This window comes from Bos indicus, chromosome 1 (genome assembly GCF_029378745.1).
Source record: "Bos indicus isolate NIAB-ARS_2022 breed Sahiwal x Tharparkar chromosome 1, NIAB-ARS_B.indTharparkar_mat_pri_1.0, whole genome shotgun sequence".
NCBI lineage: Eukaryota > Metazoa > Chordata > Mammalia > Artiodactyla > Bovidae > Bos > Bos indicus.
Genome location: NC_091760.1, coordinates 12395045 through 12467133, shown reverse-complemented (window position 1 = coordinate 12467133; position 72089 = coordinate 12395045). Strand labels below are relative to the sequence as shown.

The 72089-nt window shown below is 38.8% G+C and overlaps 1 pseudogene; it reads left to right on the top strand.

Annotated features, from left to right (window-relative positions):
• The first annotated feature begins 40589 nt into the window (after positions 1-40589).
• Positions 40590-68732, top strand: LOC109562141 (EMI domain-containing protein 1 pseudogene; annotated as a pseudogene).
• The last annotated feature ends 3357 nt before the right edge of the window (positions 68733-72089 follow it).

The window sequence follows — 72089 nt, the reverse complement described above, 5'->3', positions numbered from 1 at the left end:
TCACTTGTTGATGGGTCACAGTTTAAGATTGATAAAGGAGACTATCAGGTCAGATATACATCAACATATCTTGACTTACCCCTAGAACATGACTCCTTACCAAATAAAAATCTGCCCAGGTCAGATTTCACTGTTCACTACTTGTCACTAAGATAGATAAAGGGATACTGGAAAAAGAATCTTCACAAATTAGAAGAGAATAATTCTTGGCACTTTCAGGATGGTCAGTTGTTGGCACCAGAAAATCTGAAAAAGAAAATAATAATAATGAAATCTTTCACTATCATTAAGGACAAGTTGGCCACTGTAGTCAACTGGCATTTCTCAGTCATTGTCAAAAATGTTATGCAGTTGTTATCCCATGAGGATTTCTAACAAGTGATTAGTCAACAGTTTTTTTTCCAAAATAAATGTTGAAAGAGCTGCAATGAGCACTTCACATGTGGCTATATTCATTAGAGTTGATTAAGAAAAGTAGAATCAGTTCAGTTCAGTTCAGTCACTCAGTCGTGTCCGACTCTTTGCGACCCCATGAGTCGCAGCACGCCAGGCCTCCCTGTCCATCACCAACTCCCAGAGTTCACTCAGACTCACCTGCATCGAGTCAGTGATGCCATCCAGCCATCTCATTCTCTGTCGTCCCCTTCTCCTCCTGCCCACAATCCCTCCCAGCATTAAGGTCTTTTCCAGTGAGTCAACTCTTCACATGAGGTGGCCAAAGTACTGGAGTTTCAGCTTTAGCATCATTCCTTCCAAAGAAATCCCAGGGCTGATCTTTTTCAGAATGGACTGGTTGGATCTCCTTGCAGTCCAAGGAACTCTCAAGAGTCTTCTCCAACACCACAGTTCAAAAGCATCAATTCTTCAGTGCTCAGCCTTCTTCACAGTCCAACTCTCACATCCATACATGACCACAGGAAAGACCATAGCCTTGACTAGACAGACCTTTGTTGGCAAAGTAATCTCTCTGCTTTTGAATATGTTATCTAGGTTGGTCATAACTTTTCTTCCAAGGAGTAAGCATCTTTTAATTTCATGGCTGCAGTCACCATCTGCAGTGATTTTGGAGCCCCCCAAAATAAAGTGTGACACTGTTTCCATTGTTTCCCCATCTATTTCCCATGAAGTGATGGGACCAGATGCCATGATCTTCGTTTTCTGAATGTTGAGTTTAAGCCAACTTTTTCACTCTCCATTTTCACTTTCATCAAGAGGCGTTTTAGTTCCTCTTCACTTTCTGCCATAGGGGTGGTGTCATCTGCATATCTGAAGTTATTCATATTTCTCCCGGCAATCTTGATTCCAGCTTGTGCTTCTTCCAGCCCAGGGTTTCTTATGATGTACATTGCATATAAGCTAAATAAGCAGGGTGACAATATACAGCCTTGACGTACTCCTTTTCCTATTTGGAACCAGTCTGTTGTTCCACGTCCAGTTCTAACTGTTGTTTCCTGACCTGCATACAGATTTCTCAAGAGGTAGGTCAGGTGGTCTGGTATTCCCTTCTCTTGAAGAATTTTCCACAATTTATTGTGATCCACATAGATAGATGTTTTTTCTGGAACTCTTTTGCTTTTTCCATGATCCAGCGGATGCTGGCACTTTGATCTTGGGTTCCTCTGCCTTTCTAAAACCAACTTGAACATCAGGAAGTTCATGGTTCACATATTGCTGAAGCCTGGCTTGGACAATGTTGAGCATTACTGTACTAGCATGTGAGATGAGTGCAATTGTGTGGTAGTTTGAGCATTCTTTGGCATTGCCTTTCTTTGGGAATGGAATGAAAACTGACCTCTTCCAGTCCTGTAGCCACTGCTGAGTTTTCCAAATTTGCTGGCATATTGACTGCAGCACTTTCACAGCATCATCTTTCAGGATTTGAAATAGCTCAACTGGAATACCATCACCTCCCCTAGCTTTGTTCGTAGTGATGCTTTCTAAAACCCACTTGACTTCACATTCCAGGATGTCTGGCTCTAGATGAGTGATCACACCATCATGATTATCTGGGGCATGAAGATCTTTTTTGTACAGTTCTTTTGTGTATTCTTGCCACCTCTTCTTAATATCTTCTGTTTCTCTTAGGTCCATACCATTTCTGTCCTTTATCGAGCCCATCTTTGCATGAAATGTGCCCTTGGTATATTGAGAGCTGGATCATAGGAAAATGGCTAATGTGTTTGTGGGAATTGATTAGGTAAGTCCTAAATCTGTAGTCAGATTTCCACAAAGGATAGACAGGAACTTTCAGGCATAGAGTGAAATTCTTCTTCAGAGAAGACACAGCTCTGTTTTAAATGCCTTGTAATGAACTGAACCACTCCCACTCGGATGATCCAGAATAATCTTCTGTCCTTAAAGTCCCTTGATTATTGACTATAATTACTTCTACAAAATATCTTCACAGAAACACCTAATTTATCTTGAGTCTATAGCTTATCCATGTTGGCATACTAAATGCCCATCACAGCTGGCCTGTATTAGTTTTCTATGGTTGCCATAACATGTATGTTCATACACTTAATGGGTGTGCCACATTTCCCTGAGGTGGGGGACGGTTCATTTTTCTTCTCTTTTTTTTTTCCTCTTTCTTCTTCAGATACTCCAATCCATATCAATCTATCTTCAAATTTGCTGATTATTTCTTCTGTCAATTCAAGTATAAATAATCGAGCTCATCTGATGTATACTTCACTTCAGCTATGACACTTATAGCTTCAAAATTTCAATTTTTTCCTTTTATATAATCTCTATCTCTTTATTGATATTCTATTTTTGGTGTGAGATTGTCATCATATCTTCCTTTACTTTTTATTTCATGATTCACTTTATTTATGCGAACATATTTATAGTGATCACCTTGAAGTCTTTTCCTGTTAATGTGACATCTGGTTGCTCATACACACAGCCTGCTTTTGTTCCAATGTATGTACTCTACTTCCCAGATTTTTTGCATGCCTTATACTTTTTTCTTGCAAAGTGGACATTATAAATAAAGTATTATAAGAACTTTGGATACTGCTGGTCTCCCCCACTTCAGAGCTGAATTATATTAGTGATGTCTATATCCCTCATTCAACATTGCTATGTCTGTGGTGTTATTCATCAGGAAGGCTTTTTCTTTAAATAATTGTCACTAGTTTCATTGAGGCAAGGCTGCTGGAGCTCCTCACACTGTCATCCTGGAAGTGTTCTCTCTGCTTCTATTTTGAAGATTATATTGTGCGCACTTAGATAATCCAGAATACATCCTATTTTTAAAATCAACTAATTAGCAAATTTAAATTTATATGTAACCTTAAATTACATGTTTCTATGTAATGTAACACAGTCACAGGTTCCGGGATTTAAGAAGTAGATATCTTTTGGGTAATGGAGAGTGTTTTTATCTACTGCAGAGACATAGCAAACAGTGATATTGGACTCTATTAAGTATATCCCCAGAATATAATGATTTATATTCTGGTTTAGCCTAAAACATCACCAACACAGTCAATGAGAATTAATATGAGCATATTTTCTCTTCTTGTGTCAAACCAGACATACTTTTCTGTCTTTGTGTAATACAGGTGTTAAGAGTATTTACATGTTCCTGTGTTAAAAAAAAATACGGAAAGCAAGCAAAACCAACTTTAGGTATTTATTCATATTTATTTTTAAGACAAGACTCTGATCCAAATTCATTAACTATTCAAGAGTGATAGCATGCTTATTAAAACTCCTTTCAAGACATGTTTCTCACTGTTCAAAGCCATTAATTTATAACCTCTCCCCTAATTCAACTAGTTTCCTGCTTTGAAAGATCCATCTTAAGGTCACTCAGTTCATACCATAAAAGTCCTGAACACTTCTTTCCCAAATATCCAAAACTTGTTGACATTACTGAAGCTCTGTTTAGGAGTGTGTGTGTATGTGCATGTGGGTGTTTTGTGTGCCTGTTTTTCTCCATTACTATAAGAAGTCTAAATGCTAAGCTTTGCTTTATTATCTGATTTTCCTGATGATCTTTTTTTTTTTAATTTGACAATTGACAATGAATCAAGAAGGTAAGTAGAGACAAGATATTTACAGTGGAAAGCTAGAAAGTTAAAAGGAAGTAATCCATACTGTGATGTTGTACATTACTGTTTGGCATATCTTTAGAATAAACTAATCTTTAAAATAGGGATAATGGAAGCAGAAAATGATGCTGCAATCATTCAGTTACAAAGAACTCTAAAGTGCAGAAATAAGGGTTTCAGAGAAACATTAAGAAAAACACAGATTTTTTGATGGTTGTCGCTTTTTTCTCCTCTAAGATTTCTATGGTTTACTTATTGAGATTGAAATATGTATGGTTGCTTTGCTTATTCATTTTCTATTGAATCTATTCTTAGAATATTCAATGTCTCTATTGAAACTAAGATCATGGCATCTGGTCCCATCATTTCATGGCAAATAGATGAGGAAACAGTGGAAACAGTGACAGACTTTATTTTTGGCAGGCTCCAAAATCACTGCAGATGGTGACTGCAGCCATGAAATTAAAAGATGATTGTTCCTTGGAAGAAAAATTATGACAAAACTAGACACCATATTAAAAAGCAGAGCCATTATTTTGCCAACAAAGGTCCATCAAGTCAAAGGTATGGTTTTTCCAGTAGTCATGTATGGATGTGAGAGTTGGACTATAAAGAAAGCTGAACACTGAAGAAGTGATGCTTTTGAACTGTGGTGCTGAAGAAGACTCTTGAGAGTCCCTTGGAGAACAAGGAGATGCAACCAGTCTATCCTAAAGGAAATCAATCTTGAATATTCATTGGAAGGACTGATGTTGAAGCTGAAACTCCAATACTTTGGCCACCTGATGTGAAAAACTGACTCATTAGAAAAGACCCTGGATGCTTGGGGCTGGTGCACTGGGACGACCCAGAGGGATGGTGTGGGGAGGGAGGAGGGAGGAGGGTTCAGGATGGGGAACACATGTATGCCTGTGGTGGATTCATTTTGATATTTGGCAAAACTAATACAATTATGTAAAGTTTAAAAATAAAATAAAATTTTAAAAAAAAATAATTAAAAAAAAAAAAAGAAAAGAAAAGACCCTGAAGCTGGAAATGATTGAAGGCAGAAGGAAAAGGGGATGACAGAGGATGAGATGGTTGGATGGCATCAGCGACTCAATGGACATGAGTTTGAGTAAGCTCCGGAAATTGTTGATGGACAGAGAGGCCTGGCGTGGTGCAGTCCATGGGGTCACAGAGTCGGACATGACTGAGCAACTGAACTGAACTGTACTGATTGAATCTATTCAGTCTTTCTTTCCTATTCATTTCACTAATAAGTTAACAGAAGTGAAATGTGTTTTTCTTTTGTGCCACCATAAAGAAAGAGGAATTAAAAAGTTATAGATGTTTTGCAGAGGCTTTCTACTCATTATTTGCATCAATATTCTCTGAAGTTATACTATATCACTGTTGAATACTATACTAATGTAAAATATACAGAAGGTAAATACTTGAACTTATGGAGCAAGAAGAGATCTGGATATCATAACCATTAGTTTTCAACCCTGTCTGTAGGTTGAAATCCCCCTGTGAAGCCACATCTCTCAGTGGTAGGCCTTGGTTTCTCCATAGATGATCCTGATCACTGGTGATAGTTTGGCACTACTGATATAATTAACCTGCCCTACTCTGAATTTTTGGAAACAGATTCACAGAGGTCATGTCTTCATTCAAGGCTTTCAAACTAGTGGTAGTTGTGAAATTATAATCTGTTATCGCTGATGTCAAAGTGTGAAACCTGACAAAATAAATCATGAAAATAAAGCTGATATTATAATCCGTGCATTGAGACATTTATATTGCTAGTTGATTTAGGTCGTGGTTGCAATATTTAAATTAAATGTTGTTGTTTAGTCACTAAGTCGTGTCTGACTCTTGCGACTCTATGGACTGTAGCTCACCAGGCTCCTCTGCCCATGGGATTTCCCAGGCAAGAACACTAGAGTGGGTTGCCATTTCCTTCCCCATTAGATTAAAAAAATCACCTTAAAACATTCTGATTCCTGTGTATCAAGCATCAAGAAATAATTACCTCTGGGCCAAATTGAGCCTGTCACACATTTTGTATGGCCTGTGACATATGAATTGCTTTTGTATTTTTAATTAGTTCACAAATTTTTTAGGAAGAATAATATGTGGTACATATGAAAATTATATGTAATGAAGGTTCAGCATCTGTGAATAAAATTTTATTAGGAAATGCATTCTTATTCTCTCTAGTACTATCTGTGGTTACTTCCATGTGACAATTTGGTAGTTATAACAGAGATTACTGTGCCCATAAAGCATAACCTGATAACGTTATGGACTCTTGCAGAAAAGATTTATCAAACCTTGCTTTATAACAAGGAATTAAAAGTTCTGGATCTGTGCAAATTAGTGGGTGTGTGTGTAACTGTGCAGCATATGGAGTGGTTGAATGCATTCTTGTGTGTGCTCCTATGTATTTGTTTAATGACACTCATTATTCTATTTGACTTTAATTGTGTTCTTGAGTTGATATGTTAAAGATTAATGACACATTTATACTAAATCAAGATTCACAGAAACGTGAAGATAAAGCAGAGAATAGAAGGCAGAATGGTTAAAGATTTTGTTTTTCTTTTTTTTTTTTCTGGAGAACTTCTTAGAATTTTATGTGTAAGGGATTTAAGCAGTTATAGGAAACTTCCCAGAGGATGCATAACTCTGCCAGAAACTTGTCATAAAGCTGACAGGACACCTATGCTATACTATGTGGAAAAAATATGGCAAGCTGATGGGCAATGTTAGTCATTTTTGGTTTAATTGAGTATGAGTATACATAATATACTAAAAAGATATATATACTGGGAAGGACTAGAGATCTCTTCAAGAAAATTCGAGATACTAAGGGAATATTTCATGTAAAGATGGGCTCAATAAAGGACAGAAATGGTATGGACCTAAGAGAAGCAGAAGATATTAAGAAGAGGTGGCAAGAATACACAGAAGAACTGTACAAAAAAGTTCTTCATGACCCAGATAATCACGATGGTGTGACCACTCACCTAGAGCCAGACATCCTGGAATGTGAAGTCAAGTGGGTTTTAGAAAGCATCACTACGAACAAAGCTAGGGGAGGTGATAGAATTCCAGTTGAGCTATTTCAAATCCTAAAAGATGATGCTGTGAAAGTGCTGCACTCAATATGCCAGCAAATTTTAAAAACTCAGCAGTGGCCACAGGGCTGGAAAAGGTCAGTTTTCATTCCAATCCCAAAGAAAGGCAATGCCAAAGAATGCTCAAATTACCTCACAATTGCATTAATCTCACATGCTAGTACAGTAATGCTCAAAATTCTCCAAGCCAGGCTTCAGCAATACGTGAACCGTGAACTTCCAGATGTTCAAGCTGGTTTTAGAAAAGGCAGAGGAACAAGAGCTCAAGTTGCCAACATCTGCTGGATCATGGAAACAGCAAGAGAGTTCCAGAAAAACATCTATTTCTGCTTTATTGACTATGCCAAAGCCTTTGACTGTGTGGATCACAATAAACTGTGGAAAATTCTGAAAAAGATAGGAATACCAGACCACCTGACCTGCCTCTTGAGAAATTTGTATGCAGGTCAGGAAGCAACAGTCAGAACTGGACATGGAACAACAGACTGGTTCCAAATAGGAAAAGGAGTACATCAAGGCTGTATATATTGTCACCCTGCTTATTTAACTTAATGCAGAATACATCATGAGAAATGCTGGGCTAGAAGAAGCACAAGCTGGAATCAAGATTGCCAGGAGAAATATCAATAACCTCAGATATGCAGATGACACCACCCTTATGGCAGAAAGTGAAGAGGAACTAAAGAGCCTCTTGATGAAAGTGAAAGAGGAGAGTGAAAAAGTTGGCTTAAAGCTCAACATTCAGAAAACTAAGATCATGGCATGTGGTCCCATCACTTTATGGGAAATAGATGAGGAAACAGTGGAAACAGTGTCACACTTTATTTTGGGGGGCTCCAAAATCACTGCAGATGGCGAATGCAGCCATGAAATTAAAAGATGCTTACTCTTTGGAAGGAAAGTTATAAACAACCTAGATAGCATATTGAAAAGCAGAGATATTACTTTGCCAACAAAGGTCAAGTCTATGGTTTTTCCTGTGGTCATGTATGGATGTGAGAGTTGGACTGTGAAGAAAGCTGAGCACTGAAGAATTGAAGCTTTTGAACTGTGGTGTTGGAGAAGACTCTTGAGAGTCCCTTGGACTTCAAGGACATCCAACCAGTCCATCCCAAAGGACATCAGTCCTGGGTGTTCATTGGAAGGACTGATGCTAAAGCTGAAACTCCAGTACTTTGGCCACCTCATGGGAAGAGTTGACTCACTGGAAAAGACCCTGATGCTGGGAGGGATTGGGAGCAGGAGGAGAAGGGGACAACAGAGGATGAGATAGCTGGATGGCATCACTGACTCAATGGACTTGGCTTTGAGTACACTCCGGGAGTTGGTAATGGACAGGGAGGCCTGGTGTGCTGTAATTCATGGGGTTGCAAAGAGCTGGACACTACAGAGCGACTGAACTGAACTGATACATAATATTTGCATATGTCTCTAGCTGAGAAGGAAATGGCAACCCACTCCAGTGTTCTTGCCTGGAGAATCCCAGGGATGGGGGAGCCTGGTGGGCTTCCATCTATCAGGTCATTTGTCAGACACGACTGAAGTGACTTGGCAGCAGCAGCAGCAGCTAGCTGAGAAAGATAACTTCAATACTGGGTTCTTGATGAGATAGTAGTAAAAACAATGTCGGTCTCTGTCCCTAAAGCAAGATATTATATTTTAATTGATATAAAGTATTGAAGGGCTTCCTGAACAAATGTTGCTATAAGTGATCAACATTTCCAGTGGTTAACATGGAATGGTGAGGACAGTTTCCTTTGATTACATGAATATGAGTCAACTTGTTACCCATTAGAATTAAAACAACAATGGCAACAATAACAGTATTAACAATAGGGGCAGTATCAAAACTACTTATACAACACTCATTCAAATCCTCACAGACACCCTACAGGGTAGAGGCTATTACACTGTGCTATGTACACTGGTTCCAAATAGGAAAAGGAAAAGGAGTATGTACGTCAAGGCTGTATATTGTCACCCTGCTTATTTAACTGATATGCAGAGTGCATCATGAGAAACCCTGGGCTGGAGGAAGCACAAGCTGGAATCAAGATAGCTGGGAGAAATATTAATAGCCTCAGATATGCAGATGACAGCACCCTATGTCAGAAAGTGAAGAGGAACTAAAACGCCTCTTGATGAAAGTGAAAGAGGAGAGTGAAAAGTTGGCGTAAAGCTCAACATTCAGAAAACAAAGATCATGGCATCCTGTCCCATCACTTCATGGGAAATAGATGGAGAAACAGTGGAAACAGTGGCTGACTTCATTTTTCTAGGCTCCAAAATCACTGCAGATGGGGATTGCAGCCATGAAATTAAAAGATGCTTTCTCCTTGGGAGGAAAGTTATGACCAACCTAGACAGCACATTAAAAAGCAGAGACATTACTTTGCCAACAAAGGTCCATCTAGTCAAGGCTATGGTTTTTCCAGTGGTCATATATGGATGTGAGAGTTGGACTATAAAGAAAGCTGAGCGCCGAAGAATTGATGCTTTTGAACTGTGGTGTTGGAGAGACTCTTGAGAGTCCCTTGGACTACAAGGAGATCCAACTAGTCCATCCTAAAGGAGATCAGTCCTGGGTGTCCATTGGAGGGACTGATGTTGAAACTGAAAGTCCAGTACTTTGGGTACCTGATGTGGAGAGCTGACTCATTTGAAAAGACCCTGATGCTGAGAAAGATTGAGGGCAGGAGAAGAAGGGGATGACAGAGGATGAGATGGTTGGATGGCATCACCGACTCAATGGACATGGATTTGGGTGGACTCCGGGAGTTGGTGATGGACAGGGAGGCCTGACATGCTGCAGTTCATGGTGTTGCAAAGAGTCAGACATGACCGAGTGACTGAATTGAACTGATGTACACTGTACATCATATTGTACAGATTAGGAAAATAAAACACAGACAAATCAAGTAGATTGACCAAGGTCATACAACTAGGAAAAGGAAGAATTTGATTTGGAAGGAAGAAGGCAATTTGACTGCAATTTTTGCTCATAAGTATCTTTCACTGCTTATTTAAACTACAGATTATATAGCATTTACATTAAACACCAGAATCATGTTTTAGCAAAAAAAAGAAAAAAATGTGATTCAAGATATGACTTTTTTTCCAAGGGATTTGAAAACATGCATAGATAAATAAGTAGATAAATTTATTTTGGCTTTTTAAAATGAAAAACAGGAATTCTACTAATGGGACCATTTTCAGGATACAGACTCTTAGGTGTGTGAGCTTTTTCTAAGGAAAATAGAACACTCTAAGCTTCTAATAAAATGGCTACTTTTCCCCTTAACTTGTTAACAATGACTACTTTTCACCTCTGCCAACCTGAGTATAAGGGGATATTTTTCTGGTATTATCTGTGATAATCTGATACTGCTTCTGGAGGTAAAACTCACAAAAGGGCCTCAATAGTTTTAACTCTAGTTCACACCTAACCTCCAGCAATTTGTTAATTACTATGTAAATCTTCCAGTCAGTTATTTCCAGAGCTTTCTGCTTACACTACGCTGTGATTCTCTGTATTTGGCCCTTTCTTCAGTTTTTCATATTGGCAGTTTACCCATGACCTCAATATTCTAATGGATCTAAGAAGGGTTGTAGATTTTCAATTTTTGAGTCTTTATCTGCAGTGAGAACAGAAGTGATGGCTTTAAAGCTCTTTACATGTGGCATCAGATACTACCTCTTCTTCACCTGTAAGTCATTTATGATAAACTTATTTGTGCCTATATTCCTATGGCAGTTCTCATAAATATTTTTGATTTATATGTATAAGTTGGCATTTTAAATGTAGTATAAATTAGTAAACTATTTCAATATATTTCCAGTAATGTTCATTTTCCCCCCCTAATTTAGACATTTAGACAAATTTCAGCTAGCAATCTCAACTTGGAAACAAAATTAAATATTTGAGCTGAGTTGTAAAATATTTATGGCTTTACAGGTGGCTTGTATCAGAAAAGTGATTTTCTTTCTAGGAAAATTTGCCCTTTAATTTCTACATAATATACAAATATATATTTTAATTTATGCATTTAATTAATAACCATGACAAAAATTAATTAAATGTATACATATACATATGTTTATACTTCTAGGTTCTTTATTATAATACTTTTTCTTTCTTTTCTGTCTTTAATTTTCACTCTAAATATAAAATAAGAGCAATACTTATAAAAATGTTTTAACTGATGAAATCAGCAAGACACAATTTCAGTGCTGATCATTCTTCCTTTTATTATCTGATCTCCTCCAAATTAACCTTATTGCATAAAACAGATTGTAATATCTATTTGGCTGAGTTGCTGTGAGAATTAAAAATTATGTATGCAAGTTTCACTCTCCACAGTACATGCCATGTAGTTAGAAATTAAATGAAGGGCAGTGACAACACATTATTGTGCATGTACATTTTATTAAACATCATCAAAGTGTTATCCTCCAAGACTATTAAATGTCAGAAATAAAAGTTCAAGTTCAGATCATGAACTCCTTATTGAAGACTTCAGACTTAAATTGAAGAAAGTAGGGAAAACTAAACCATTCAGGCATGACCTAAATCAAATCCCTTATGATTATACAATGGAAGTGACAAATAGATTCTAGGGATTAAATCTGACAGACAGCCTGAAGAACTATGGATGGAGGTTTGTGACATTGCACAAGAGGCAGTGATAAAGACCATCCCCAAGAAAAAGAAATGCAAAAAGGAAAAATGGCTGTCTGAGGAAACTTTAAAAATAGCTGGGAAATGAAGAGAAGCAAAAGGCAAAGGACAAAAGGAAAGATATACCCATTTGATTACAGAGTTCCTAAGCATAGGAAGGAGAGATAAGAAAGCCTTCCTTAGTGATCAATGCAAAAAAATAGAGGAAAAAATAGAATGGGAAAGAGTAGAGACTTCTTCAAGAAAATTAGAGATACCAAGGGGACATTTCATGAAAAGATGGGCTCGATAAAGGACAGAAATGGTATGGACCTAACAGAAGCAGAAGATATTAAGAAGAGATGGCAAGAACACACAGAAGAACTATACAAAAAAATGTCCTCATGACCCAGATAATCATGATGGTGTGATCACTCACCTGGAGTCAAGCATCCTGGAATGTGAAGTCAAATGGGCCTTAGGAAGCATCATTACAGACAAAGCTAGTGGAGGTGACGGAATTCAGTTGAGCTATTTCAAATCCCAAATGATGATGCTGTGAAAGTGCTGCACTCAATACACCAGCAAATTTGGAAAACTCAGCAGTGGTCACAAGATTGGAAAAGGTCAATTTTCATTCCAATCCCAAAGAAATGCAATGTCACAGAATGTTCAAACTACCACACAATTGTACTCATCTCACACACTAGCAAAGTAATGTTGAAAATTATCCAAGCCAGGCTTCAACGGTAAGTGAACCATGAACCTTCAGATGTTCAAGCCAGATATAGAAAAGGCAGAGGAACCAGAGATCAAATTGCCAACATTCGTTTGATCATAGAAAAAGCAAGATAATTCCAGAAATACATCTATCTTTGCTTTATCTATTACACCAAAGCCTTTTGTGGATCACAAGAAACTGTGGAAAATTCAAGAGATGGGAATACCAGACCACCTGACCTGCTTCCTGAGAAATCTGTATGCAGGTCAAGAAGCAACAGTTAGAACTGGACATGGAACGTGGACTGGTTCTAAAATGGGAAAGGAGTATGTCAAGGCTGTATATTGCCACCCTGTTTATTTAAGTTATATACTGAGTACATCATGTGAAATGCCAGGCTGGATGAAACACAAGCTGGAATCAAGATTGCTGGGAGAAATGTCAATAACCTCAGATACGGAGATCTGTATGGCAGAAATTTAAGAGGAACTGAAGAGCCTCTAGAAGAAAGTGAATGAGGAGTGTCAAAAATGTTGAGTTAAAACTCAACATTGAAAAACTAAGATCATGGCATCCAGTCCCATCACTTCATGGCAAATAGATAGGGAAACAATGGAAACAGTCAAGACTTTATTTTCCTGGACTCCAATGTCACTGCAGATGGTGAATGTAGCCAGGAAATTAAAAGACACTTGCTCCTTGGAAGAAAAGCTATGACCAACCTAGATAACATATTAAAAAGAAGAGGCATGTTTTTGCCAACCAAGATCCATCTTGTCAAAGTTATGGTTTTTCCAGTAGTCATGTATGGATGTGAAAGTTGGAATATAAGGAAAAATGAGCACCATAGAATTGATGCTTTTGTACTGTGGTGTGGAGAAGACTCTTGAGAGTCCCTTGGACTACAAATAGATTAAACCCGATGGCATCACTGATGCGATGGACGTGAGTTTGAGTGAACTCCAGGAGTTGGTGATGGACAGGAAGGCCTGGCATGCTGAGATTCATGGGGTCACAAAGAGTCAGACATGACTGAGCTACTGAACTGAACTGAACTGAACAGAAAGAAAATCAGTCCTGAATATTCATTTGAAGGGCTGATGCTGAAACTCCAATATTTTGGTCACCTGATGAGAAGATCTGAGTCACTGAAAGGGACCCTGATACTGGGAAATTTTGAAGGCAGGAAAAAAAGGGGATAACAAAGGACGACTTGGCTGGATGGCATCATAGACTCAATGGGTACGTGTTTGAGCAAGCTCTGGGAGATGGTGACAGACAGGGAAGCCTGGGATGCTGCAGTCCATTGAGTTGCAAAGAGTAAGACACGACTGAGAGACTGAACTGACTGATTTTATCAAGTGAATTTGGCACAACAGTACGGGCAGGTCTTTGCTGTTTCAAGTTGTGCTGTTGAGCTCAAATTTTTTCATTTTCTCAAATTGTTTCACTGAGTCAGTTAAATTTTAGAGTCATATTTAAAAACCAAAAAAATGATTTTGTATCTATAAAACTGTTAAAGAAATAAAGACATATAAAACAATACTTTTTCCCCCATTTGGTACAAATGTTTGTGTTCTAAACTGTACCTATTTTACTAAAAAAAGCACAACAACTTCCATCCACTACTGCTCCTCCTGCATAATCAATGTCCTCCACCCTCACTCCCAGAGTCCAGACATTCTTCACCCTTCCTGTTGGCTCAATCATTGTCTTTCAGATTCACACAAGCAAGTCTTTAGGGTTAGATACAATAGCAGAAAACTAGCAAGCCCCAAGATCAAATGGGACAGACATTCTTTATTTTATTATTGTAATTTGTAGTGCTTTTTGTACCTTCCCTATGTCATCAGAATTTCTCTATATTAAAGAAAATGAAATTCAAATTCAACCTCTCATCCAGTCTGTGAGTCTTAAAGGTATTATGATCAGTTCATCTAGTCACTTTAGGAATGTTGTACTCATGGTCTGAGCAACTATTAACTCATAAAAAGACAGATTGCAGATGAGCCTAACATGCTACTAGTCAAGGCTATGGTTTTTCTAGTAGTCATGTAAGGATGTGAGAGTTGGACTATAAAGAAAGCTGAGCACCAAAGAATTGATGCTTTTGAACTGTGGTGTTGGAGAAGAGTCTTGAGAGTCGCTTGGACTGCAAGGAGATCCAACCAGTCCATCCTAAAAGAGATCAATCCTGGGTGTTCATTGGAAGGACTGATGTTGAAGCCGAAACTCCAATACTTTGGCCACCTGATGCAAAGAGCTGACTTATTTGAAAAGACCCTGATGCTGGGAAAGATTGAGGGCAGAAGGAGAAGGGGACAACAGAGGATGAGATAGTTGGATGGTATCACCAACTCAATGGACATGAGTTTGGGTAGGCTCTGGGAGTTGATGATGGACAGGGAGGCCTGATGTGCTGTGGTTCATGTGGTTGCAAAGTGTCGGACATGACTGAGTGATTTATCTGAACTGAGCTAACATGCTACCCTCCGGTTTATTCCCCATGACTTTGTAAAACTATCTGGACTGAAGTAGAATTATTTCTTCTTTCATTCTTTATGCATGAGACTGAAATCTATTAAACCCTACCAGGTACTGATCTGTGTTTTGGTGGTTAGTAGTGAACAAAATGGAGAAGGCAATGGCACCCCACTCCAGTACTCTTGCCTGGAAAATCCCATGGATGGAGGAGCCTGGTAGGCTGCAGTCCATGGGGTCCCTAGGAGTTGGACACGACTGAGTGACTTCACTTTCACTTTTCACTTTCATGCATTGGAGAAGGAAATGGCAACCCACTCCAGTGTTCTTGCCTGGAGAATCGCAGAGACGGGGGAGCCTGGTGGCTGCCGTCCATGGGGTCACACAGAGTCAGACACAACTGAAGTGACTTAGCAGCAGCAGCAGCAGTGAACAAAATAAATATAAATCCCCGCTTTCATGACCTTCAGGTTTTAGTAGAATCGAGATCATGAACATAAAAAATAAGAAAAATATATATTGTAACAGGTGGAATGGTGTGGTAAGTGGGCAAATACAGAGAGGAGGCTAGAAAGTGTTGCATGTGTGTGCATGCATATGCGTACAGGATTTAGCGACTTAAGTAGGGTGACTGTGGAAGTCCTCACTAAGCAGGTGACTTTTCAGTGACTGAGATAAGGAAAACCATATGTATAACTGGAGGAAGATTCCCAAGCAAAAGAAACAGCATTACAGAGACCTCAAAGCAAAAATAAACAAATGGGACCTAATTAACCTTAAAAGCTTCTGCACATCAAAGGAAACTATTAGCAAGGTGAAAAGACAGCCTTCAGAATGGGAGAAAATAATAGCAAATGAAACAACTGACAAACAACTAATCTCAAAAATATACAAGCAACTCCTACAGCTCAACTCCAGAAAAATAAATGACCCAATCAAAAAATGGGCCAAAGAACTAAATAGACATTTCTCCAAAGAAGACATACAGATGGCCAACAAACACATGAAAAGATGCTCAACATCACTCATTATCAGAGAAATGCAAATCAAAACCACTATGAGGTACCATCTCACACCAGTCAGAATGGCTGCGATCCAAAAGTCTACAAATAATAAGTGCTGGAGAGGGTGTGGAGAAAAGGGAACCCTCTTACACTGTTGGTGGGAATGCAAACTAGTACAGCCACTATGGAGAACAGTGTGGAGATTCCTTAAAAAACTGGAAATAGAACTGCCTTATGATCCAGCAATCCCACTGCTGGGCATACCCACTGAGGAAACCAGAAGGGAAAGAGACACGTGTACCCCAATGTTCATCGCAGCACTGTTTATAATAGCCAGGACATGGAAGCAACCTAGATGTCCATCAGCAGATGAATGGATAAGAAAGCAGTGGTACATATACACAGTGGAGTATTACTCAGCCATTAAAAAGAATACATTTGAATCAGTTCTAATGAGGTGGATGAAACTGGAGCCTATTATACAGAGTGAAGTAAGCCAGAAGGAAAAGCACCAATACAGTATACTAACGCATATATATGGAATTTAGAAAGATGGTAACAATAACCCTGTGTACGAGACAGCAAAAGAGACACTGATGTATAGAACAGTCTTATGGACTCTGAGGGAGAGGGAGAGGGTGGGAAGATTTGGGAGAATAGCATTGAAACATGTAAAATATCATGTATGAAACGAGATGCCAGTCCAGCCCCACTGGATGCTTGGGGCTAGTGCACTGGGACGACCCAGAGGGATGGTATGGGGAGGGGGGAGGGAGGAGGGTTCAGGATGGGGAACACATGTATACCTGTGGTGGATTCATTTTGATATTTGGCAAAACTAATACAATTATGTAAAGTTTAAAAATAAAATAAAATTTAAAAAAAACAGACAAAAAAAAAAAAAAGTAGGCAGTTTTATCTGATTTACTCCATGATTGTCTCTGAACTATTTATCAGTTACTAGAGTGTCATTCTAGAGAAGGAAATGGCAATCCACTCCAGTGTTCTTGCCTGGAGAATCCCAGGGACGGGGGAGCCTGGTGGGCTGCCGTCTCTGGGGTCGCACAGAGTAGGACACGACTGAAGCGACTTAGCAGCAGCAGCAGCGTCATTCCTTACTTTCTTCAGTTGAAAACTCCAGTGTTTTTCTGCACATCACAGATAAAATAATTTAGACATCCTTTAATAACAGAGTGACCTTTATGCTGGGAATATTTTCTACTTTATTTTCACCATCTTGTTCACATTTGCATATGTGAAGTCGCTCAGTTGTGTCCGACTTTTTGCAACGCCGTGGACTGTATCCCACCAGGCTCCTCAGTCCATGGGATTCTCCAGGCAAGAATACTGGAGTGGGTTGCCATTTCCTCCTCTGGGGGATCTTCCTGACCCAGGGATCGAACCCAGGTCTCCTGCATTGCAGGCAGACGCTTTAACCTCTGAGCCGCCAGGGAAGCCCAGTCACATTTTCATAGAATAATACTAAATATTCCATTATATCTGTTCAGAATGACTGAAATGAAGGAATGGATTGTTTTTATGTCAAACACTCTTTATCTCTCTCTTTTAAAGTATAGATCTGGCATGATTAAAATTTTTGTTGGTATTCACCTCTCTTTTATACTACTTCTATTTATTTTCTTCTGCTCTCATCATACTTTTTGATCCACATTTCCACCCCCCACCAAAAGCCACTCTATTATAGGTTCCTGTTAAAAATTTTAATGATTGTATTTCTCAGTCAAAGCTGAAAGAGCAAAGAAGTATTGAGTGTTCACAAAGTTCACTCCTTCATTTAATCTCTGTACTTAAGTATCTATCTCATCTGGCACCAAGTAGAAGAATTGGAATTGCTAGGTAACAAATTGCTGAATACTAACAAATCTCTGGTAAGTGTCAGCATTATGTCATTTTTCTCTAAAAGTCAAAGTTATAAAAGTCAATGAAGCATCAGTAAATGACATTACAGACTTCATCTCCTTCAACTCTATAAATCTCTCTCTAGGTTTCACATACTCAGTATAAATCATGTCAATCAATAATGCCTATTATAAATAGGGTGATCATACAATTTACCAAACAAGCAGGAATTTTTTGCAAGTATCCATAAATGGGCACTGTAGAAATTAATCCACAATAACAGATATAAAGCAAAACTGGACTTATGTTTACTCTACTTGTATTACTTTTTCTTTCTTTCTTTTTTTAAATTTTATTTTATTTTTATTTTTTTCTAATTTTATTTTATTTTTAAACTTTACATAATTGTATTAGTTTTGCCAAATATAGAAATGAATCCACCACAGGTATACCCGAGTTCCCCATCCTGAACCCTCCTCCCTCCTCCCTCCCCTACCCTCCCTCTGGGTCGTCCCAGTGCACCAGCCCCAAGCATCCAGTACCGTGCATCGAATCTGGACTGGCGACTCGTTTCATACATGATATTATACATGTTTCAATGCTATTCTATGAAGGTAGTATCACATAGCTGCTACCAGATCAGTTTTTAGAACCACAGAGAACAGAGTTTGTATCCCACTGTTTGTGAAACAGCTGTAGGACCTTGGAGAAATTTAACATTTTTAAACCTCACTCTCTACTTTTGCAGAGTGTAACTATCTATAGCATTTATCTCATAGGCTTGTCTTAGAGATTCATTGAGGTTATGTGTATATATTATTTATTAATAGCTTAAGGGTTATGTATGCTGCTGCTAAGTCACTTCAGTCATGTCCAACTCTGTTTGACCTCATAGACTGCAGCCCACCAGGCTTCCCCATCCCTGGGATTCTCCAGGCAAGAACACTGGAGTGGGTTAGGTATATGATGAATTAAAAAAAAAAAAAGAAGCAAAAGATTTGTGAGACTTTATATTAAAATACTAAAAGAACTTATTTTAAAAATGGAGTAAAAATTATAAGGACTGTCAGTTAAAAGGGAGGAAATAAAATTTGGGGAGTGATGGAAATTTTATGCTAGTTGCTAACAAATGTATGCATATACTCACATTTACAGTGAAAACTTACTGAAAATTTATAGCAAATTTTAGTGTATTAAAATTATGTGTCAATAAAGCTGACCTTTAAAATCTGGGTAAAGTAATTTTAAATATGTGGAGGTGGCTAAAGAAATGTCTAACAATAAATTATAATAAATATACAAATGAATATGTGTAGAAAACTAACCTGATAAACATTTTATAAAGTTATTGCGAACTATAATTTCTTAATGAGAATTTTGGATTTAATTAGTAATCATGCATAGTAAGTATGAATTCTTTACTATTAAAATAAACTAGAAAGCTAAGCAATATCAGCGACATTGACTCAAATAAAAATGTCAAGCTTCAAATTTATTATTTCTCAAATTACAATTAAAAATACTTTAAAACAAAAAAGTTTAAATACAGAAGAATTATTAATTGAAAAGATTCCAAACTGGATGTAAAAATGGGAACACATGTATACCTGTGGTGGATTCATTTTGATGTTTGGCAAAACTAATACAATTATGTAAAGTTTAAAAATAAAATAAAATTAAAAAAAAAAAAAAAAAAAGAGAAAGTATAGCTTTTAAAGTACACCATTTATTTTAAATGAAAACACAACCTCAAGTATAATACGCCATAGTGCTATTTATAAAAGTGCTATCAAAACTCTTATCATTTTGACAGATCATTTGAAAATATAGCAAAAATTGTCCAAAATTGCTGAAAAACTTTTTGCCATATGAGTAAGATCAAAATAAGTAATGAAACTTTTTTTTTAAAGAAGAAAATGTTAGAATATTTTTCTATGACTCTGAAATAAATAAATAAAAATAAATTGGAAGTCATAGTGTTGTTTAGCCACTCAGTGGTGTCCAACTCTTTTGCGACCCCATGAACCTGTCAGGCTCCTCTGTCCATGGGATTTTCCAGGCAAGAATACTGGAGTGGGTTGCTGTTTCCTTTTCCAGGGGATCTTCCTGACCCAGGAATCAAACCCACATCTCCTGCATTGGTGTGTGTGTGTGTGTGTATGTGTGTGTGAAAGTCACTCAGTAGTGTCCAACTCTTTGCGACCCCATGGAATAAACAGTCCATGGAATTCTCCAGGCCAGAATACTGGAGTGGTTAGCCTTCATTGGTAGGCAGATTCTTTACCACTGAGCCATGAGCTTCTCTTGGAAATAAATTACAGGGTATTAATAGAACTGTATAATCATTGGTCTATAATATAAAAGTACCTACTAATATCTGAAGCTATTTAAGTATAATTCTACATGAAATTTTTGAGGTGTAGTTGCTCATTCCACTTCAGTCGCTTAGTTGGGTCTGACTCTTTGAGACCCCATGGACTGTAGCATGCCGGGCCTCCCTGTCCAGCACCAACTCCCGGAATTTACTCAAACTCATGTCCGTTGAGTTGGTGATGCCATCCAACCATCTCATTCTCTGTCATCCCCTTCTCCTCCTGCCTTCAATCTTTCCCAGCATCAGGGTCTTTTCCAGTGAGTCAGTTCTTCTCATCAGGTGGCCAAAGCACTGGAGCTTCAGCTTCAGCATCAGTCCTTCCAATGAGTATTCAGGACTGATCTCCTTTAGGATGTACTGGTTGGATCTCCTTGCAGTCCAAGGGACTCTCAAGAGTCTTCTCCAACACCACAGTTCAAAAGCATCAATTCTTTGGCATTCAGCTTTCTTTATAGTCCAACTCTCACATCGATACATGACTACTGGAAAAACCATAACTGTGACTAGGTGGACCTTTGTTGGCAAAATAATGTCTGTGTTTTTCAATATGCTGTCTAAGTTGGTCACAACTTTTCTTCCTAGGAGCAAGGGTCTTTTAATTTCAAAGCTGCAGTCACCATCTGCAGTGATTTTGGAGCCCCCCAAAATAAAGTCTTTCACTGTTTCCTCATCTATTTGCCACAGATAAGAAAGCCTTCATCAGTGATCAATGCAAAGAAATAGAGGAAAACAATAGAATGGGAAAGACTGGAGATATCTTCAATAAAAACTGAGATACCAAGGGAAAATTTCAAGCAATGGTGGGCACAATAAAGGACAGAAATGGTATTGACCTAACAGAAGCAAAAGACATTAAGAAGAGGTGGCAAGAATACACAGAAGAACTATACAAAAAAGATCTTCACAACCCAGATAATTACAATGGTGTGATCACTCATCTAGAGGCAGACATCCTGGAATGTGAAGTCAAGTGGGCCTTAGGAAGCATCACTATGAACAAAGCTAGTGGAGGTAATAGAATTCCAGTTGAGCTGTTTCAAATCCTGAAAGATGATGCTGTGAAATTCCTGCACTCAATATGCCAGCAAATTTGAAAAACTCAGCAATGGCCACAGGATTGGAAAAGGTCAATTTTCATTCCAATCCCAAATAAAGGCAATGCCAAAGAATGCTCAAACTACTGCACGATTGCACTTACATCACACACTAGGAAGGTAATGTTCAAATTTTTCCAAGCCAGGCTTCAGCAATATGTGAACTGTGAACTTCCAGATGTTCAAGCTGGATTTAGAAAAGGCAGAGGAACCAGAGCTCAAATTTCCAACATCTGTTGAATCATTGAAATAGCAAGAGAGTTCCAGAAAAACATCTATTTCTGATTTATTTACTATGCCACAGCCTTTGACTGTGTGGGTTACAACAAATGTGGAAAATTCTTAATGAGTTGGGAATACTCAGCCACCTGACCTGCCTCCTAAGAAATCTGTATGCAGTTGTAGTTATTAACATTGTGGAAATGAAGGCTGAGTCCCAGGTAGCATGAGTGAGGGAAAGCCAGTATTGTAACTGTATGGGACTCCCAGAGATTGTTGGATTCTGCTAAATGCACCCCTAAAAACTGCACTCTACTTGTGAACTTCCAGGAATGCTAATTGGACATATTTGGTAAAGCTGAACAAAGTTCAAGAATGAAATCTTACTGAAATGAATTTTAAACTTATATTTGAAGGAGAAGGCAACAGCACCCCACTCCAGTACTCTTGCCTGGAAAATCCCATGGACGGAGGAGCCTGGTAGGCTGCAGTCCATGGGGTCGCTAAGAGTCGGATAGACTGAGGGACTTCACTTTCACTTTTCACTTTCATGCATTGGAGGAGGAAATGGCAACCCACTCCAGTGTTCTTGCCTGGAGAAACCCAGGGGCAGGAGAGCCTGGTGGGCTGCCCTCTATGGGGTCACATAGAGTCAGACATGACTGAAGTGACTTAGCAAGACTTATATTTGAGAGATAATGGAAGTGAGTATAGTAGTTTTTAGGAAAACCTATTTTTAATTTTTTTCATATCACAACATGGTTTTAAAACCCTTTCACAACAACTTTCACATTTGATAATATTTCCCCCAAAACTTGTTCATTTAAAGGATAAGCCTAAAAATTAAATAAATAAAATGGAGACATCCTTAATGCCAACAGTAGGGAAATTAATCACTTTTTTTTTCATAACTACACATTTCCTAGACTTGAGGTCCTTAACCTGCTCTCTTCATTTGGAAGACTCCTTGCCATTTTAAGGATCTATGTTTTTGCCTAACATTCCCTTCCCTTTTTCTCTGTCTGTAATCTCCTATCCACCTTTCAGTGCACAGTTTGGGGACGTCCCTGGCAATCCAGTGGTTAAGACTTGGCACTTCCACTTGATCCCTCTTCAGGGAACTAAGATCCCACATCCCCCATAGCATGGCCAAAATACACACATACACACAGCTCAAAATTACCTACAAAGATGAATACCTGCACCTAGCTCAGACTTGGCAGATAGATAGAACTGCTCACTCAACCATATATTGAATGAAGGAAGGGACCATCTAGTAAAGCAAAGCCTAATAAGTATGTCTCTTAACTCTATCTAGAACTGTTTTTTTCTGACTTTTTTGCCCAAGACCTAAAACCAAAAGAAAAATTCTAGTGTCTAAATTTATAGTTTGGCATAAACTTTCCACAAATTTTTGGCCAATTCACCATCTTTTCAGAGCAGCTTTCCCCAGTACCCACTCCTCTGAGCGCAGCAGCCTTGTTTAAACCATGACAGAGGTGGTTCAGGTCACAAAGAGGTGTTAGAGCCAAAGGATCAATCCAGCAACCAAAAACTCAAGATGACTCAATATGACTTAATTATGTTTCTTAAACACTATAAAAGGGACACATCATTTGCCATAAAAAAATAAAATAAAATAAAGGATAGGCCTTACATAAATCCTAAGGCTGAAATATTAATTTAGAAAAAAATTTCCCTGAGAAAGATAAAAGAATTCAGTAACTGATGCCCTCAACATAAATATAATGTTAACTAGTAAAGAAAAATATAAAAATCTACTTTTCTCTCCATCAAAGTCACTGATGTTGATTTCAATATTCCTTGAGAATCCCATGTTAATTCCTACTTCAAGATTTTACTCTTACTCTTTCCAAGGCCTGGATCTCTCTTGTTCTGTTTTTATATTTTCCCATTAGATTTTAGGTTCCATGAGGTGCACTAGTATATCTCATTTATTTTTTTTTTTCTCTTAATGCCTACAACAAGTACTGAGACATAATGTGGGTTAGTTGACTTATTTTAAATGGAGAGAAATAAATATATTTATCCAATTGCATACTGGGAAGAGGGCTTCCCATGTGGCTCAATGCATACTGGGAAGACGGCTTCCCATGTGGCTGAATGGTAAAGAATTTGCCTGCCAATGCAGAAGATATGAGTTTGATTGCCTTTGTGGATCACAGCCTTGTCATGGCAAAAGGGTTTGCATAATTTAGTGAATCTATGAGCCATGCTGTGCAGGGCCACCCAAGATGGACAGGTCATAGTAAAGAATTCTGACAAAATGGGGTCCCCTGGAAGAGGAAATGTCAATTCACTCCAGTATTCTTGCCTAGAGAACCCCATGGACAGTGTGAAAAGGCAAAAAGATATGACACTGAAAGATAACCCCCATCCCCAGGTGGGAAGGTGTCCAGTGTGCTACTGGGGAAATGTGGAGGGCAATTCCTAATAGCTTCAGAGTGAATGAAGTGTCTGGGCCAGAGTGGAAGTCGGCTCACTTGTGGATGTGTCTAATGGTAAAAGTAATGTCTGATGCTGTAAAGAATAATATTGCATAGGAACCTGGAATGTTAGGTCCATGAATCAAGGTAAATTGCATGTGGTCAAACAGGACATGGCAAGATGAGCATCTACATCTTGGGAATCAGTGAACTAAAATGGGTGGGAACTGGCAAATTTAATTCAGATGACCATTATATCTACTACTGTAGGCAAGAATTCCTGGGAATAAATGGAGTAGCTCTCATAGAAAACAAAAGAGTCCAAAATTCAGTACTTGTGCTCAGTCTCAAAAATGACAGAATAATCTGTGTTTGTTTCCTCGTGGCTTCCCTGGTGGCTCAGAGGGTAAAGTTTCTGCCTGCAATGCAGGAGACCTGGGTGCAATCCCTGGGTCAGGAAGATCCCCTGGAGAAGAAATGTCAACCCACTCTGATACTCTTGCCTGGAAAATCCCATGGACGGAGGAGCCTGGTAGCCACATTCCATGGGGTCACAAAAAGTCGAACATGACTGAGTGACTTCACTTTTCCGAGGTAAACTATTAGACATCAGAGTAATTCAAGTCTAAGCCCCAAATACTGATGCTGAAGAAGCTGAAGTTAAATGGTTCTATGAAGATCTACAACACCTTCTAGAACTAATAGCAAAGAGGATGTCATTTTCATCATAGGGGTTTGGAATGCCAAATTCGGAGGTCAAGAGATCCCCAGACTAACAGGCAAGTTTGTATTGGTGTGTAAAACGAAGCAGGGCAAAGGTTCACAGAGTTTTGTGAAGATGACACTGCTCATAGAAAACACCCTCTTCCAAAACACAAGACTACTTCACACGTGGATATCATCAGATGATCAATATTGAAATCAGTTTATTTGTGTTCTTTGCAGCCAAAGATGGAGAAACTCTATAGAAACATCATAAAAAAAGACCTGGAGCTGACTGTGGCTCAGATCATAAGTACTTTATTGTTAAATTCAGACTTAAATTGAAGAAAGTAGGGAAAACCACTAGGCCATTCAAGCATGATATAACTCAAACCTCTTATGAGTATACAGTGGATGTGATAAATATATTCAAGGGATTAGACCTGGTAGAAAGAGTGCCTGAAGAACTACGGATGGATGTTTATAACATTGCACAGGAGACAGTGACCAAAATCATCTCAAAGAAAAAGAAAATGAAAGAAGACAAAGTAGTTGTCTGAGGAGGTGTTACAAATAGCTGAAGAAAAACACGAAGTGAAAGGCAGGGGAGAAAGGGAAATGTATACCGAACTGAGTGAAGAGTTGCAGAGAATAGACAGGAGAGGTAAGAAAGCCTTCTTAAATGAACAATGCAAAGAAGTAGAGGAAAACAATAGAAGGGGAAAGACGAGATTTTTCAGGAAGATTGGATATATCAAGGGACCATTTCATGCAAATGTGGGCACAATAAAGGACAGAAATGGTAAGGACTTAAGAGAAATAGATGAGATTGTGAAGAGGGGGTAAGAATACACAGAACTATACAAGAAAGGTCTTAATGAACCTCTGATGGTGTGGTCACTCACCTAGACACAGACATTCTGGAATGTGAAGTCAAGTAACCCTTAGAAAGCACTGCTATGATCAAAACTATTGGAGGAGATGGAATTCCAACTGAACTATTTCAAATCCTAAAAGATGATGCTGTGAAAGTGCTGCACTCAATATGCCAGCAAATTTGGAAAACTCAGCAGTGGCCACAGGACTGGAAAAGGTCAGTTTTCATTCCAATCCCAAAGAAAGGCAATGCCAAAGAATATTTAAACTACTGCACAATTGCACTCATTTCACATGCTAGCAATGTAATGTTCAAAATCCTTCAAGCTAGGCTTCAGCAGTATATGAACTGAGAACTTCCAGATGTACGGGCTGTATTTAGAAAAGGCAGAGCAACCAGAGATGACATTACCAACATTCATTGCATCAAAGAAAAAGCAAGGAAATTCTAGGAAAACATCTACTTCTCCTTCATTGACTATGCTAAAGCCTTTGACAGGGTGGATCATAACAAACTGTAGAATATTCTTAAAGAGATGGGAATACCAGACCACCCAACCTGCCTCTTGAGAAACCTGTATGTAAGTAAAAAAGCAACAGTTAGAACTGGATATGGAACAACTGACTGGTTCAAAATTGAGAAAGGAGCATGTCAAGGCTGTATAATGTCACCTTGCTTATTTAATTTTGGTGCAGAGTACATCATGCAAAATGCCGGGTTGGGTGAAGCACAAGCTGGAATAGATTGGTGGGAGTAATGTAGGCAACCTCATATAGGAAGATGATACTATTTTAGTATCAGAAAGTGAAAAGGAACTAAAGAGCCTCTTGATGAGGGTGAAAGAGGAGAGTGAAAAAGGTGGGTTGAAACTCAACATTAAAAAACTAAGTTCTGGCATCTGGTCCCATCACTTTATGGCAAGTAGAAGGAGAAACAGTGGAAACAGTGACAGATTTTATTTTCTTGGGCTGCAAAATCACTGTGGATGGTGACTAGCAGCCATAAAATTAAAAGATGCTTGCTCCTTGGAAGGAAAGATATGACAAAATAAGACAATGTATTAAAAAGCAGAGGCAACAATTTGCTGACACAAGTTCATACAGTCAAAGCTATGGTTTTTGCAGTTGTCATGTATGGATGTGAGAGTTGTACCATAAAGAAGGCTGATCCCTAAAGAATTAATGCCTTTGAATTGAGGTGCTGGAGAAGACTCTTGAGAATCTGCAAGGAGATCAAGCCAGTCAGTCCTAAAGGAAATCAACCCAGAATATTCGTTGGATGGACTGCTACTGAAGCTTCAATACTTTGGCGACCTGATGTGAACAGCTGACTTATTGGGGCGGGGGGAACCTGAAAGATTGAAGGCAAAAGAAAAAGGAAGTTTCAAAGGATGAGACGTTTAGATAGTATCACTGACTCACTAAATACGAATTTAAGCAAACTCCATGATATACTGGTGGACAGAAGTTCCTGCAAGTTGCAGTTCATGGGGGAAACCATGAGTGACTTGACTTAGGGACTGAACAACAACTGTAATTGAGAAGGCAATAAATTATAAAAGATAAAAACTGATAAGCATTGAGAAACAACTGGAAGCTCCAACAGAGATGATGAAATCCAATCTGTCTACATTCCAGCTGCAACTAAAATCTTTTGCTTCACAATTAAGAATGCACAGGAGTACTTCTGTGACAGAAATGACTATTCTGTAAAAATAAGTTTAAAGCTATTTTAGATTATACTTGAAATCATGGAAATCACAAAAACAAGAAATTTTTAATAGTTAATAAAAAGCTTAGGGCACACTTTGCAACTGAGGAAATGTTATTTTGGTAGGTCATATTTAGAGACAGTGGATAAAAGAAAATTGCAGAACTCTTACAGTGGGGTTAGGGGTTTAAACAAGAAGCTAATGATCAGGTCACTGGAAAGATGCAGATGACTTTCCAAACAGCAGAGACTTTGAAAGATAATGGAAATTAGAATCACATTAAGCCATTTTGTACTGAAGCACGATGTTTTAATAAAGCAAAGATAAGGTAAATATATCTGTGGAGCCTTGTATAAAGTGTAGGAGGTAGAATTAGGCTTTTTGCTTGTCAACACTATCTACTTCTGTGGTCTATCACTATGCAATTTTGGAGTCAGTTATCCAGCAACTTCTAAGTGCATATCTATATATAGAGAACATGATAGGAGAAATAAAACTGCAATGAAACATTGCAAACAAAAAGTTAAGATAAGGATACTCATCATCCAATTAAATGAATCAGCCTTTTAGATTGGAACTGGGTTTTCTTGGAACCGTACCTTAAAGCTCAGTTGCACATACTAGAGCAGGGTAAAAGCATTCAGGGATGGGCATTTAGGAGGAACTTGGCACCACTGGTAGGGTGTATGTGTACTTTTGGGCTGCTGCCCATAGAGTTTTCAGTAAGCCAAAGCACAATAAAAGGAATAGAAGCAACTTTGGCTGAATCACACTTGAAACCAGCACAATCTGCCAACTCTGGAAGCAGAGGCAAAGGCTGCAATAATGATAAAGTAGGAGCACAGCTTTTCAATCCTTTCCAAACAAAGGGGGCTTAGACAAAAATAACTCTTTTCAGCATCCCGACTGAAAAAATGTTGTCTTTGCCCACCCAGTCTATTCATCTGATCTCACCACCTTGACTTTCACAACTAGTTTGCATATACCTCTGGACACAATCTATTGTCTTTTAGTAAGCTGAAATTAAGTATCCATAGAGAGACATTTTAGCAATTACAGACTGCTGATCTGTAGCACATGTGGAGAATGAACCTAGTAACTTTAGAAGATGTGTCCTAAAATTAGTTTGCCTTTGTAAGGCTTTCAGTTCTTACATTATATATAGCCCTTAATTGCTCAGCTTATGCTATAGAAACCTAGTGCCCATTTAGGATAGTGTGTGCACGCATGATCTGTTTCGTTCGTGTCTGACTCTTTGCTACCCCATGGACCACCAGTGTATTGCTGTTGTTGTTGAGTCACTAAATTGTGTCCAACTCTTTGCAACCCTTTGAACTGCAGCATGCCAGGCTTCCCTACCCTTCACTATCTCCTGGAGTTTGCTCAAATTCATGTCCTTTGAGTCTGTGATGGTATCCAACCATGTCATCCTCTGTCACCCTCTTCTTTTGTCTTCAGTCTTTCCCAGCATCAGTGTCTTTTCAAGTGAGTCAGCTCTTCACATCAGGTGTGTATGCTCTGTTTAATTCTGAATCAGGACATGTCTTCCTTCTGATCACTACTGCTTGGTACAATTAATGAAGATAGAAAAGAGTTGAATTTTCCTTTTCCCTCTTGTCTTCGAATATCCACAGAGGATGTGCTGGATGACTCAAGTTGTGAGGCAACAATAACACTTTTCTCCTCTGTATCTTTTGCACACAACATCAAGTGCAGAAAGAGGAATGGACTATCTCATTCCATATAAGTAAATAAGAATGTCAGTTATCAGCAATTACAGCCCTCTACATGAGCCAGTGAACCCTGAGAAAACTTAGAAAGGAAAAGCCATCTAGTGACCATCAGACTGCAGACACTCCATATGGTGATCCCTGAGGAAACTCAGGATGTGAAAACACAGGATATTAGCCTCAGACAGTTGAGGTCCATGTCAAAGACATGGTTTCAGTGAGCTCACACTCTTGCATATTCCCATATATAGAAAGGCACTAAATTCCTTAACTTGAGATATTTGGCTTTCTTTAATTAACAGCAATTTTTGATGTTTCAACTACCTGCCTTTTGTTGAAAATCTCCTGTATATCCTGGCACACCCTTCAGATCCTTTGAGCAGTTTTTTAGAGCTATCTGAAATGCTGTCTCCTGGGCTGCAGTCCTCATTTTGCCCCAGATAATATTTAATTTACAATTCTCACTTTGTGCTTATTTTTTTAAATCAGCAAGGGAGAGCAAAACAGTGTATGCCTTCAGAAAATACAACCTTGAGCTGCCACAAGCAAATTACATTCTGATCTAGAGGACAATTGATGTTTAAATAGTAAAATGGAAGCTGCCAAACACCTAGATAATCTCACAAAATTTAATGCTACAGATTTCAGTTTTGTTACATTCTCCACTAATGATTGGCTGTGAGCCACTACTGAGTCACTTTATTCTTTGTTCTTTAAATCTTCCATTTAATGTGTGGACAAAAAAAGCAGAACAGTGCCAATATATAAACATATTTATTTTCTAAGAAAAATTATGAAACTAAAATTTCAATAATGGAGGAATATGATACAAAAGATAATTTTAGAATAATGTATTAATTCTTTTGATACATGAACATTTTTTCGTTCAACAGATATTTACTGAGCCTGTCCTGTGCACCATGACTTCTTCAGATTCTTGAGACACTGATGAAAAAGAAAACTCTCTGCTTTTAGGTTTTACATTCTCTTATGGGTGGGGAAGGGGAAAGACATTAACATATACATTCATGATATGTCAGTGGGTGATATGAACTAATGGAAAAATAAAGCCAAGTAAGAAGGCAAGTGACACAGGTATAATGTAATACTATACAAGAGAGCAATGCAGAATTTGGTACTGAGAAGAAACATTCTCTAAAATTAATACAGATAAGCTTCTGCTGATGGTTGTACTATTTTACCAATCTCTCTTTGTGATAGTTTATTGCCGGGGTCCAGCCCCAGCTGATCCAGGGTATTCGAAGCGGGGACGGCATCGGCGACCTATTTATTTAAATATTTTATCAAAGATATAAAGAGTAATAGGATAAGGATAGCTCAGTAGGAACATTCAGTGGAGAAAAGAGGCTGAGTAGCTTGGTTTATGTGGGAGACCAATAAAACTTCAAGACAAGAAGCTTGCACCACTTACGTAGGCCACAGGCGTCCTTCCGTTCTCCCGAAGGAGAGGAGACACTGAGGCCTCCCCGGTCAGATCTTAGAAGCCCAGGCATAATTAGTAAGCATGGTGGGTTCCGCGCTCCAGATGGAGACTCAGCCAGAGTGGGAGAGAGAGCGACATGGGGAGACCAGTATTTTGAGAAACTGATCCCAATTCTTTATTTTCCATGGTCTACTTTTATACACTGAGATGTTATGTAAAAGTCACGCGGGGTGAGCAGTCCTGACTTTTATCAAAGTCAGGTGCTTCATACAAATGTATACAGAGGTCTTAGGGGTGTTACATCATCTTCTGGCCATGGGGGCCTGCTGACAATTTATGACCCTCTCCTTGTGACAGCGGTCAGTCAACCAGGACACTTATTTCTCCAGGGGTGATTATTCTTAAAACAGACACCACCCAAATAAAGTTACATTCCTATAGGGTGAGGGTATAGTGGGTTTTAGTTAAAGAAAGAATTTACTTAGCCTAAGGTCTAACGTGATTAATATCAAAGGTTAATACTTATTTCTTCTATATACTCGTTAACGTGTGTAAGGGCAGGGGATGTGGAGACTTAGCAACAAACATTGGCTCAACAAACGAAAAACCCTTCACCAATACAATTTCTAATCAGCCCATTATACTTATACTAATAGTTTTCTAACTTTTCTAAGGAACCTGTTTTTAGAAGGTTTAAAGCATCTCGTGCCTCTCACGGTTGGGAGGCTGTGAGTGATCACATGTGGCCGGACAAGCCTGTCAGGCAGGCCAGAGAACCTTCAGAGGAGTTTATAGGTTAAAACACTCTTGTCACACCCCGGAGTTTTTATTAACTGGAGCTCTAAGTTAACTCCTTCTCCAAAAGAGGTGGTGGGGAACAGCCCCCTCCCCCCCCCCGCCATAAAGTCAGAGGTGTAGGTGAGAGCACAAAGTAGTAAAATAGGCAGGCTCTGGTTATGGGGGTAGATGCTCGAGGAGTTCCAGGGGGACTCCTGAGGCTCGATCCCACCTTTGCGTATGTCGAGCCTCCTTCCTCATGACCTTTGCCACAGGCGGAGTACCTCACTCTGGACCCCAACAGTTTATTTTATGTATCAACTTGGCTGAGCCACAGAGCGCCCAGTTGGTGAAACATTATTTCCAGGTGAGTCTTGAATATGTTTTTGGATGAGGAATGAATAAAGCAGATTGCACTTCCTTAATGTGGTGGGCATCACCCAATCCAATCGCGGGCCTGAATCAAATGAAAAGGCAGGTGAAGGTGAAATTTGTTCTCTAATTGACTGTTGAGCTGGAATATCAATGTTCACTTGGCTTTGGTTCTCTTGATTCTTAAGACCTCACACTCAGGCTGGAATTTAAACCATTAGATCTCTGGCTCTTTGACATTTTCAATTACACTACTGAAATGTTGGCTTAAAACAACATTAAAAAAACTAAGATCATGCATCCAGTCCCATCACTTCATGGAAAACCATAAGAGATTTTATTTTCTTGGGCTCCAAAATCACTGCACATGGTGACTGCAGCCACGAGATTAAAAGACACTTGCTACTTGGAAGAAAAAACTATGACAAGCCCAGAGAGTGTATTAAAAAGCAGAGGCATTACTTTGCTAACAAAGATCTGTCTAGTCAAAGCTATGTTTTTTTTTTTCCAATAGTCATGATGGATGTGAGAGTTGGACCATAAATAAGGCTGGGCACCAAAAAATTGATGGTTTTGAACTGTGGTGTTGGAGAAGACTCTTGAGAATCCCTTGGACAGCAGGGAGATCAAATCAGTCAATTGTAAAGGAAATCAGTCCTGAATATTCATTGGAAGGACTGATGCTGAAGCTGAAGCTGAAGCTCCAATAATTTGACCACCTGTTGTGAAGAGTAGACTGATTAGAAAAGACTCTGATGCTGGGAACGATTGAAGGCAGGGGGAGAAGGGGATGACAGACAACAAGATGGTTGGATGGCATCAGTGACTGACTAGATTTGAGTTTGAGCAAAGTCCAGGAAATGGTGAAGGACGGGGAAGCCTGGCGTGCTGCAGTCCATGGTGTCACAAAGAGTCAGACATGACTGAGCCACTGAACAACAACTGGCTTTCCTGGATCCCTAGTCTGCAGACAGGAGATGGAGGGAATTCTTGGTTTCTATAATCTATCTCTTTCTCGGTCTCTATCTCCTCCACTGGTTCTGTTTCTCTGGAAAACTGTGACTAATACACTCCCAAATTTTTCCACTTATGTAATCAAAACATGCCACACAGAATTGAAGATCTAGAATAATTAAGAAAGGAGACAGTATGAGAGGCTTTCTATGTTTGTTCATTTTGTTGTCTTGTTCCTTTAAATTTCAATGTTTCCTTCTGCTAAAGTATTATTGACAAATAAAACTTAAAGAGAAATCTGTATGCAGGTCAGGAAGCAACAGTTAGAACTGGACATGGAACAACAGACTGGTTCCAAATAGGAAAAGGAGTACGTCAAGGCTGTATATTGTCACCCTGCTTATTTAACTGATATGTAGACTACATCATGAGAAACGCTGGACTGGAAGAAGCGCAAGCTGGAATCAAGATAGCTGAGAGAAATATCAATAACCTCAGATATGCAGATGACACCACCCTTATGGCAGAAAGTGAAGAGGAACTAAAAAGCCTCTTAATGAAAGTGAAAGTGGGGAGTGAAAAAGTTGGCTTAAAGCTCAACATTCAGAAAATGAAGATCATGGCATTCAGTCCCATCACTTCATGGGAAATAGATGGAGAAACAGTGGAAACAGTGTCAGACTTTATTTTTTTGGGCTCCAAAATCACTGCAGATGGTGACTGTAGCCATGAAATTAAAAGATGCTTACTCCTTGGAAAGAAAGTTATGATCAACCTAGATAGCATATTGAAAAGCAGAGACACTACTTTGCCAACAAAGGTCCATCTAGTCAAGGCTATGGTTTTTCCTGTGGTCATGTATGGATGTGAGAGTTGTACTGTGAAGAAGGCTGAGCCCGGAAGAATTGATGCATTTGAACTGTGGTGTTGGAGAAGACTCTTGAGAGTCCCTTGGACTGCAAGGAGATCCAACCAGTCCATTCTGAAGGAGATCAGCCCTGGGATTTCTTTGGAAGGAATGATGCTAAAGCTGAAACTCCAGTAGTTTGGCCACCTCATTGAAGAGTTGACTCATTGGAAAAGACTCTGTTGCTGGGAGGAATTGGGGGCAGGAGGAGAAGGGGATGACAGAGGATGAGATGGCTGGATGGCATCACTGACTCGATGGATGTGAGTCTCAGTGAACTTCAGGAGTTGGTGATGGACAGTAAGGCCTGGCATGCTGTGATTCATGAGGTCACAAAGAGTTGGACACGACTGAGTGACTGAACTGAACTGAAAGCAGGCAATGTAATAACTTACGCACATTTTTATTGTAAGAGGACTTCCCAGGTGACTCTAGTGGTAATCAGTCTACTGCCAATACAGGAGATGCAAGAGACACAGTTCAATCCCTGGGTCAGGAAGACCCCTAGAGTTGGAAATGACAACCCACTCCAATATTCTTGCCTGGAAAATGCCATGAACAGGGGAGCTTAGAGGGCTACAGTCCATGGGGCCACAAAGAGTCAGGACATGTCTGAGTGACTAAGTACACATTGAATGAATTCTGACAATCAGTTCATTCCCACCATCAATTAATTAACACAGCAATCACACCACATATTTATTTTTTACATTATACTGTCAATAAAGTTCTAAAGAGCAATATTTCCAGTCCTCATCAATGACTATTATAATCCTTTAAAACCATATCTATTACCACACTTAATAGTAACTGGAGAAAATTAAATTTTCAACATTCCCTTAAACCTTATTTTTTCTCTATAACTCTATTTGCATAAACTATTTCTCTAAGAAAAAATCCTTGTGGATTACATGCAGGAAAAACAACTGTATCAGTCTTGAGAAACTTTAACTAAAATAATTTTAGAAAATAGCACACTGAAAGGTCATGAATATTTCATAAGCGAATAAGTACTAGATAGATTTAATGGATCAAATAGGTTCAGGTCAGAATTATTTTGAAATAAATTGTTATTAGTAAATCTACTTAACATGAAATAGGCATTGAAGAAATTTATCACTTATAGAAGATGGTACATATGTCCTCTGTGCCTTATTTTTCTCATCTGTATTAGGAATAAATGAATAACATATTTGACTTCATGATCTAAGAATATGGGTGGATATATCAGTTCAGTTCAGTTCAGTCGCTCAGTCGTGTCTGACTCTGTGACCCCATGAATTGCGGCACGCCAGGCCTCCCTGTCCATCACCAACTCCTGGAGTTCACTCAAACTCAGGTCCATGGAGTCAGTGATGCCATCCAGCCATCTCATCCTCTGTCGTTCCCTTCTTCTCCTGCCCCCATCCCTCCCAGAATCAGGGTCTTTTCCAATGAGTCAACTCTTTGCATGAGGTGGCCAAAGTACTGAAGTTTCAGCTTCAGCATCAGTCTTTCCAAAGAATACCCAGGACTGATCTCCTTCAGAATGGACTGGTTGGATCTCCTTGCAGTCCAAAGGACTCTCAAGAGTCTTATCCAACACCACAGTTCAAATGCATCAATTCTTTGGCACTCAGCTTTCTTCATAGTCCAAATCTCACATCCATACATGACTACTGGAAAAACCATAGCCTTGACTAGATAAATCTTTATTGGCAAAGTAATGTCTTTACTTTTTAATGTGCTATCTAGGTTGGTCATAACTTTTCTTCTAAGGAGTAAGCATCTTTTAATTTCATGGCTGCAATCACCATCTGCAGTGATTTTGGAGCCCAAAAAAATAAAGTCTGACACTGTTTCCACTATTTCCCCATCTATTTCCCATGAAGTGATGGGACTGAATGCCATGATCTTCATTTTCTGAATGTTGAGCTTTCAGCCAACTTTTTCACTTTCCTCTTTCACTTTCATCAAGAGGCTTTTGAGTTCCTCTTCACTTTCTGCCATAAGGGTGGTGTCATCTGCATACCTAAGGTTATTGATATTTCTCCCAGCAATCTTGATTCCAGCTTGTGCTTCTTCTAGCCCAGGGTTTCTCATGATGTAGTCTGCATATCAGTTAAATAAGCAGGGTGACAATATACAGCCTTGACGTACTCCTTTTCCTATTTGGAACCAGTCTGTTGTTCCATGTCCAGTTCTAACTGTTGCTTCCTGAACTACATATAAGTTTCTCAAGAGGCAGGTCAGGTAGTCTGATATGCCCATCTCTTTCAGAATTTTCCACAGTTTATTGTGATCCACACAGTCAAAGGCTTTGGCATAGTCAATAAAGCAGAAATAGATGTTTTTCTGGAACTCTCTTGCTTTTTCCATGTTCCAGTGGATGTTGGCAATTTGATCTCTCGTTCCTTTGCCTTTTCTAAAAACAGCTTGAACATCTGCAAGTTCACGATTCATGTATTGCTGAAGCCTGGCTTGAAGAATTTTGAGCATTACTTTACTAGCATATGAGATGAGTTCAACTGTGTGGTAGTTTGAGCATTCCTTGGCATTGCCTTCCTTAGGGATTGGAATCAAAATGGACCTTTTCGAGTCCTGTGGCCACTGCTGAGTTTTCCAAATTTGCTGGCATATTGAGTGCAGCACTTTCACAGCATCATGTTTCAGGATTTGATATAGCTCAACTGGAATTCCATCATCTCCACTAGCTTTGTTCATAGTGATGCTTTCTAAGGCCCACTTGACTTCACATTCCAGGATGTCTGGCTCCAGGTGAGTGATCACACCATCATGATTATCTTGGTCGTGAAGATCTTTTTTGTACAGTTCTTCTGTGTATTCTTGCCACTTCTTCTTAATATCTTCTGCTTCTGTTAGGTCCATACCATTTCTGTCCTTTATCGAGCTCATCTTTGCATGAAATTTTCCCTTAGTATCTCTAATTTTCTTGAAGAGATCGCTAATCTTTCTCGTTCTGTTGTTTTCCTCTGTTTCTTTGCATTGATCGCTGAGGAAGGCTTTCTTATCTCTCCTTGGTATTCTTTGGAACTCTTTGGAACTTCATGGCTATGTCATGGAATTAAAAACCCTTGAACTTTTGTTTGATATTGAGATAGTAACAATATCAACAAACAAATACTACTGTATTCACTTGAGATATTGTTTTCATGAGCAGGAATAAGTTTAGCTCATGACATCCACATGGATATTTTATTGGGATTTTTACTTTCTTGCTGTAGCGTCATTATTTTGGAAATATTATGAGAATTTTGTATTGCTGCACTTTTTCAAAGATAAATTGATTTCTGGAGTAATCATTCATGCAGCATGTTTCCCTTTCCTAAGTCAGCATAGAGGGAAAAAAAAAAAAAGACGTATTTCAAGATATTTAACAGAAAGTAGGAGATATGTGAGTCCCACCACCAGCGGTACAGAGATTTCTCATGGGAGAAAAAAAAAAAAAATTCAAAAACAAGCTAAAGGTTCTGATGTTACTTCTCAAGAAGAGACTGCATGTGACAACAAATGATGCTCACCATTCTGTCTTTCCTAATGGCAGCTTTCCTGCCAATATTGAAGAGGTCTACTGCATTCATTGTCCTTGAGTCTCAATGCAGAATTCCTGACAGAGTCTAAGACATAACCAAGTGTGACAGTAGAAGGCAGAGGTGATCTGTATTATTCCTGTCATGCTCTTGTGATGTTTAAGTGATTAGCAAATTGATCTTCAGTTAATACAATAACAAGAGAGAGAGGTTGGGTTCTAATTAGTGTATAATAACTTTAGGGATGATAATATATGAAAGTTCAAAAAATCTTCCTTGCCTTATAAGTCATTCATCAATACTTGTGCTTCTGAGATAATTGAGTTAGAGAAATTACTCTTTAAAATACTAACCTAATTTAGCCAACACATGTTACCCTAGACTTTAAAGAGAAAAAAAAAATATATAAAAAGTCTGTGTTATCCATAGGCTTTTATAATGAAACCCACAAAATAAACATGTGCTGATTTCAGATTAATGGAAGTATGACTAGGAAAATGGCCAAATCTTTATGATAGTCTTTTAAACATTTTCTACAGACCATTATTTTAGTGAGGCAGGATACAGGTGACTCACTGCCAGCTACTGTCCCATGTGTCCACAGACAGTCACCTGGTGGACAGTAGCCCAGTGGGAATACAGAGACTCCCTTAATTTCATAATTACATAATGAATTTAAGGCATGCAATGTTTCAGTATATTAGCCAATGTAAAGTGAATTATGTTTACTACATATCTGACTCAAACTTACAGTATAGTGCAGAAACAGACTGTAGTCTACCAGACTTCTCTGTCCATGGGATTTTCCAGGCAAGAGTACTGGAGTGGGTTGCCATTTCCTTCTCCAGGGAAACAGATACACCTTTGCTCAAAAACTCATAAAGAGTTACATTTTCCTTCAGAAGTGAAAGAGTGAAGTCGCTCAGTCGTGTCCGACTCTTTGTGACTCCATGGCCGGTAACCTACCAGGCTCTGCCGTCCATGGGATTTTCCAGGCAAGAATACTGGAGTGGGCTGCCGTTTCCCTCTCCAAATAATATTCACAGTACATGTGATCTTTCACAGTTGTACAACCTTATCTCATCTCCTATGATAGTACTTTTGAAAGCCTGATTTCTCTTATTCAGTTTTCTATTTCTTTATATCAATCTGTACACAGTTTCCATTTGCACATCTCTAGATTTTCTTATGGTTTTGTGTTTGTTCTTTAGATGATGTCCTCTTTGTTTTTCCTAAGTTGACCACTCTTCAAAATTAGGATGAGTCCCAGCTTCATCATAAGCCCTATTCAGACGTTTGTAACAGATATTATCGTTTCATCTTAATGACTACTCAGGGCACATATATTTGGAGTCAAGTATTATGAAAGGCCCTTCTCAGCTTTTGCTTTCAAATTAAGTTATAGTCTCACCTCTAGCTTTATATATATACATTGCTGCAAGATTATTGATTCAATATTCAAATATTGCATTTCTATCAACTCTATAGTTAACTGAGGCAAAATCTTGCCATCTTCTTACTCTGCACTGGTGGGATACTATAGAACAAAGCTAGGCACATATTACTCTCTCAATAAATAATTGTTGAATTAAACTGAACAGAAAAATAAAATGCTACTTTATGATGACTGGTTTTAGAAGTTTTACCTAATGATGTCATTTTATAACTTTTTCTATGACATTGTTTTATTGATTTGAGAACCCCTAAGGGTTTCATTTCTTGTTAATAAATTGTTAGTGAAAGTGTTAGTTGCTCAGTCATGTCTGACTCTTTGCAACCCCGGGGACTGTGGCCTGCCAGGCTTCTCTGTCCATGGACTTCTCCAGGCAAGAATATTGGAGTGGGTATCAATTCCCTTCTTCAAGGGATCTTCCCAATCCAGGAATTGAACCCGGGTCTCTTGCATTGCATTGGTAAGGAGACTCCAAATCTTATTTTATCCTCAATTGAAATATAAAATGTATTGGTCTTAAAATTAACATAATTATAAAATAAGTACTTACTATAATGGCCGTGTATTATTTGTTGGAATTTTTCTTTTCTTAAATCCCCAAATACCCTGTAATACTATGACTCCACATAACAATAAGAAAGGTTATTAATATAATTAAAATTTGAATCCAGATAAATCCTGTTTGTTGCAAACCATCTGATAAAACAACACAAAAACCACCATTCTTAATTTTTAAACATTTTTTTCATTACATCTGTAATTCTTAGACATTTGACTGGGAAATTTGTATAATTCATAACAATGTCTAATTTGAAAACACAGGTTAAAATTTGGTCATATAAAAAGGTTTGCAACCATGTAAGTAGGGAAGAATAGCTTTGTACATAGCAAAGCTATCATGTAGCATAATGAAAAACTGTAAAGTTGTTTAACTCACTGATTTCCCTCATTAACTTTACTAATCCAATCTGGCCTAGTTTGCATATTCTGTATATGTTATACTCACCACTATAGAAAACACACAGATAAACAAAGTTTGTTATTGATCTATCCATCTATCTATCATCTACCTAAATATGTATCTATATGTGTGTGTAAACTAATATGATATTATTCTCCTTTAAAATAATCCCAGCATATTTTTTAAAATAGTAATAATTGTACAGAATTATTTCATTAAACTTATTCTTTGCTATACCACTCACAAAAATTGTTTTGCACAAGTTGCTTTAAATATTCTCAGAAAACTTCAACATTATCACACATAATATTGAAGTTTCAAACTGTAAATTTTAAATCATCATAACTAGGCTCAACCACAGCCTTGTTAATCAAAACAGGAACCTTTGCAATCAACACATTTTTGCCAATGAGAAACACGATTATTTATTCCTGTAGCATAAAAGTCCATGTTTCAGGATTTTATGAACTCCTGGAAAGCAGCCTTTGCCTCCTGCTGGTGGTGGAAGCGTCTTGCCTGCAAAAGTTGTCCAGATGCTTGAAGTGGCAGTTAGTTGGCTAAAGGCCAGGTGAGTGTGGCAAATGAGGCAAAAGTTCATAGCCCAATTCATTCAACTTTGAAGCATTTTGTTGTGTGACCTGTGGTCTGGTGTCATGGAGAGGAACTGGGTCCTTTCTGTTGACCAATGCCAGCTATAGGCATTGCAGTTTTCAGATCCTCTCATAGATTTGCTGAGCAGGCTTCTCAGATGTAATGGTTTTATAAGGATTCAGAAAGCTATAGTGGATCAGACTGGCAGCAGACCACCAGTGATCATGACCTTCCTTGGTGCAAGTTTGGCTTTGGGAAGTGCTTTGGAGCCTCTTCTCAGTCTAACCACTGAGCTGATCATCACCAGTTGTCTGTCATATAAAATTCATTTTTCATCACAATCTGATCAAGAAATGGTTCATTGTTGTGGCATAGAATAAGAGAAGATGACACTTTAAAATGATTTTAAAATTCGTTCAGCTCATGAGGCACCTATTTACTTTTCCAATTTACTTCAAATGCTGAATGACCACAGAATGGTCAACACTGAGTCCTTTTGCACCTTCTTATGTAGTTGTAAGAGGCTCAGCTTCGATGATGGCTCTCAATCAGTCATTGCCACTTCTGATGGCCGACCACCATGATCCTCTTCTTCAAGGTTCTTGCCTCCTTTGCAAAACATCTTGAACCAACACTGCACTGTACATTCATTAGCAGTTTCTGGGCCAAATTTGTTGTGTAGTTGGAAGTTGTCTCTATGGCTTCATGACCATTTTGAACTCAAAAAGAAACTCTCTCAAACTGCTTTTGGGTCTAACAGTATTTTCCTAGCCTAAAATAAGGCAAAAGTTTGTAGTCCAGTTCATTCAACTTTGAAGCATTTGTTGTGTGACGTGTGGTCTGGTGTTGTCACAGAGAAGTTGGTAACGAACAGGGAGGCGGGGCATGCTGCAGTCCAGGGGGTCGCAAAGGGTCGGACACAGCTGAGCGATTGAATTGAACTGAACTGAAAATTAACAACGACAACAACAGCAACAACAAACATACAGTAAATAACAGTCATTCAGTTCAGTTCAGTTGCTCAGTTGTGTCCGACTCTTTGCAACCCCAGGAATCACAGCATGCCAGGCCTCCCTGTCCATCACCAACTCCCGGAGTTCACTCAAACTCATATCCATCAAGTCAGTGATGCCATCCAGCCATCTCATCCTCTGTCGTCCCCTTCTCCTCCTGCCCCCAACCCCTCCCAGCATCAGAGTCTTTTCCAGTGAGTCAACTCTTCACATGACGTGGCCAAAGTATTGGAGTTTCAGCTACAGCATCAGTCTTTCCAATGAACACCCAGGACTGATCTCCTTTAGAATGGACTGGTTGGATCTCCTTGCAGGCCAAGGAACTCTCAAGAGTCTTCTCCAACACCACAGTTCAAAAGCATCAATTCTTCGGCACTCAGTCTTCTTCACAGTCCAACACTCACATCCATACATGACCACTGGAAAAACCATAGCCTTGACTAGACAGACCTTTGGGGGAAAATTAATGTCTCTGCTTTTGAATATGTCATCTAGGTTGGTCATAACTTTCCTTCCAAGGAGTAAGCGTCTTTTAATTTCATGGCTGCAGCCACCATCTGCAGTGATTTTGGAGCCCAAAAAAATAAAGTCTGACACTGTTTCCCCATCTATTTCCCATGAAGTGATAGGACCAGATGCCATGATCTTAGTTTTCTGAATGTTGAGCTTTAAGCCAACTTTTAACTCTCCTCTTCCACTTTCATCAAGAAGCCTTTTAGTTCCTCTTCACTTTCTGCCATAAGGGTGGTATCATCTGCATATCTGAGGTTATTGATATTTCTACTGGCAACCTTGATTCCAGCTTGTGATTCTTCCAGCCCAGCGTTTCTCATGATGTATTCTGCATATAAGTTAAATAAGCAGGGTGTCAATATACAGCCTTTATGTACTCCTTTTCCTAATGCAAAAAAGCAAAATGGCTGTCTGGGGAGGCCTTACAAGTAGCTGTGAAAAGAAGGGAAGCAAAAAGCAAAGGAGAAAAGGAAAGATATAAGCATCTGAATGCAGAGTTCCAAAGAATAGTAAGGAGAGATAAGAAAGCCTTCCTCAGCAATCAAGGCAAAGAAATAGAGGAAAACAACAGAATGGGAAAGACTAACCACCTCTTCAAGAAAATTAGATACCAAGGGAACATTTGATGCAAAGATGGGCTTGATAAAGGACAGAAATGGTATTGACCTAACAGAAGCAGAAGATATTAAGAAGAGGTGGCAAGAATACACAGAAGAACTGTGCAAAAAAGATCGTCAGGACCAAGATAATCATGATGGTGTGATCACTCACCTGGAGCCAGACATCCTGGAATGTGAAGTCAAGTGGGCCTTAGAAAGCATCACTACGAAGTAGCTAGTGGAGGTGATAGAATTCCAGTTGAGCTATTTCAAATCCTGAAAGATGATGCTGTGAAAGTGCTGCACTCAATATGCCAGCAAATTTGGAAAACTCAGCTGTGGTCACAGGACTGGAAAAGGTCAGTTATTATTCCAATCCCAAAGAAAGGCAATGCCAAAGAATGCTCAAACTACCGCACAATTGCACTCATCTCACACGCTAGTAAAGTAATGCTCAAAATTCTCCAAGCCAGGCTTCGGCAATACTTGAACCATGAACCAGATGTTCAAGCTGGTTTTAGAAAAGGCAGAGGAACCAGAGATCAAAGTGCCAACATCCACTGGATCACAGAAAAAGCAAGAGAGTTCCAGAAAAACATCTATTTCTGCTTTATTGAGTATGCCAAAGCCTTTGACTGTGTGGATCACATTTAACTGTGGAAAATTCTGAAAGAGATTAGAAAACCAGACCACCTGACTGGCCTCTTTTTTTTTTTTTTTTTTCAGTGTTCAACTTTATTTTTTTTTTAATTAATTTTATTTTATTTTTAAACTTTACATAATTGTATTAGTTTTGCCAAATATCAAAATGAATCCACCACAGGTATACATGTGTTCCCCATCCTGAACCCTCCTCCCTCCTCCCTCCCCATACCATCCCTCTGGGTCGTCCCAGTGCACTAGCCCCAAGCATCCAGTATCGTGCATTGAACCTGGACTGGCATCTCGTTTCATACATGATATTTTACATGTTTCAGTGCCATTCTCCCAAATCTTCCCACCCTCTCCCTCTCCCACAGAGTCCATAAGCCTGTTCTATACATCAGTGTCTCTTTTGCTGTCTCGTACACAGGGTTATTGTTACCTTCTTTCTAAATTCCATATATATGCATTAGTATACTGTATTGGTGTTTTTCCTTCTGGCTTACTTCACTCTGTATAATAGGCTCCAGTTTCATCCACCTCATTAGAACTGATTCAAATGTATTCTTTTTAATGGCTGAGTAATACTCCACTGTGTATATGTACCACTGCTTTCTTATCCATTCATCTGCTGATGGGCATCTAGGTTGCTTCCATGTCCTGGCTATTATAAACAGTGCTGCGGTGAACATTGGGGTACACATGTCTCTTTCCCTTCTGGTTTCCTCAGTGTGTATGCCCAGCAGTGGGATTGCTGGATCATAAGGCAGTTCTATTTCCAGTTTTTTAAGGAATCTCCACACTGTTCTCCATAGTGGCTGTACTAGTTTGAATTCCCACCAACAGTGTAAGAGGGTTCCCTTTTCTCCACAACCTCTCCAGCATTTATTATTTGTAGACTTTTGGATTGCAGCCATTCTGACTGGTGTGAGATGGTACCTCATAGTGGTTTTGATTTGCATTTCTCTGATAATGAGTGATGTTGAGCATCTTTTCATGTGTTTGTTAGCCATCTGTATGTCTTCTTTGGAGAAATGTCTATTTAGATCTTTGGCCCATTTTTTGATTGGGTCATTTATTTTTCTGGAGTTGAGCTGTAGGAGTTGCTTGTATATTTTTGAGATTAGTTGTTTGTCAGTTGCTTCATTTGCTATTATTTTCTCCCATTCTGAAGGCTGTCTTTTCACCTTGCTAATAATTTCCTTTGATGTGCAGAAGCTTTTAAGTTTAATTAGCTCCCATTTGTTTATTTTTACTTTTATTTCCAATATTCTGGGAGGTGGGTCATAGAGGATCCTGCTGTGATGTATGTCAGAGAGTGTTTTGCCTATGTTCTCCTCTAGGAGTTTTATAGTTTCTGGTCTTATGTTGAGATCTTTAATCCATTTTGAGTTTATTTTTGTATATGGTGTTAGAAAGTGTTCTAGTTTCATTCTTTTACAAGTGGTTGACCAGATTTCCCAGCACCACTTGTTAAAGAGATTGTCTTTAATCCATTGTATATTCTTGCCTCCTTTGTCAAAGATAAGGTGTCCATATGTGCGTGGATTTATCTCTGGGCTTTCTATTTTGTTCCATTGATCTATATTTCTGTCTTTGTGCCAGTACCATACTGTCTTGATAACTGTGGCTTTGTAGTAGAGCCTGAAGTCAGGTAGGTTGATTCCTCCAGTTCCATTTTTCTTTCTCAAGATCGCTTTGGCTATTCGAGGTTTTTTGTATTTCCATACAAATTGTGAAATTATTTGTTCTAGCTCTGTGAAGAATACTGTTGGTAGCTTGATAGGGATTGCATTGAATCTATAAATTGCTTTGGGTAGTATACTCATTTTCACTATATTGATTCTTCCAATCCATGAACATGGTATATTTCTCCATCTATTAATGTCCTCTTTGATTTCTTTCACCAGTGTTTTATAGTTTTCTATATATAGGTCTTTAGTTTCTTTAGGTAGATATATTCCTAAGTATTTTATTCTTTCCGTTGCAATGGTGAATGGAATTGTTTCCTTAATTTCTCTTTCTGTTTTCTCATTATTAGTGTATAGGAATGCAAGGGATTTCTGTGTGTTGATTTTATATCCTGCAACTTTACTATAATCATTGATTAGTTCTAGTAATTTTCTGGTGGAGTCTTTAGTGTTTTCTATGTAGAGGATCATGTCATCTGCAAATAGTGAGAGTTTTACTACTTCGTTTCCAATTTGGATTCATTTTATTTCTTTTTCTGCTCTGATTGCTGTGGCCAAAACTTCCAAAACTATGTTGAATAGTAATGGTGAAAGTGGGCACCCTTGTCTTGTTCCTGACTTTAGAGGAAATGCTTTCAATTTTTCACCATTGAGGATAATGTTTGCTGTGGGTTTGTCATATATAGCTTTTATTATGTTGAGGTATGTTCCTTCTATTCCTGCTTTCTGGAGAGTTTTTATCATAAATGGGTGTTGAATTTTGTCAAAGGCTTTCTCTGCATCTATTGAGATAATCATATGGTTTTTATTTTTCAATTTGTTAATGTGGTGTATTACATTGATTGATTTGCGGATATTGAAGAATCCTTGCATCCCTGGGATAAAGCCCACTTGGTCATGGTGTATGATCTTTTTAATGTGTTGTTGGATTCTGATTGCTAGAATTTTGTTTAGGATTTTTGCATCTATGTTCATCAGTGATATTGGCCTGTAGTTTTCTTTTTTTGTGGCATCTTTGTCAGGTTTTGGTATTAGGGTGATGGTGGCCTCATAGAATGAGTTTGGAAGTTTACCTTCCTCTGCAATTTTCTGGAAGAGTTTGAGCAGGATAGGTGTTAGCTCTTCTCTAAATTTTTGGTAGAATTCACCTGTGAAGCCGTCTGGACCTGGGCTTTTTTTTGCTGGAAGATTTTTGATTACAGTTTTCAATTTCCGTGCTTGTGATGGGTCTGTTAAGGTTTTCTATTTCTTCCTGGTCGAGTTTTGGAAAGTTGTACTTTTCTAAGAATTTGTCCATTTCTTCCACGTTGTCCATTTTATTGGCATACAATTGTTGATAATAGTCTCTTATGATCCTTTGTATTTCTGTGTTGTCTGTTGTGATCTCTCCATTTTCGTTCCTAATTTTATTGATTTGATTTTTCTCCCTTTGTTTCTTGATGAGTCTGGCTAATGGTTTGTCAATTTTATTTATCCTTTCAAAGAACCAGCTTTTGGCTTTGTTGATTTTTGCTATGGTCTCTTTTGTTTCTTTTGCATTTATTTCTGCTCTAATTTTTAAGATTTCTTTCCTTCTACTAACCCTGGGGTTCTTCATTTCTTCCTTTTCTAGTTGCTGCAGGTGTAGAGTTAGGTTATTTATTTGACTTTTTTCTTGTTTCTTGAGGTGTGCCTGTATTGCTATGAACTTTCCCCTTAGGACTGCTTTTACTGTGTCCCACAGGTTTTGGGTTGTTGTGTTTTCATTTTCATTCGTTTCTATGCAAATTTTGATTTCTTTTTTGATTTCTTCTGTGATTTGTTGGTTATTCAGCAGCGTGTTGTTCAGCCTCCATATGTTGGAATTTTTAATAGTTTTTCTCCTGTAATTGAGATCTAATCTTACTGCATTATGGTCAGAAAAGATGCTTGGAATGATTTCTATTTTTTTGAATTTACCAAGGCTAGCTTTATGGCCCAGGATGTGATCTATCCTGGAGAAGGTTCCATGTGCGCTTGAGAAAAAGGTGAAATTCATTGTTTTGGGATGAAATGTCCTATAGATATCAATTAGGTCTAACTGGTCTATTGTATCATTTAAAGTTTGTGTTTCCTTGTTAATTTTCTGTTTAGTTGATCTATCCATAGGTGTGAGTGGGGTATTAAAGTCTCCCACTATTATTGTGTTATTGTTAATTTCTCCTTTCATACTTGTTAGCATTTGTCTTACATACTGCGGTGCTCCTGTGTTGGGTGCATATATATTTATAATTGTTATATCTTCTTCTTGGATTGATCCTTTGATCATTATGTAGTGACCTTCTTTGTCTCTTTTCACAGCCTTTGTTTTAAAGTCTATTTTATCTGATATGAGTATTGCTACTCCTGCTTTCTTTTGGTCCCTATTTGCATGGAAAATCTTTTTCCAGCCCTTCACTTTCAGTCTGTATGTGTCCCCTGTTTTGAGGTGGGTCTCTTGTAGACAACATATGTAGGGGTCTTGTTTTTGTATCCATTCAACCAGTCTTTGTCTTTTGATTGGGGCATTCAACCCATTTACGTTTAAGGTAATTACTGATAAGTATGATCCCGTTGCCATTTACTTTATTGTTTTGGGTTCAAATTTATACACCATTTTTGTGTTTCCTGTCTAGAGAATATCCTTTAGTATTTGTTGGAGAGCTGGTTTGGTGGTGCAGAATTCTCTCAGCTTTTGCTTGTCTGAGAAGCTTTTGATTTCTCCTTCATACTTGAATGAAATCCTTGCTGGGTACAATAATCTGGGCTGTAGGTTATTTTCTTTCATCATTTTAAGTATGTCTTGCCATTCCCTCCTGGCTTGAAGAGTTTCTATTGAAAGATCAGCTGTTATCCTTATGGGAATTCCCTTGTGTGTTATTTGTTGTTTTTCCCTTGCTGCTTTTAATATTTGTTCTTTGTGTTTGATCTTTGTTAATTTGATTAATATGTGCTGTGGGGTGTTTCGCCTTGGGTTTATCCTGTTTGGGATTCTCTGGGTTTCTTGGACTTGGGTGATTATTTCCTTCCCCAGTTTAGGGAAGTTTTCAACTATTATCTCCTCAAGTATTTTCTCATGGTCTTTCTTTTTGTCTTCTTCTTCTGGAACCCCTATGATTCGAATGTTGTAGCGTTTAATATTGTCCTGGAGGTCTCTGAGATTGTCCTCATTTCTTTTAATTCGTTTTTCTTTTATTCTCTCTGATTCATTTATTTTACCATTCTATCTTCTAATTCACTAATCCTATCTTCTGCCTCTGTTATTCTACTATTTGTTGCCTCCAGAGTGTTTTTAATTTCATTTATTGCATTATTCATTATATATTGACTCTTTTTTATTTCTTCTAGGTCCTTGTTAAACCTTTCTTGCATCTTCTCAATCCTTGTCTCCAGGCTATTTATCTGTGATTCCATTTTAATTTCAAGATTTTGGATCAATTTCACTATCATTATTCGGAATTCTTTATCAGGTAGATTCCCTATCTCTTCCTCTTTTGTTTGGTTTGGTGGGCATTTATCCTGTTCCTTTATCTGCTGGCTATTCCTCTGTCTCTTCATCTTGTTTAAATTGCTGAGTTTGGGGTGTCCTTTCTGTATTCTGGCAGTTTGTGGAGTTCTCTTTATTGTGGCGTTTCCTCACTGTGTGTGGGTTTGTACAGGTGGCTTGTCAAGGTTTCCTGGTTAGGGAAGCTTGTGTCGGTGTTCTGATGGGTGGAGCTGTATTTCTTCTCTTTGTTCAGTCGCGCTGTGGGGAGGGAGGGAGGGAGGGATGCTGCAAACAAATAACACTGGCATGCGCTCTCAGTGCCTCAGCCACACTGGGTCTGCCCCCGCTCACAGCGCATGTAGCCTCCCTGCCCACACTGCTCGGGCTCTAGGTTGTTCCGCCGGGAACAATCCGAGGCTGGCCCTGGGCTGCATGTACCTCCCAGGTCCAAGCCGCTCAGGTTCAGGCACTTGGGCAGTCCTCAGAGGCGCAGACTCAGTTGGGCCTGAGTTTTGTGCTCTTCCCAGGTCCGAGCAGCTCAAGTGATGAGGTGTTTGGCGAGCGCCAGTGCTGCGACTCATCGCCTCCCCGCCACTCGGTTATCTGGGTGTAAAACCGGCGCACCTTCTCAGGCAGATGTTAACCGTCCAGACCCCCAAGAAGTTTTAGTTAGCAAAGAAGCCTGCTTACAGTTTTATAGATAATGTCTCTCTGGGGCTGCGATTGCCCCCTTCCGGCTCTGGCTGCCTGTCACCGGAGGAGGAAGGTCTGCAGCCAGCTATCTCTGTTCAGTTCTTTGTTCCATGCGCGGGCCTGGCGGTGTCTTAGGTTGGGGCTTGCTTTTCGCGTGGTAGATATCCCACAGTCTGGTTTGCTAGCCCAAATTATTTCGCTCAGATAGTGCTCAGGGTATTCAGGCCAGATTCTTACTCTAAGCGATGCAGCCCGCGCTGCGCCTCCCTGCCCAGCCCCCGCTTGCTAATGGCGCGTGCAGGCGTCTGCGCTGCTTCTCTGCTGGGGGAGTTACTGTAGGACTCGCAATCTTCGAGTTTTAATTGTTTATTTATTTTTTCTCCCCGTTATGTTGCCCTCTGTGCTTCCAAAGCTCGGCACAGATTCGGCAGTGAGAAGGTTTCCTGGTGTTTGGAAACTTCTCTCTTTTTAAGACTCCCTTCCCGGGACGGAACTCTGTCCCTCCCTCTTTTGTCTCTTTTTTTGTCTTTTATATTTTTTCCTACCTCCTTTCGAAGAGTTGGATTGCTTTTCTGGGTGCCTGATGTCCTCTGCCGGCATTCAGAAGTTGTTTTGTGGAATTTACTCAACGTTTAAATGCTCTTTTGATGAATTTGTGGGGGAGAAAGTGTTCTCCTGTCCTACTCCTCCGCCATCTTGGCTCCTCCCCCCTGACTGGCCTCTTGAAAAACCTATATGCAGGTCAGGAAGCAACAGTTAGAACTGGACATGGAACAACAGACTGGTCCCAAATAGGAAAAGGAATACATTTAGGCTGTATATTGTCACCCTGCATATTTAACAAGTCATGAGCAAAAAACTTAAAGTGAGAAATGTGCATTAAAATGGTGACCACGTTAAGAATATATCCCAATACGAAATGGTAAATTTCAACAATGCAAGACTGCAATTACTTTTGCACCTACTTAATAGTTCAAGAATTTGAAATAATATGAAAACCATGTTAAAATATAGAGCTTAAACCTATTTTACATCAAGAGCTTCGGTCTCATTAGTGCTTTATAGCTTATTACTTTTTTCTATTAGTTTTTCTATAGCAGTAGCTTACCCAAGAGAGAAATTAATTCTGCCCAAGAGCAAAAAATTATTAAAAATATTAAAAAGAACCTTTAACATTCATGCCAGAGAACCTAAGCATTATATTCCAAGAACTTCACATATATTGATCCTAATAGTTGCAGAATCTCTGTAAGAGAATATTCTTCCTTATATACTGAAAAACTGCAGCCCTGAGAGTTTAGACACCTTAACTAATAGATAGTGGGGAAATTAATCGATGCCTTTCTCATTTCAGAAAACTGCCTCTGGCTGGTCATTCTATTCTCAGGTATTTTCTCTTCATTTTCATCCATGTCACTTAATTTTCACAAATGGACAACTGAATTTTGTTAAAATTAGAAAGCAATATTTTTACTGTACTTTATCCTGGAGTGTGAAGTCCAGTGAATCTTAGGAAGCATTACTACAATCAAAGGTAGTGGAGGTGATGAATTCCAGCTGAGCAATTTCAAATCCTATACGATGATGCTATTAAAGTGCTGCACTCAATATGCCAGCAAAACTGGAAAACTCAGCAGCAGCCACAAGACTGGAAAAGGTCAGTTTTCATTCCAATCCTAAAGAAGAGCAATGACAAAGAATGTTCAAACTACCACACAATTGTACTCATTTGACGTGCTAGCAAGGTCATGCTTAAAATCCTCCAAGCTAGAATTCAACAGTACATGAGCCAAGAACTTCCAGATTTACAGGCTGGAATTAGAAAAAGCAGAGGAATCAGAGATCGAATTGTCAACATTTGTTGGATCATAAAAAAAGCAAGAGAATTCCAGAAAAACACCTACTTTTTCTTCATTGACTATGCTAGAGCCTTTGCCTGTGTGGATTACAACAAACTGTGGAAAATGCTTAAAGAGATGTGAATACCAGACCATCTTACCTGCCTCCTGAGAACTCTATTCAGGACAAGAATCAATGGAACCAGACATGGAACAATGGACTGGTTCAAAACTGGGAAAAGACTACATCAAGGCTGTATACTGTCACCTTGCTTATTTAAACTATATGCAGAGTATATTATGAGAAATACCAGGCTGAATGAAGCTCAAGCTGGAATCAAGGTTTCCAGGTGATTTATCAATAATCTCAGATATGCATATGACACCACCCTAATGGCAGAAAGCAAAGAACTAAAGAGCCTCCTGATGAAGGTGAAAGAGGAGAGTGAAAAAGCTGGCTTGAAACTCAACATTCAAAACCCTAAGATCATGGCAAATAGATGGGGAAACCATGTAAACAGTGAAATATTTTATTTTCCTGGACTCCAAAATCACTATGAATGGTGAATGCAGCCATGAAATGAAAAAAAAAAAAAAAAATGCTTTGTCCTTGGAAGAAAAGCTATGACAAACTTAGATAGCATAATATTAAAAAGCAGAGACATCACTTTGCCCACAGAGGTCAGTACAGTCAAAGCTATGGTTTTTCCAGTAGTCACGTATGGATGTGATATTTGGACCATAAAGGCTGCGTGCTAAAGAATTGCTGCTTTTGAACTGTGGTGTTGGAGAAGACTCTTGACAGTCCCTTGGACTGCAAGGAGATCCAACCAGTCCATCCTAAAGGAAATCAGTCCTGAATATTCATTGGAAGGACTGATGCTGAAGCTGAGATTCCAATACTTTGGCCACCTGATGTGAAGAACTGACTCATTTGAAAAGACCATGATGCTGGGAAAGATTGAGGGCAGGAGGAGAAGGGGACGACAGAGGATGAGATGGCTGGATGGCATCACCAACTCAATGGGCATAAATTTGAGTAGACTCTGAGAGTTGGTGATGGACAGGGAGATGTGATGTGCTGCAGTCCATGGGGTTGCAAAGAGTCAGGCACGACTGAGGGACTGAACTCAACTAAACTGACTGATACTTCAAAATATTTTAGAAGAGTCTTGCCAATGGTCACTCACGCTTGTACTTTTTTTTTTTTTGCTCACGCTTGTACTTTAAACCTTAGGCAATAAAAAATTGATTAAAAAAACATTCTGAATATCATAAAAACTCTCAGGATTTTTCAGGTGAATAATGGATCCTGATCCTATGATCTCCAAAAGGTGGTGAGGAGGGAAGTGAGCCACTTTATTTGTCTTGAGTGTCCACCCCTTAAATAGTCTGTGTAGTTGACAATAAAACAGTTCTTACATTACTAGAGTCATGCTGTAGAAACTTTGAATGTATCAATCATGTTCAGTTCTTCTTAGCATCACCTGTTTATAAACATGTGCCAGGGTAGGGGTGTCATTATGGAAATGAGGAGTAAATACTTTTATATTTTGACTGACTATCTGGGGAGCATCAGTATTTTTTTAAACAGACTGAGTAGAAGGTAACATAAGTACCATTAAAAGTTTAGCTTTTCAAGAAGTAAAAAAAAAAAGCTCATTACTTTCACAATTTTTCTCAGCCAAGAGGTACCCAAGGGCATCATGAAAAGGATGCTAGCTGATGCTTTTTAATATGTGAGTGTACATTCTCCAAGACAGCTGCCGGTTCGGCCACCTGGGCAGAATGCAGAGGCAGCAGAAAATTTCAAGACTTCATAGAACACAGACTACAGACCTTAGCTCCATACCATAGTGTGGAATAAGAAAAAAAAAAAAACTGAAAGAAATGTATACCATAAAAAATCATAACATTTGGTGATTTCATGATGTTACATGATGGCATCACTGACTCAATGGACGTGAACTTAAGCAGACTCCAGGAGACAGTGAAGGACAGGGAAGCCTGGCATGCTGAAGTCCATGGGCTTGCAAAGAGTCGGGCACAACTTAGTGATTGAACAACAGCACGATGTTACATAATGAAAATATTTGTTACTATGAAATTGAAGGGGATAATACAGGAAGGTTATACATGTATAACCTTAATTGAAGGTTATAACACATATAACCCCTATATATTGTATAGGGGTTTAACTCCCTATACAAGGCATAGGGGGTTTATGGGAAATTGTACTTTCCTCTCAGTTTTGTTGTTAACAACAACAACAAAATATGTATATGTATATATATATATATATATATATATATATATATGTGTGTGAACCTAGACATATATATATATATATTATTTGTGTGTGTGTATGTATATGTATATGGAGAGAGAAAGTAAAATGGTGGTTTCAGGACACAAAAATAGGGAAATTGGGGAAATGTTTACAGCACAAGCCTATGTACAGCATAGTAATTATAGCCAACAATACAGTATTATAATTTTCCAAGTTGCTAAGAGACTGGATTTTAATTGTTCTCACCACACACAAAAAAATATAATTATGTGACATGCTAGAGATGTTAGCTTGGAGAAGGAAATGGCAACCCACTCCAGTGTTCTTGCCTGGAGAATCCCAGGGACAAAGGAGCCTGGCGGACTGCCATCTATGAGGTTGCACAGAGTCAGACACGACTAAAGTGACTTAGCAGCAGCAGCAGAGATGTTAGCTAACTCTATGGTGGAAATTATACTGCAGTATGTAAATATACCAAGTTAACATGAGGTACATCTTAAACTTACATAATGTTTATGTCAATTATTTATCAACTGAAAAAAAAAATCACTCACCAGAATGGTGCATTTGTCTTAAAGATGAAACTGTATAAACGAATCATAATCAACCACAGTTAACCTTATGGTCCAACCCTTGGAGTTGGAAAAATGTATAATGACTTATATCCATCATTATAATATCATAGAGTATTTCCACTGCCCTCAAAATCCTTTATGTTCTGTCTATTCATCCTTCCTCCTTGCTCCCTGCCAAAATCACTTTTGGCAACCACTGAACTTTTCATTGTGTCCATAATTTGTTTTTCCTTTTCCAAAATGATACATAGTTGGAATCATACAATAGGTAGACATTTCAGATTAGCTTCTTTCACTCAGCAACATATTAACACATTTAAGTCTCTTTCATATATTTCTATGGCTTGATTTATTTTTTGTAACGAATAATGTTGCGTTGTTTGGATATTCCACAGTCGAGTTTACCACTCACCTAACTGAAGGACATCTTAGTTGCTTTCAAGTTTTGGCCGTCATGAATAAAACTGCTATAAAAATCAATATGGGGATGTAAGTTTCTAACGTTTTACATAAATGCCAGAGAGTATGATTGCTAGATCATACAGTAAGGGTACATTTAGTTCTGTAGTAAAACATCAAACTATTCTCCAATGTGACCATGCTATTTTACTTTCCCACCAGCAATAACTGTGAGCGTCTCCTGCTCTCTATTCTCCCCACATCTGATGGTGTCAGTGTTCAGATTTGTGCCATTCTAGCAGTTACACAGTTGTATCTTATTGGGGTTAAGAACTTAGGATGTGGAACATCTTTTCACATGCTTGTTTGCCATCTGCATATCCTTTCTTGGTTACATATTTGTTAAGGTCTTTGGTTCATATTTAAATCAGGTTTTTTTTTCTTATTTTTGAGTTTTAAGGTTTCTTTATTTTGGATAACAGTCCTTCATCAGTGTGCTTTTTGCAAATATTTTTCTCCCAGTCTGTGACATTGAGCTTTGCAAAGAAGAAATTTTAATATTAATAAATTTCAGCTTATCAATTATTTCTTTCATGGATCCCATCTTTGGTATATAAAAAGACATTGTCATGCTCAAGGTCATCAGCAATTTCTCCTGTGCTGTCTTCTAGGAGTTTATAGTTTTGCATTTTTACATTTATATCTAGGATCCATTACGCATTCATTTTTTGAAGCATATAAAGTCATTCATTTTTTCTGCAGGTGGATGCCCGGTTGTTTCAGCACTGTTTATTAAAGAGATTATCTTTGTTCCATTGTATTGTCTTTGTTTCTTGTCAAAGATTAGTTGACTGTATTTATAGAGGTCTATTTCTGGACTCTCTATTCAGTAGCATTGATGTAGTTGAATACTCTTTTGCCAGAACCACACTGTCTTTATTTATAGCAAGTCTAGAAGTCAAATAGCCACAGTCTAATCTTTTCTTCTCTTTTACTCTGTTTCTTTTCATATTTCTGTTTGCACAAGGACTATTCATAGAGGAGGAACTAACTGCTAAGACTTAGACAATATTTCCCGAAAAGGTTTGATTTAAAAACTTTTCACTATTAAGAAGAAATGCTTCTGGAAACAGGTGAGTGTTGGGAATTGTAATTATTATGTGTCCACTTGGCTAGGACTGAAGCATTCAATTATCTATTCAACACTAACAAAATTGTTGTTAACCTAGGTGTTGCTGTGAAGGCATTTTGTAGATGTGACTGATATCTATCATTAGTTTATTTCCATTAAAGGAGATTAGCTTTCATACTTTGAGTGGACTTTATGTAATCAGCCAAAAGAACTTAGAAAAATAGCTTTTCCCTGAGGAAGAAGAAAGCCCACTTGTGGACCCCAACATAAACTCTTATCTGAGAGTAAACAGCCTGCCAACCTGCCCTGTTGATTTCAGACTTCCTTGACCAGACCCTACATTTGTGTAAGCCAAGATCAGTCCTTGAAATAAATGTCTTTATGCACACCACACATACACACATTCTACTGATTCTGTATTTGTCTGATAGATACAGGAATCATATTAGCTATTTATTTTACTCTTTCCATCTCGTATTTGACCTGACCTTAACAACATACTAGATTTTTCTCTTGCTTTAAGCTGTGAAGAGGCACATGGAACTCCTAATGCATGGTGTGTATGCATTTTAATCATTTCTGTTTAGAAAATTAAATCATGATCATTTTTAAACAACAGATAACTAAAATTGAAGAAGCTCAAATTAATCATTTTCTAAATATAAACTTATTTACTAGGAAATTGTCTCTAGAGTAGCATAATTTTAAAGATACTCATTTTTCTCCTCTAATTATACTAAGTCAGCACTGGGAAGAGTCCTTGAACTCTGGAGAAATTGTCACTGGAATCAGCCTTTGGAATGTGCACTCAATCATAGCTGCTTTTATATTTGGTATGTCTATCCTTCAATGTCAGTTCTCATTAATGTTCTGGTTCTGATACTGTCATTTGATGACTTCTCCATTGCCATCTTACTTTATTAGCTAATTATTTTCTAATTACTATTTTATGCCACTCTTTGATTCATTGGTTTTTAATATTTAACTTAATTGACTTTGTTTAAATGATATGAGAAAAAAAATGAATTTAAATTTATCATTTAATCTTGCAAATTCTGATTTGAAAAAAGTGAAAGTGTTAGTTGTGTCCGACTCTCAGCGACCCCAGGGACTGTAGCCCTCCAGGCTCCTCAGTCCATGAAATTCTCTTGGCAAGAGTACTGAAGTAGGTTTCCATTTCCTTCTCCAGGGGATCTTCCCAACTCAGGTATTGAACCCAGGTCTCCTGAATTTCAGGCAGATTCTTCATCATCTGAGTCAATAGAAAAATAGGGAAGCCTGGCATGCTGCAGTCCATGGAGTCACAGAGTTGGATATGACTGAGCGACTGAACAGCAATAACTCTGCTTATAAGTTAAATAAGCAAGGTGACAATACACAGCCTTGAAGTACTACTTTCCGATTTTGAACCAGTCCGTTGTTCCATGTCCTGTTCTAACTGTTGATTCTTGACCTGCACACAGGTTTCTCAGGAGGCAGGTAAGATGGTCAGGTATTCACATCTCTTGAAGAATTTTCCACAGCTGTGGAAAATTGTGAGTATAATTTCAAGTAAATATAGTATAGTTTAATTTTCTTATATGAAAGTTCTAAAGCCAAACATTTAAGAGATAAACAAGAAGAAAGCTCAACATGGCACAAAGTAGAATAAAAATTGTTTTTTAGATTAATTTTCAAAATACAAGTTGTTTTAAAATAATATTGTTTTTCTGTTCCAATTTGTTTATAATACATAATGCATGAGAAAAAACTGAATGGATTAAAAGCAAACAAAAAAACACATTTAGCTAGAAGGAGGGAATGTTGATGAACACTTCCATTATTTTTATTTTTGTAAGAAAAACACCTTAATTTTTTTTTAATTTGTTAGTGTTACTTAATTGATGGAGAGGGAGACAAAATGAAGCAAAGCAAAGCTATCCTTCCACTGCAAATATTCTTCTTTCAGACAATAGAATAAATTTTTTCACTCCTTCTTTCAGAAATAAAGTTCAAAGTAATTACCATTACTTAGAGACACAGAAAATAGCCTTCCAGTTAGACAAATGGTTCAACAAGCTTCTTAATGAGAGTATCTTCCCATCTGGATCCCTCTGCAGGCAGACTCAACAGGAAAACAAGACAATAACCCTAGGATATCTGATTCCAAAAACCTGAATAGAAAAATTTTAAATAAATTATGCAAAAACAACAGAAAATACTGTAGAATGAAGTTCATTACCATCTCCTGTCTCAGTTCAGTTCAGTTCAGTCACTCAGTCCTGTGTGTACTCAGGACTGCAGCACACTAAGCCTCCCTGTCCATCACCAACTCCTGGAGCTTGCTCAAACTCATGTTCATTGAGTTGGTTATGCTATCCAACCATCTCATCCTGTTATCCCCTTTCCCCTCCTGCCTTCAATATTTCAGTCAGTTCTTCTTATCAGGTGGCCAAAGTATTGTTCTTCCAATGAATCAGCATTAGTTTTTCCAATGAATCTTTTCAGTTCAGTTCAGTCGCTCAGTCGTGTCTGACTCTTTGCGACCCCATGAATCGCAGCATGCCAGGCCTCCCTGTCCATCACCAACTCCTGGAGTTCACTCAAACTCACGTCCATTGAGTCAGTGATGCCATCCAGCCATCTCATCCTCTGTCGTCCCCTTCTCCTCCCACCCCCAATCCTTCCCAGCATCAGAGTCTTTTCCAATGAGTCAACTCTTCGCATGAGGTGGCCAGAGTACTGGAGTTTCAGCTTTAGCATCATTCCTTCCAAAGAAATCCCAGGGCTGATCTCCTTTAGAATAGATTGGTTGGATCTCCTTGCAGTCCAAGAGTCTTCTCCAACACAGTTCAAAAGCATCAATTCTTTGGCACTCAGCTTTTTTTTTTTTTCCAATGAATATTTAGGACCAGGTTCCTTTAGGATTGACTGGTTTCATCTTTTTGCAGTCCAAGGAACTCTTAAGAGTCTTCTTCAACACCACAGTTCAAAAGCATCAATTCTTCAGTGCTCAGCTTTCTTTATAGTTCAACTCTCACATCCATACGTGACTACTGGAAAAACTATAGCTTTGACTATACAGACCTTTGTCAGCAAAGTGGTATCTCTGCTTTTTAATATGCTGTCTAGGTTTATCATAGCTTTTCTTCCAAGGAGCAAGCGTCTTTTAATTTCATGGCTGCAGTCACCATGTACAGTGTTTTTGGAGCCCAAGAAAATAAAGTCTCTCAATGTTTCCATTGTTTCCCCATCTATTTGCCATGAACTGATGGGACCAAGGAGAAGGAAATGGCAACCCACTCCAGTGTTCTTGCCTGGAGAATCCCAGGGACGGGGGAGCCTGGTGGGCTGCCATCTATGGGGTGACACAGAGTTGGACACGACTGAAGCGACTTAGCAGCAGTAGCAGATGGGACCAGATGCCATGATCTTAGTTTTCTGAATGTTGAGTTTTAAGCCAACTTTTTCACTCTCCTCTTTCACTTTGATCAAGAGGCTCTTTAGTTCCTTTTCACTTTCTGCCATAAGAGTGGTGTCATCTGCATATCTGAGGTTATTGATATCTCTCCCGGCAATCTTGATTCCAGCTTGTGTTTCCTCCAGTCCAGCATTCCTCATGATGTACTCTGCATATAAGTTAAATAAGCAGGGTGACAATATACAGCCTTGGTGAACTCCTTTATCAATTTGGAATCAGTCCGTTGTTCCATGTCCGGTTAAAAATGTTGCTATCTATCTCCTGCCTACTCTTTTCCATTCCATTTCATGGTTTTGTTACTTTTTACATTAAATTCTATAATAGACTCCTAGATGTTCTGCATAACTCCCAACTTTTATGTCTTCATATTTTTTCCAATTTCTACTACACAAATTTTTCACTGGGTTCAACTTGAACAACATCAAGTCCCTGTGCTCAAGCACTCAAGATGATTTAAACTGACTGTAACAATCATACCTAATCAAAATTCAATGCCTGATTTTAAGGCTGTTATATACTGGTTCCTTCAAAACCAGCTTTTTCATCCTCTTTATCTTTTTCAACTGAGTTGAAGTATAGTTAATTTACAATGTTGTGTTAGTTTCAGAGGTACAATAATTCAGTTATATATCTATTATTTTGCAGATTATTTTCCATTTTCAGGTTATTAAGAGATAATGAACATAGTGCTATATAGTAGGTCCTTGTTGTTTATCTATTTTATATATAGTACAATGTGTTTATAAATTAAACTCCTAATTTATGTTGCACACCACTGCCACTACCAAAAATGGTAACCACAGGTTTTTTTTCTGTGTTTGTGAGTCTTTATTGACCTTGCAAATAAGTTCACTTGTATTATTTTTATAATTCCCACATATAAGTGATGTTATATGATATTTGTCTTTGTCTGACTTATTTCACTTAATATGATGATTCTAGATCCATTCATGTTGCTACAAATGCATTATTTCATTTTTTTGCTGAGTTAACTTTCCATTGTATGCATTTGTGTGCATATACCACATCTTCTTTATCCAGTCTTCTGTTGATGGACATTTAGATTGCTTCCATGTCTTGGTTTTTGTAAATAGTGTTGCTACAAATAGTGGGGTGTACTTACCTTCTTAAATTAGAGTTTTCTCCATATATACTCCCAGGAGTAGGATTTCTGGATCATTTGGTAGTTCTATCTTAAGTTTTTAAAAGTAATTTCCATATTGTCTTCCATAGGGGCTTCATGAATTTACATACCCAGTAATGCTGTAGGAGGGTTCATTTTTCTCCACACCATCTCCAATATTTATTATTTGTAGACATTTTAATGATGAAATTCTGACTTGTTTAAGGTGATACCTCATTGCAGTTTTGATTTACATTGTTCTAATTATTACTTTTATTGAGCATCTTTTCATGTGCCTGTTGGCCTTCTATATGCCTTTGGAGAAATTTCTATTTAGGTATTTTGTCCATCTCTTAATTGGGTTGTTTGGTTTTTTGATATTGAGCATTATGAGCTATTTTTGTACTTTGGAAATTAATCCTTTGTTGGTGACATCATTTGCAAGTATTTTCTCCTGGTCCTTAAGTTGTTTTTTTCATTTTGTTTATGGTTTTCTTTGTTGTGCAAAGCTTTTAAGTTTTATTAAGTACCATTTGTCTATTTTTATTTCCATTACCCTAGGTCAGGAGAAGAATCTGAAAAAAATATTGCTGCATTTATATCAAAGAGTATTCCATGTATGGTTTTGGACTTCTGAGGTGTCTTAGTGGTAAAGAAACTCCCTGCCAATGCAGGAGATGCAGGAGATATGGGTTTGATTCCTGAGTGGCAAAGATCCCCTGGGGTAAGAAATGGCAACCCACTCCAGTATTCTTATCTGGAAAATTCCATGTACACAGGAGCCTGGTAGGCTAACAGTCCAGGAGCCACAAAGAGTTGGACATGACTCAGCACACATACACACACACACACACACACGTGTGTGTGTGCACAAACACCTATGTTTTACTCTAGGGATTTTATAGCCTCCAATCTTACATTTAGGTTTTTCATCTATTTTGCCTTTATTTTTTAACATAGTGTTAGAGCATATCCTAATTCCATTCTTTTCCATGAAACTGTCCAGTTTTCAGCACCATTTATTGAAGAGACTGTCTTTTCTCCATTGTATATTCATGTTTCCTTTGCCATAGATTAGTGACCATAAGCATGTGGGTGTATTTCTGGGTTCTGTATCCTATTCCATCAATATATGTGTCTGTTCTTGTGCCAGCACCATATTGTGATTAATGTCGATTTTCAGTAAAGATCAGTCAGATAGCATGATTTCTCCAATTCCACTCTTCTTTCTCAAGATTGTTATGAACAATTATGGGTCTTATGTTTCCATACTAATTTTGTTCCAATTCTATGAAAAATGCCTTGGATAATTTGATAGTGACTGCATTTAATAAATAGATTGCCTTAGGTAGTATGATCATTTTAACAATGCTTATTTTTCCAATTCAAGAGCACAGTATATCTTTCCATCTGTTGGTGTCATCTTTAATTTCTTTCATCAGCATCTTACAGTTTTCTGAGTACAGATCTTTTTTCCCATCACATCCTATCTTCTCATCTAATAATTATTCATTTTCTTCTTTGATATTTACCTTCTTCTCAAGTAAGCCTTTCTTATTGCCTTAAAAAAAAAAAAAAAACACACACACACTCTTCCACCATGCTATATTTATGCCACCCACATTCTCCTCTCTATTCACCTTTTTGAGCTCCAGGTCAGAATATTCAACAGATTTTATAAGATGTTTACTTGGATATCTCCAAGTCATTTCAGGCTCAACATGCCCAAATTGAAATTCATAATTTCATTAATTCCATCCCAATGGAGGAAAAAGAGTGAACAAATAAAACAGCCACCCCTGGTCTTTTTATAGTGTGTCTTGTTTTGGTAAATACCTGCAAGTCAGAATACTCACACTCATAATTCATTTTATATTTTTTCTTTTTTTATAGAGTCCATTATAAACTCTGATCCAATTTACATCCTAAATACCAATGAAATTCACATCATTCTTTCCATATCCCTATCAGGAAAGCTATCTCTATTCATTACTCTAAGCATGTCAAGTTGGTTTGTGTCCACAGCATTCCACTGTCATCTTGATTTGATATCATTGCCACTATATCTACAAAGTATCAGAATGAGTCAACAGAATTCTTTTCACAGGTTGACTTGGACAAACAGTGTCATGGTAAACGTCTGGGAATCTTATTCTTATTAAGGATTTTCAACTAAAAACATCACTAAATCTTCACTGGAAAAGCCTTATGGTCTCCTATCTATTAATTTGTTGTCAAGTGCCAAGATCTACCATCTTGGATCTATGCTCTAAATATTAGAAAATGTCTGTGGCACCCATTAACCAATTTTGTAATATTAATTTATTTTAATTATTAGAAACATGACCAGCAACCCACTTCTTACTTGAATTTCACTCTGGCAGTGATGATGGATAAGAAGACCCTGTAAGCAGTTGGTCGACCCTCAAACTTAATCTCTTCCTGCTGACCAGTAAAATTAAATTTCAAACAAATTTTTTCCTGCGTTATCCAAACATTCTATTAATGAGTTCCATTTTGTACTGTGTGGTTAACATAGTCTCCAGTTGGGCAGCATTCCTGCCTATCAATAGGAGACAGTAATTTATTTTCTTTCTCACTTTCCTCTCACCTCCCATAGATTATGTATAGATCTTTTGTACTTCATTCACTAGTCAGAGCACAAAACTAACTTTTCATCATAAAAGTCTCCCTACTTGAAACAGTGTAGGAGTTGGACAAGATTGCTAATCCCCTCTTCTCCCTTGAAGAAAATCACCCGATGACCACTGTCAACAGTTATGCCTAAAAGCAAGTATCTTGGGAAATGCTAGTTACTTCACTGAGCTGGAATTTTTGTTCTCGACTCCTAGTTCAGATGAGTAATAAGTACTACTGCCTCAGTGAAATTGACAGACATTGCCAAGTTATTGCTATTGTCATATTGTATAAAAAGCCCCACAAAGATACAATATTAATTCATGATTTCTCTGTTATTAAATGTCTCATTATTAAATTTGCTCTTATTGTCAATTGTTTTGAGGAAGAAATTCCCAGTAGAGATGACAGTTCCTGGTATAAGAGGTATTTCAATGAGACAGCTGGAGTTGAAAATATTCTTTAAAATGATCATCAATTAACTACCTCTGGTTTGCAAAAGTGGTAATTTCTACTTTACCCTACTCAGTTAAAAATGTCTTCCCTTTAGTAGTCCCTGTCCTTGGGTTATTTTACCAAGATTTTTACTGTTTCTGGGTAACCAGATTTATTAATAAAACTGACACTGTACTAAAAATTCAACTTTTGCAGGGCATAATAATATTATATGTCATATGTAAATTATAATAATTTGAAAAGGTTTATTTTTTATTTGTAGAAGTTGGGTTTTTCCATGGTTCCAAGGTAATTTGTCTAACTGATAGATGATGGATAATGGCACCCCAGCCATGAACTATCTCCTGACAATTCCCTTAGGGAAAGAGACATATCCATGACATGAAGAACCACAATTGTCCCACCTTATAAAATTTCTAGCTCTGCTAGAGAGACCAACTTCCTAATTAACGTTACAAGAAAATTTAGTGATAATTGGGCAAGTTAATGATAAGATCACTGGGATAGTGACTTTAGAATAACTATTTTATGTAACCTATGAGTGGATTTTATTTTAACCAGCTAAAGGAATATGTTAACCTATTGGCAAGAATTTATCATGTGCATGTATGACTTATTAATAGTTTTAAGATCCAATTGCCAAAATTAAGTCTTCAAATTTTGCCATACTGAAACTGAGTCCTATTTTCAAGAGTTGGTGGCCTTTAAAGAAACTGAAGTATAAAAACATAAGCACTTGCTACTTTACTAACACTGAGAATTATAGCATTTGTCTTTAGTGGATGCTTAGAAAATGTTGCATATTCTGTAGCCATAAAAGGGTATATGACAAATATTTTTACCTAGATACTGAACATGAGTAATGCCTATTATGATTTAGAGAGAACACAAAATCTGAAAAACAAGAGATAAATGCTTTATCTGTGAATAAATTATTAACAAATTTTAGAGTCTGCAAGTGGTGCAATAAAAAATGACATTGTTCCATATTTTACTTGTTAATTCTGTCTGTAGTTTTCTTTTGCAATATTGTAAGCTGAGGCTCCCAAAGCCTGTTTTTTTCTTCAGCTACCAAATGATAGAATTCCGGTGCTTAGAAACTGGAGAATGCTTCCTATGAAAACAACCTCAGAAAAATATTAAGGAGAAAATTATTAAATGTCTATATCAACACTTTCTCAGGAACACTTGGTATTCTCAATTTTTGATGGTATGTGTATGTATGCTCAGGCAATAAGTCATGTCTGACTCTTTTGTGACCCCATGGACTGTAGCTGGCCAGGATCTTCTGATGATGGGAGTTCCCAGACAACAATACTGGAGTGGATTGCCATTTCCTCTTCCAGGGGATCTTCCCAGCCCAGAAATTGAACCTGCATCTCCTGTGTCTCCTGCACTAGCAAGTGTATTCTTTACTACTGAGCTACCTGGGGAGCACATTGATGGTACAGTTTTCTTTTAATTTATACTTTGATGATTGTTATTAGGGAGGACGTTGCCGCACCAGGGTTGAAAACCACTAGTATACAACAGAAAAAAACTGGAGAATGTGAAACTGATTGCTATTTATAAATTATTCCCAAAACATATCACTGTGCAGATGAAGATAATTTATCTTCTCATTTCAGTTCAGTTGTTCAGTTGTTGTGTCTGACCCCATGAACTGCAGCATGCCAGGCCTCTCTGTCCATCCCTGTTGGAGTTTTCCAAACTCATGTCCATTGAGTCAGTAATGCCATCCAAACATCTCATCCTCTGTCATCTCCTTCTCCTCCTGTCTTAAATCTTTCCCAGAATCAGGTTCTTTTCAAATGAATCAGCTCTTCACATCAGGTGGCCAAAGTACTGGAGTTTCAGCTTCAACATCAGTCCTTCCAATGAACACCCAGGACTGATCTCCTTCAGGATGGACTGTTTGGATCTCCTTGCAGTCCAAGAGACTCTTAAGAGTCTTCTCCAACAACACAGTTCAAAAGCACCAATTCTTCGGTGCTCAGCTTTCTTCACAGTCCAACTCTCACATACACGACCACTGGAAAAACCATAGCCTTGACTAGACAGACCTTTGTTGGCAAAGTAAGGTCTCTGCTTTTCAATATGCTATCTAGGTTAGTCATAACTTTTCTTCCATGGAGTAAACGTCTTTTAATTTCATGGCTGCAATCACCATCTGCAGTGATTTTGGAGCTCAAAAAAATAAAGTCTGATACTGTTTCCACTGTTGCCACATCTATTTCCCATGAAGTAATGGGATCAGATGCCATGATCTTCGTTTTCTGAATGGTGAGTTTTAAGCCAACTTTTTCACTCTCCACTTTCACTTTCATCAAGAGGCTTTTTAGTTCCTCTTCACTTTCTGCCATAGGGGTGGTGTCATCTGCATATCTGAGGTTACTGATATTTCTCCTGGCAATCTTGATTCCATCTTGTGCTTCTTCCAGCCCAGCGTTTCTCATGATGTATTCTGCATATAAGTTAAATAAGTAGGGTGTCAATATTCAGCCTTGACATACTCCTGTTCCTATTTGGAACCAGTCTGTTGTTCCATGTTCAGTTCTAATATAGTATTAAGAGTTACTTTCTCATAAAATTGCACATTAAAGAAAGCAGCTACTTATTTTAATTATACAAGTAATTTACAGGCCTGGTGAGTTTGTGAGCTTCCAAATTTAGACACCATTTCTAGAATATGATCAGTCACCTAGGTGTGCACAGTCTGAAATCAAGTAATTTTGAGTCAGTTTTCTAAGATTCTTTTATCCAGCAGCTCTACAATGAGCTGCTAAGGTTATTGAGACAGTCTGATTAAGGCAATATTACAGCGTATTTTAAAGCTATATTGAGAGCAATTAATGCAGTTTAGCAGGCACTTCTCTATTTTGTAGTGGCCTAGGAACATAAAACTGTATAATCCAAAAAAAAAAAAAAAAAAACATGCAGCAAAGTAGATACAAAATGTAAAAGATTAGATTCACAATGTGTTGACCTGGTAAGTTCAATTCCTTTTGCCAAGTTACTTTTGGATCTTAACTGATTTTCTGAAATTTGTAAGATAGAATCTAGTGTGGGTGATAATTTTCCTGCATATACTTAGCATGCTACTTGAGAAACAATTCTCTTATTTTGAGTTGTGCATGTGTCCTTTTAATGGAGTAAGCTATTTTGTAGGATAATATTATTTGGCAATGGATATTGAATGAGAAAACCTATTTGAATATCCATCTAGCCATATGAAGGCATTTACAAATATACATATATATATATATATACATACAAATACATACACTGTTCAGTTCAGTTCAGTCTCTCAGTCGTGTCCGACTCTTTGCAACCCCACGAATCACAGCACGCCAGGCCTCCTTGTCTATCACCAACTCCTGGAGTTCACTCAAACTCACGTCCATCGAGTTGGTGATGCCATCCAGCCATCTCATCCTCTGTCGTCCCCTTCTCCTCCTGCCCCCAATCCCTCCCAGAATCAGAGTCTTTTCCAATGAGTCAACTCTTCTCGTGAGGTAGCCAAAGAACTGGAGTTTCAGCTTTAGTATCATTCCTTCCAAAGAACACCCAGGGCTGATCTCCTTTAGAATGGACTGGTTGGATCTCCTTGCAGTCCAAGGGACTCTCAAGAGACTTCTCCAACACCACAGTTTAAAAGCATCAATTCTTTGGCATATACTGTTATGCATACATAATTAACTGAGGTTTACTTCTTGCAAGCCAAGTTCTGTTTTATATATGAGACGTATTTAATTTTTACAAATCTATAGGTTTGATAATATTTCTACAAAGAAAGAATCTGAGATTTAGATAAATTAACTGAATTTCTCAAAATTATATGCCCTATAAGTGGGAAAATTAGAATTAAAGTTTAATTTTAACTATTTCAGTATGAGAGCTCTTTAATATGGCATTCTTCTCTTCCAGACTCTGTCAAATTGATTCCATATTTTAAATTTTATGATCTAATAACCATAAATGATTACTAGCAGTTCTTCACTTAATTATGTATTTGTAGGAATCATAAAGCATTAAGATTGACAGATGCACATTTGTTAGACAGCTCTCCCTCATACTCATGCTTCTGATTTAAAGCAACAATGTTATCTGATGGCTTCTAATATAACACTGTTGCTAGAGTTATATGATGTTAATCCTATTTTAATGAAAATTTGAACCACAGTCTCCCTAACTTCATCACAAACTTTCAGATTGTATTTCCTTCCTTTGATAAATTTCTGAGTTAAGTTTCATTATTGTAATCTAAACAATAAAAGTGGGAGATATCATCTTTTGCTACATTGAAATCTATCCACTGTCACATGGTAAGGAAAGGGAAAAAATAATTCAAAGCCTGTGTGTGTGTGTGTGTGTGTGAGTGTGTATATAAGAACTGTGTATGTGAGTGTGTGTGTGTGTGTGTATATATATATATATATATATATATATATATATATATATATGATTTATATCACTGTCTTTCAGCCTAGGATTCCAAGAATGTATATTAGGCAATGAAAACATATTTTTCATTACATGTTTTGTTTTACAATATTACCTAACACTAGTCAGTATTTTAACAGGAACCCAAAGAAAATGAACAATATGTTAAATTATGGCTAACTCATTCACTCATTTTAGATTCTGTACTCAGGATTTCTTCATCCTGCTTTTTTGTCCTTCAAGCAGATGATGGCTTGTGCTGGACTGATACAAACTGTGAGAAGGAAAAAACAGAGTACACAAAAATCAGAAGTTTTGAAACAGGTCTTTTCCAATGAGTAAGCTCTTCGCCATCAGGTGGCCAACAGCTACAGGGGCTTCCCTGGTGGCTCAGTTAGTAAACAGTCTGCTTGCGATGCAGCAGACCCGAATTTGATCCCTGGTTTGGGAAGATCCATCCCCTGGAGACGGAAACCGCAACCCACTCCAATATTCATGCCTAGAGAATCCCATGGACAGAGGAGCCTGGCAGGCTACAGTCCATGGGGTCGCGGGAGTCGGACACGACTGAGTGACAGCTACAGGATGGGGGTTAAGACCCACGTACAAGGTGATGTACAAGACGGTGACCGCCTGCCAGTGAATATGCAGCCTCCAGGCCCTCGCTGCCGAGCTGCCACGAAGTTGTAGGCTCCTCTGATTCCGTGGTGCCCGGGTGGTCGGGCACCGCCACCTGGCGGTTGGCCCTTGGGGCCCACAGGCTTCTCTGGTTTCTCACCTGCAGCAAAGTGTCGAACTGACGGAGCTGCTGAAGGCGCTGGAGGCCAAGCCGGCAGGGCTGACTGTCACGGAGTGGGCAGGGCCCCGACCCCAGCTGCCCCCCCGAGGACCCTGCCCCGCCTTGGGGATCCCCAGTTGCCCAGGGCAGCTCCGGGAATGGAGGCCTTCTAGGGCTGCTGGGAGCCAGAGAAAACCAGAGGCCTCCTTCATTCCCTTGAGGTGATGGAGTTGGTGCTCAGGGGCTTCCTGGGTCCACTGGCCCCACAGGAGACCCCGGCAGTGGGGGCCCAATGGGGATGAGAGGTCCATCAGGTCTGCAGGGCCCCCCAGGGAGCTCTGGTCAGGCCAGAGCTGTGGGTACCCTGGAGAGAGGGGACCTCCAGTGCCCCCAGGCCCTCTTGGCCCCCCTGGCCTCCCTGCCCCAGCCCCCAGCCCCTGTTGGACCACCCTACACCCGGATCTCCCAGCCTGAGGACCTGTTTCTGTCTAACACTTTCACTGAGACCAGCAGCCACTGGCCACCTGGACCGGCTGGGTCCCCAGCACCCCCCCCCCCCACCTCCCCGGGATCCATGGGTCCTCCTGGACTTCCTGGCCCCATGGGCATTCCTGGGAGTCCTGGACATAGGGGACCCCCAGGCCCCACTGTACCTAAAGAAATCTCAGGCCACCCTGGAGAGAAGAGCCAAAGAGGACTGCAAGGGTAGCCCGGCCCCCAAGGCTCCATGGGGGCAGTGGGGAGAACCTGGCTGCAAAGGAGACTTTGATGAGAAGAGCCCACTGGAACCAGAGGGGTCAGGGACAAGCCTTGCCACCCCCAGGGGCACCCTCAGCCTCCTGAAGGGCAAAAGGGGAGGACACACCACCAGCTACAGGATCCTGGCCCCCAGGAGCCGAGACAAGACAAACTGAGGGTGGTGGTGGCCCCATGGGGAGGGCCAGGCCAGGCTTCCCTTCCCAGCCTGGACTGGGCCGACTGCCTCTGGGGTCAGTCCATATTTATTAATATCCTCAGGGTCCCTTGCACCACCTAGGCCTTTGGGTGGGGGTCTTGGTCCTGGTACTCACTGCGCGTCTGCCTTCTATGAAGCTGAGCAGGGACTGGGGCCTGAGAGGGAGGTGTGGACCAGGTGAGAGGGCTCAGGGCCCTGGGCCTCAGTTGCCCTCTGTGAAGCGGGGTGATGCAGGTCTGCGGCAGGGACGGCAGGTTTGGAGCTTCTGTCATCTCATCAACTGCCCGGCCCTCCACACTTCCGGGGATGACGAGGACGGGAAGTCCGGCCTCCCCACTCCCCAGCCAATCCTGGGGAGCCCACCTGCACCCCTCCTCTCCCTGTTTTCCGGTGCTGGGTTCCTGACCCTGAGGTCAAGCTACTTGATCTGACTGGGTGTTCAGGGCTCCTGTGTCAGTTCTGACCACTGAACCCTCAGTCCCTCCCGGGGGCCTGGAGGAGGGGACCACCTGCTCCCACAACCGCCTGTGACCGCTCCAGCAGGTAGATGTGTATCAGCCAATAAAGGCCTCCGCCTGACTGCCAAAAAAATTAAAAAACGAACTAGAGACACCAGGTGGCATCTCTTCTTTAAGCCCAACTCTTGATACATGATAGTCTTTCCAAAGTTGTATGTCTTCTATCTCAGTATTTGTGTTATTGGGAAAAACATTTAGCAATTTGCTAGTTTGTTTTAATCACCTGATTTGGCAAGGAACCCATAATGAAACAGTATTTTCCTTTGTAAATCATTTATTTATCACTTTGTTAGGGATAACATTGTTATTTATTTATTTTTCTTTTGCCTAGATCAATAAGGCATAGCAAAGAATTCTGAACTCTTATTAAGTGCTATGTATCTATTTAAATGGAATTATGTGTTGTCGTACAATTGCTCATAAAAACAAAGCTAGAAGAATAGAATGCATTCCAAATAGAGATTCTGGGGTCAAGCTTGCATAGTGGAGATAGTTTGTATATTATCATCATTTTTTTCTAAGGCTTTAGAAGAGTTTTGTCATGCTAAGATTGAAGTAATTATGCTTCAGTTTATAGAATATCAAATAAAAAGAATCTCTATGTTCTTGTGAATCTCTATGTTCTTGAAATGAGATTGTTTAGTTTTAAAGTTATTCAGTGAGCAGCTGTAGTTTTTCTTTACAACCTCACTTTCTAGATTCCTTTTAAAGCTGAAAAATTCAGTTTAAAAGTCCAACAGCCTCATACTTTGAACTTCATGGTACTTCACTAAAATCACTGAGGATGGTGACAGCAGTGATGAAATTAGAAGATGATTGCTTCTTGGCAGGGAAGCTATGACAAACCTAGACAGTGTGTTAAAGATCAAGGACATCATTTTGCCAGCAAAGGTCTGTACAGTCAAGGTATCATCTTTCCAGTAGTCATGTACGGATGTGAGATCTGGACACAGTGGAGCGCTGAAGAATTGATGCTTTTGAACTGTAGTGCTGGAACAGACTCTCAAGAATCCCTTGAAAAGCAAGGAGATCAAACCAGTCAATCTTAAAGGATATCAACCCTGAATAACCTTTGGAAGGACTGATGCTGAAGTTGAAGCTACAGTACTTTGGCTAAGAGGGTGACAGAGGATGAGATGACTGGATGGCATCACCTATTCAATGGACCTGAACGTGTGCAAACTCTGGGAGATGGTGAGGAATAGGGAAACCTGGAATGCTGCAATCCATGGGGTCGTGAAGAGCGGACACGACCTGGAGACTGAGCAACAACAACTTCACTTATTTCATTGAAGACTCTGTCCTCCTCCCTCCCCTTACCTGTCATCAATCATTGTGAATTCAACTTCCACAGGGATTAGCCATCTAACACTCAGGTCTCTCTTCAGATGTCCTTTCTCCCCCTCTAGTTCAACTATCTACTGTTATGACCACTTTTCAGATTTTCATCTCCAGATCTTGGGCCACTTTTGAAGTTTTATTATAAAAATTTGTTTCCCATCCACAAATATCTTAGCCTCCATCTCATTTGCTCAAGAAACTTAATTTCACAATCATACAATTTCACTGGAACTCTAGGGCATTATTCTCACAATAATTTCATGATACAAAGCATCTTCTGACATCACTTTCTCCTTTGTGTAACTTAGATTCTATATTTAACATTATCATCCCTCTTTCAAATCTCCTCAACCACTATGAAATATTATCACTAATATTATTATCACATTTATTATTATTGATAACCTTGCATACACTTCTCTGCTGCCCTAGTCAAACCCATTATCAGGTCTCCTCAAACAGCCTTGTAATGTGTTTCCACACTTCTACAACTTTCCAATAGCGACACAGCAACATGATTGCCTTTAAAAAAAGAAAAAAAACTGTAAATTGCATCATTTATCTTTCATGCTTACAAAACTGTTTCGTTTCCGTATTCTACCTGATATAAATTACAAACTCATGTCTATGTCTAATGCCATCTAATCCTACCTAGTATCCATCTAAACCAAATTTCTTTTAACTTCCTCACATAAGTAAAAGGCTACTGCTCTGCTTTGCTTTCTCATGGTTTCTATGACTATATCCTTCCCAATGTTTAAATCTTTCATTCAAGATTACCTCCACAGAGAGGACCTCGCCAATCATTTTCTTAAAGTAGGCACTGTCACATCAGATTGTTCTGTACTTCAGTGCCTTGTTATTTTCTTTCATATGGTATATAGTGACTATTGGTGTTTCCCTGGTGACTCAGACAGTAAAGCGTCTGTCTACAATGTGAGAGACCTGGGTTCTATCCCTGGGTTGGGAAGATTCCCTGGAGAAGGAAATGGCAACCCACTCCAGTATTCTTGCCTTGAAAATCCCATGGATGGAGGAGCTTGGTGCAGGCTACTATCCATGGGGTCGCAAAGAGTCGGGCACGAATGAGTGACTTCACTTTCACTTCTTTGTGGCTCAGATGGTAAAGAATCTGCCTGAAATGCAGGAGACCCGGGTTCAATCCCTGGGTCAGGCAGATCCCCTGGAGAAGGGAATGGCAATCCACTCTGGTATTCTTGGCTGGAGAATTCCATGGACAGAGGAGCCTGAGGGGCTACACAAAGAGTCAGATAGGACTGAAAGACTTAACACGTTCACTTTCGCCCCCCCCCCCCCCAAATAAATAATAAACAGAGGCTCCAAGGAACCGGTGCATATATCATCTATAATTTTCTTTTTCTTTGGATAAATACCCAAGAGAGGAATTGCTGAATGGTAGTTCTATTTGTAATTTTTTGAGAAGCCCCCATAATATT